A 72,089-nucleotide genomic window follows, 5' to 3' on the forward strand; every position below is an offset into this window, starting at 1 on the left:
ACCTGACTAAGGCTACTGACAATAACCGGGGTAATTGATTTCTCGCTGTGTGAGTAAGCTTGTATACGACATTGCGGTCAATGGTTATACTGCCTCCACTGAGTAGTGAGTGCAGCTATAGCCTGCTGCGCGCTGTAGTCCGTACAGGACCAACGCAATATAACATTAGAGTTTTGGTCAGATTTTGAGTTCAAAGCGCACGGTCAATTTTCAAAGCGCACGCTAACGACTATCATATCTGTTCAACACGTATTTTCAAGTGTATGAGACCACATCTGGTTTCTTGAGAAAAAATCATTTGCGGGAGATATTCATCATTTTCTAACCCAGTATCCGAAGATTTTCGTCTGATATCAAAATCGTGCATAGCAATTCACGTGTATCGATCCCGTGTATTCATTTTAGTGTCTCTGCTGCACCAAATAATTATTAGCCAGGCGATGTCGGTGTGCGGGGGATGAGATATACCAAAAGACAGGCAAACTGTGCCAACCTTTTTTTCCTGGATTGTAGATTCCAAGGTGACAATGGGGAAAAGTAACAGTATTTATATTTAGTATATAAACAAAGTTAATCATTTGTATAAGGTATGTTTTGTTTCTCAAGATGAATGTTGAATTAACAGTAGTCCCCGTTTCCGATATTACAGCCCCTAAAGTTTCAAATTCCGTATCGGTAAATGTGTGTTGCCTTTTTGGATATTGACGTCTTAGAAAAGGGGCATGCATAACAATATGGGATTTCGACTCTATAAATGGGCCATAGTGCGCACTTGTTTATTAACAGCCTTTTTATATGTCCTGATACTTGTAGCTACTATTGCTTAATTTCCAGTATCTCTAGACCCTGTCCCCTGAGGGTGTTACACTTACGCACGCTCTTTCTGTTTCGTTGGTTTCCATCCCGTACCAGCGTCGTGTTGTTGCTTTCAGCTAAACGGTTAGGCCTACATTTTCTGATTTAAGTTCAGTAGAGCAGTCCATCAAAACACAAAATATGAAGCAGATTTTACATTGTTATAAGATATTTATCATGTGTTTTATCATGTGTTTTATCATGGCATAGGCGTTACAAACTAGGACAAATTTGTATAAGTGTTTTCTCTGCGATATTTTCCGTTATTACACTAATTGACAACAGCGCCCTCCGGCAGTCTTATATTTAACTTTCACTAAAATTCAAAAAGAGCTTAGTTTGAAAACACGTAACGTGGAACAAATAAAGTAGATGGAAGGAAGGTAAGCCCCGGAGGTAAGCATGACTCGGAAGTCGAGACCCCGAGCGAGCGACTATGCGAACCATACCTCAACAACATATCGCTCGGAAGTCGAGACCCCGAGCGAGTGACTATGCGAACCATACCTTACATCGCTCGGAAGTCGAGACCCCGAGCAAGCGACTATGCGAACTATACCTCAACAACACATCCATTCATTCTGGTAATGGTCTGTTTTGAACCGTTTATCTTACTATACAATGTACGACGAGCCAAAATAAATCAATTTGTTGTCTGGTTTAATCATATTCCAAAAGACAAAATGGAAAACTAATGTATTACCTTGTAAAAGTTGATTTTTCACACCTCTAGAATGCTGCTAAAATAAGAAAATATTTAATGCTAATTTATTGCACATTCTAGGGAAGCGTGGTTACCTTTTTTCAGAATTCAACAATATTAATAATGGTATCTCTATTATAATAAACATTAATGTTTTAAGCGGATAAAATCCAAAAATATGGTACGTTTTCTGTCTTTGCTTGTCACGTGGTATGTTGAACTAATGAAGTTGCGATTATATGTTCAAATTTTCAAGATGGCACCATGATAGCGGCGCAGTGCAGCGTTGGTTCGAGCCCCACCTCTGCCGAACTAAATTTCCCTTTTTTTTAAATTTTATATTATGTTAGGGAAATGTGGCTGGGAGAATTTTTGTATGACGAAGAGTGGTGTGATTCTTCTCATGTGTCCTGCTTTCGAGTATATGTGACCCGTTACAGCAAAAGATCCCAAATTTATTTTATTTTTAAAAGGCACCTTAAGTCGGGTGCTACATGTCTCCTTTTCTAGTTCCAAGCACATTCTAAACCAATCATTAATCCTATTGTTGAAGAGGATAATATTGAGATTTATCTGTGCGATTACCACTTCTGCATGAATCTAGCATTAATTCTGCTTCATCAAATCACCCTTTTCCGTTTGAAATAAGTTAGTTGGAGTGAAAATAAATCCACATGGAAAAATATTGTTTACATCATCATCAGTCGGCTGCGGAGCAGGCGACTACAAGCCTTCTCCAACCAATGCGATCCCGGGCAAGCGAAACAACCCTGCTTGGCCGCAGCATTGTTGTTTACAGGTTTGCCCATATTTTGCATTGTGGGACAATAATGTTTGTTTTTTTAACTCAATTATGCTAAAACTTATGGAAAATCAGTTTTTACGTAATGTTAGATTTTACAAACTGATTTTGTTTTTAAATACTTTAAAGATTAATAATTTTTTTCCAGCTTTTAGGAATGATTTATGATATTAAGCATATATGGCCGTTCGTTTGTTTTTCCTGCAAAATAAGGTTGTTTAGCGATTTGTTGTGCACCTTGCTCAAAGCTTGCTTAAACGTTTAGACTAACTTTCAGGCATTTTACTGTAATTTTGTTTTAAAAAATTGGACAATTGAATACCTAAGAGGAAGAAGGGCCCAACTCCATCAAACTGTTTATGAGATATTAAGAAAAAACTCCATGGAGTTGGGCCTTTCTACTATATATGCAAACCATGATTTAAATGTACTTGGAATAATATTTTAGAAAGTGGGTTTTGGCCCTTCTTTCACACACAAGAAAGAACAGTCTGCTGGCAATAAAATACTGGGTCTAACTCATTTTTGTAAAATGCTGTGGACTTGGGCCCTTCTTCCACGCGGGTATTCAATTTACTGCAATTTTGCTGTAATTAACGCACATGTGTCCAAAAGTTCAAATAGACAAACACCTTCAGTGATTCATATAATTGTTTCAATCAAAAACATTGCATTTCGTGAAATAATCGGTTGTTTTGTCACTTATCTCCACACTGGGTCAACTGCATCTGGGTCAACTGGGTCACTTGCTCTCCTATGGTAACGTGACGTCGCAACTTAATAGCATTATCATCTAAGTGTGGTCGTCGATTTTGACTAATCTCGCAACTAGCAAGGAATGATGTCGATATTTCATTTAATTGCTCATGACATGATATGGGAAAGACCTTGTTAAGGAGGTGCTACACCCCTACACCCCTGGCAAATTTTGTGCCTACTTTTGCATTTTTCTAAAATAATTAGAACACATTGGTGACAAGTTAGATATGTATATTATAGGAGCAAGGACTACAACTACTGTACTGAAAATTCAGCAACTCAAAGCAAGTAGTTATTGATTTATTGATCAAATATTGGTTTTCCCTCATTTTTGACTGTAACTCCACAACTGTTGTCTGTGCTGAAATTTAATTTCCAGTGCAGTAGTTGTAGTCCTTGCCCCTATAATATACAAATCTTACTTGTCTCAAATGCGCTATAATTTTGGAGAAAACAGCAACAATTGGCACCAAATTGGGTAGGGGTGTAGTACCCCCTTAATATTTTTTTTTGTAAAGATTGACAAATGTTACAAGGTTTGGTGCCCCCTATAATAACTCCCCCATTAGGCGCCATGCCACTGCCATCCAACACACCCCCACTATCTCATACACTTAATTAAATTGGCGGCACGCGATTGTTGAATAGCCTTTCATATGGATGGAAATACACTTTTTATAACAAGTGCTATTCACCAATCAAACAACACGTAATCTAACACAAATACCATAAATACGGTATACACATTAGTGAACACACTAATCGACAGCACGCGGTTGAATGCAAGCACTAACATTAAACATTAAAACAAGAAAGATGTATTCAGTGAGTTTCAATTTAGATTGAAACATTGATGAAAACATATTTGATTCATTTTTTCCTTATATTAAAAATACATTACAAACACTTCAAAATGACATTTACAATTTGAAAAGGATTACATCATGTGACTATTATTATTCTGTAATAACAACGCGTGATATCGCTCGTTGATTTAACAACATTGCAAGTCCATTAGCCATTTAGCAATACATAAATTAAGAGATGTATATACAGGGTGTCCCAGAAAACATTACCGAATGAATAAAAATGAACGTAAGTCGAGAAATAGACATCAGAATTAAAAAAATAACACAAAGCACATAGCCAATTTTATTGTGCATCACATACGAAAAATTTTTTTTGATTCGGTTGACTGGTTGCGAAGAAATTAACGATTACATAATGCGCGCATCAATGCAGTTCATTCCAAGTTTGATTAACAGTAGGTATATCATCCCAAAAATAAGCGCAGCAGAAACATGTTATTTGACGCTTTTAATTGAATCATCGTTATGAATGCTTCAAAAAACAAAAAACAGAATTGAAATCGGATAATGCAAAGTGATGTAACGTCAACTTGAAGATACCCGGAAATCGGGTGAAAACCTGCCACAAATTGATATAAATGGCAAAATGGTAATTTTGGGATTTGTAATGCTTATTCGGACACTTACTTGAAAAGGTAGCATTGATTTAAGTATCACAGATTAATTGCATATCTTTCCGGACTTCGTTAAAGAAAACAAGATTAAAAAATCTTTCCTCGAATAAATGTAATAAATCCACCAAATATACAATTTTAGCCATTTTGACCAATCTGCAGACAAATAAAAGCTTAAAAAATGACCAAGTCCAGCTAATTAATATGCAAAAATAATGCCAACAGAGAACCGTACATGATATGAGGATGCGGTTTTTTTTGCACACATAAGTACCCAAAGTTCTTTCATTTGGTAACAAAAATACACAAAAAGTCATTAATTATGCAAATTAGCTAATTACATCTAATTATATATTTATGCCATTCTTATGTTAATTAGGCATATGTAATTTTTACTTTTTTTAATGTTTTATTTATGTTTTATTCATACAGCATGATTTTGTCAAATATGAACCTGCTGTGATGTTGAATAAAGAAACTGCAGTTAATTGCCTAATTGCACCGAGTTTTCAATTGGTATAGGGAAGTGTTTCACTCATTGTCCAAGGAAAAAAAATACATGATAACAAACACTGGTATTTCAGACCGGTAGTACTAGGTCCTCTATTTCGAGAGACCTATATTTATTGATTTATGGACGATCTAAAAAAATTCATAAAACAGGTCTTAACTCTTAAACTAGGCAGTGTTTAATTTCGGCGGAGTTGATAGTGATTTAGGAAATGTTTCACCTACCATATATTAAAAAGACAAATTATTGTGATCAATGAAACATAACGAGGAAATCGTTTTTTGACATGTATGTTTTCAAAAATTGGCCAACTTTGATCCGCACGCTTTTTGATTCACTGTTATGTATGCGTGCACAGTATGACAGAATTATTGTGCAGCCACTGTGACATACCTATTAACAGGCGCCTTTTACTCGCTCACCGTTTCCTAAAGTCCCGGTCTCACTATGACGGACGATAAGCAACGAAAGGTGACGAACGTGAAAATCACAAAATGTTGACGGCAAAGCGACGACAAAAAGAGGAAAAACAAGATTCGCTGACGAGTGGGAACGACCTTTAGCGACAACACGACGGCAAGGGACGAAAGGCTGCGGCAGGAAACGGAGACTAGCGACCAAAACCGGACGTTGTCTGGGCGGTGAGTGACGAGGTCTTGACGGAGCCCGACAACAAGCAACGAGGTCAGACGGCTGGCAGCGGATTTGCTTGCGGCAAGGAACGGCAGTTGACGGTGGATTGCGGTGATGATGACGTGACTCAACAGCCGACATCAAAGCATGTGTGTGTGCGGGTCGTATAGTCCCCTTTGGCGTTCCCACTCTTCACAACGTTCTGATCATCCACTCAAAAATATCAATATCAATAATAATCACAAATATTAACATCAATATCAACAATAATCAAAAATGGTAAAATCGATATCAATAATAATCCAAACTATTAATATCTATATCAATAATAATCAGGATTATTAGCATCAATATCATTAATAATCAAAAATATTACACATATCAATAATAATCAAAAATAGTAAAAATTAATATCAATAATAATCCAAACTATTAATATCTATAGATATCAATAATATATCAATAATAAAATATTAACATAAATATCAATTATTATAATCAAAGATATTAATATCAATATCAATAATAATAACAAATACTACACATATCAAAAATAATTTTTAAAAATAATATAAATATCAATAGGAATCAAAATATTAAAATATTAAAATCAATATTAATAATAATCCAAACTATTATATCAATATCAATATATCAAGAATTATCAAAAATATTATCATCAATATCAATAATAATAAAAAATGTTAATATCAGTATCAATAATAATCACAAATATTAACATCAATATCAATAACAATATCAATAATAATCAGAAATATTAATATTTTGATTATTATTGATATTATTTTCTTTTATATGAACTTTAAAATTGCATCGTGCCGGGTAGTCTATTGAAATCGAACTGACGTCAATAAAACGTCAAACATCGCACAAAAAGACTTGATTAGAATTTACAGTCACTCATCGTGAGTTGCCGTTAGTTGTCGCTGAGAATCCGTTAGCGACCGCAGACGGCCGAAATTATTCGTCGGGAAATTTTCAACATGTTGAAAATTTTGTGACGACAAAAAAGTAGTTGTGATTCCGTTCAAATTTCGTTGGAGACCGCAACCCTCATTTCTTTGACGTTTCCATACCGTGCGAAGCCGTCTCTAGTCGTTTTGAGGTCGTCACAATTTCGTTGGTAGTCGTTGTCAACGACCATAAAAAAAGACTTGATTAATTTCTACAATCCTACAAATGCATATATCTATTTCATGAATCGCACAAAAGTTTAAAATCGTTGACCATCGTTTAAAAATCGTAACCCATCGCAGACCACCGTTTCAATGCCGCAGGTACTCGCAAACGATACTCGCAAACAATATCCGTCACTCTCCGGACAAAAAGTCACTGTCGCACCAAGATCGTTACAATTTCGTTGCTTGCCGCAACGTGTCGTCAGGGTTCGAGATGTGACGTCGCTTGCCGTTGTTTATTCGTCAATGGTCGTTGACAACGACTACCAACGAAATTGTGACGACCTCAAAACGACTAGAGACGGCTTCGCACGGTATGGAAACGTCAAAGAAATGAGGGTTGCGGTCTCCAACGAAATTTGAACGGAATCACAACTACCTTTTTGTCGTCATAAAATTTTCAACATGTTGAAAATTTCCCGACGAATAATTTCGGCCGTCTGCGGTCGCTGACGGATTCGTCAGCGACAACTAAAGGCAACCCACGATGAGTGGCGGTAAATTCAAAATTGCAATTCGCAGCTTAACGTCGCTTGCCGTTCACCCCTATTCGTCACAGTGTGACCGGGCCTTAAAGTTTGTGTATCTCATTAAATTTAGTCCACAATATCTATTTTATAATCCGACGGGGTTATGTTATTCATGCTTTCACTGAAGATGAATAACAGTTTGTCCGAGAAAACTTTGATTTCTGCAATTGGAAGCTTTCCAGCTTTAATTATTTAGGTTGTGCAAATATGTTATATTTGAACTTTCCAAAGAACATTTGAGCCAAATAAGAATGACAATGATCAAGTGCTTACAGCTTTACGTGTGATTTTTATACTATGCAACATTAATGTTGAAGTTTTAAATGATTTAAACTTTGCATTACAATATCTTGGAAATATTCCAAAAACATTAATGTGTGTGAGAAATTTTTAAGCCAGCTGGAATTCTTTATGCAGTAATTCTTTATGCAACATTTATGTCAACATTAACGAAAAAAGATATTTTACAAGTATCGATCATCATCTTACATGCAAGCTTTCATTTTCAATATCGTGAAGGTTTCAAATTTGAACAAAACCTAATTAAATGTTTTGCAAGAAACAGATTGTTTAAAAAGAATGAAAAGGATTCGTAATCAATCAATCGATTCCAGTAAAATTAGCGCATGAGATGGAGAATAAGATATGCTACATGTTGATTTTTAGATTTTTGGATTCTGATGTTTATTTCTCGACTTTTTTTTTCTGGGACACCCTGTATTTAAACATCGAACAACATTCAATCTCAAATCCCTAGTCCTAGTTTCATTATGGATAGACCAGACCAATCAAAATTGTTTCAGTTAGCAGTTAAATTGCTATGGCTACCATTCACACATACACCCCCACCCACACACCCACACCCAACACCGCCCCACCCACCCCCACGCACGCCACACACAAATACCACATACATTATTGGTACTCATCATGTCCAGAATGTATAGTTTATGACTTGTTTTACAAATAATCTACAAATTATTTGGATCTTATGTTGAATTTTGATGTGTCAGGCTCATCCATTATCGATGAAAACTGATGGGTGCCAGTAATTTTGATACAGCTTGTACCTACCAAAAAAAACCCATCCCACCCCACACACAAAATATATATTTGATTGATTTTTCAGAAATAGGAGAAAAGAGGGCGCAATGAGGGTTCTGCTATTTTGTTGTTGTTATAAAGAGTCTTTCACGAACTTACAAATCTCAGAAGAACTAGTAGCTTTAACAGAAAACCCGTAAAATTATGCTGCTGGAAATATATTAAATATGGGGGTTTTGAATTCAATCGAAAAGCAACAGGTTTATAAAATCTTATAAAGTCGTATAATATTTGCACATTAAATTTGAGCTGAAAACCGTAAAATTATGCAGCTGGAAATTAAATATGGGGGTTTTGAATTCAATCGAAAATCTTATAAAGTCGTATATTTGCACTTTGAATTTGAGCTTGCTTGCTAGCTGCTAGAACATAGTTTAAGAGGATTAAGGAGTACAGTAGTATGCATTTCGAGGCTCTTATTCTGACGACATGTCATTTACACGCACCCTTAACCTGACAAATGATAACCAATGATTAGAAGCTGACGTTAACGACCTCTAAAGTGGTTTGAAAAATAGTTGGTATTTTAAAAGGATTTTGTTTTTGAAAAAGGTGAAAACGAGATCAAAGTTAATTACATAGCAACCTTTACTTTGTCTAAACCCAAGAATTAATGTGTTATATTGACATTTACTTATCGATTCACGCTATATGATGTTTTTACATTATGCATATTAAACTTGACGTGCAAAATGTCACGGCATATCGCCACTGGTGGTTTAATTAGGTGATCACGAGAGATAAAGGTTTATTACATAGCAACCTTTACTTTGTCTTAACCCAAGAATTACGAAGATACATTAATGTGTTATATTGACATTTTGTAATCAATTTTTATATTATACAGATTAAACTTGCCATCTAAAATGTCATGACATAATCGCCACTGGCGGTTTTATTAGAAGCTTGATGTTAACAATACAGGGTGTCCCAGAAAAAATACCGGGCTAATAAATTTGGACGTAAGTCGAGAAATTGACATCAAGATCCAAAATCTAAAATTCAGCGTGTAGCCCATTTTATTCTGCATCTTATACGCCAATTATACTTGAATCGGTTGACTGATTGCGAAGAAATGAGCGATTACATAACGCATGCGTCAATTCACTTCATTCCTACACACTGTAACTAGTCCCTATACTGACTGTAATAAAGTCATGAGGCTCGTACACTTGTATTTATAATAATTATTACAAAACAATTCTCAATTTTGCATGAGTTTTTAAAAAATATTTTAAATAATATTTAGATAAACTCAAATTATTTTTAATATACTGTCAAAGCACTTAAATAAAACTAAATAAATATTTATTACATTATTATAAATGTTTAAATATAAATGTAGTGAACAGTAGGTCACGACCTTGCAGCGGTTGAGTCAAATCAATAGCTCTACACGTTTATGACCATGACTTAATCCACTTAGTCAATAAAGTTTATATTACTGAACATGTTCTTCAGGACTGTTATTGAAAATAAAGACAAATTTCATAGTTCTAGTCCAATAAAACAGCACTTACTGTGGACGTTTCGGAATCTGTCAGATTCCTTTATCAACACTGATGTTGTTGTGACGACCTTCTGTGTACAACTCGTTGTTGCTTAGCAACTTGGTTGCCAGTTGGTTTCTTCAGGAGATCGTCAAATACGTGAGTTAGGTTGTATTGCCCCAGCGATCAAAGAGCTTAAGAAAGTTGACTCTATTATAATCTTACCGGCTGACAAAGGGAGAGCTACGGTAATCTTAGACAAAAATGACTATGATGAGAAAGTTAATAACATGCTCAGTGACACCAAAACGTATGAGGAGCTTAAGGGTGACCCCACACCAAAGTATAAGAAAAAGCTTGTTGGTATTCTATCTAGACTTGTTGATGAAGAGAAAATAACAAAGGCAAAGTACAAAAAGCTCTACCCCACAGCTGAAAATGTACCAAGACTCTACTGTACCCCCAAAATACACAAACCTGGGGCCCCACTCCGACCCATTGTTGACTACACTGCCACCATTGGTTATGAAACCTCGAGATGGTTGGCGGACATTTTAGGTCCCATGGTTGGTAACTCCGTCCATCACGTGGTCAACTCGAAACAGTTGGCGGAGGAGTTGGTTAATGTAGTCATTGAAGAGGGAGACATTCTGAACTCGCACGATGTAGTCTCTCTTTTCACCTGTACCCCCATCCACAAAGTGTTGGAAATTGTTAGAGAGAGATTAGGTAAAGGTGCTTTGAAGGACTACAACAAGTTGCAAGGGTTCAGCCTAGCTGTTGATGATGTGGTAGAATTGCTGGACTTTATATTATCGACCACTTATTTTACCTTTAGAGACAAGATTTATAGGCAGCGATTTGGTGCAGCTATGGGCAGCCCTGTCTCTCCGCTAGCGGCCAATATTTACATGGAATTTTTGGAAGAGTCCGCTATTGCCACAGCCCCCTTCGCGTGCAAACCCAAGATGTGGAAACGCTATGTCGATGACATTCTCGAGGTTGTTAACAAGGACGCAGTACCACCGCTCACAGAACATCTTAATCAAATTGATGATACCAACTCCATCAAATTCACATATGAGCAGGAAAAAGATGGAAAGATACCGTTCTTAGACACTTTGATAGTTAGACGCGACGATGGCACAATAAAGTTACTGGTATATCGGAAAGCCACCCACACCGACCAGTACCTTAATTTCAGCTCCCACCATCCGCTACACCAGAAATTGGGTGTTGTTCGTACGCTCCTGGATAGAAAAAATAAGATCATAACCGAAGATAAAGACAAGGAAGAAGAGGAAGTCACTATCAAAATGCACTTAGTAACTGCGGCTATCCTTCTTGGAGTTTTGAGAAAGTCAAACAACAGATGGACACACCAAAGCAGAAGAAGAAGGCAGTTAAGAAGGATGAAACTACCAAGTCAAAAGGCCTTGTCGTTATCCCCTACGTAGAGGGCGTGTCGGAGCGTATCGCGAGAACTTTGAACAGTTACAATATCTCTGCTGCCATGAAGCCCCATTGCACCTTAAGAAACATGCTCGTGCACCTTAAAGATAAAAGGGACCCGCTCAACACCACAGAGGTTGTTTATTCCATCCCTTGCAAGAATTGCAATGAAACTTATGTCGGTGAGACGGGGAGGAAATTTGGTAAGCGATTGGAAGAACATAGGGCAGAGGCAGATAAGGCGTGTGTTAACGTTCGTACGAGAGCAAACAGAAAAGCATCTCAATCAGCTACCAACAAATCGGCCATCACAGATCATGTTCTCGAGAAAGACCACATCATTGACTGGGAGGAGGCTAAGATTTTAGGCAAAGAGGCAGACAGATACAAACGATGGATCAAAGAGGCAGTGAAAATCAGACAACAGGGCACCACCATGAACAGAGACGAGGGGCAATACAACCTAACTCACGTATTTGACGATCTCCTGAAGAAACCAACTGGCAACCAAGTTGCTAAGCAACAACGAGTTGTACACAGAAGGTCGTCACAACAACATCAGTGTTGATAAAGGAATCTGACAGATTCCGAAAGTTTATATTGTTGTGAATACAAATTTGCATAAATCAATACTGTCAGAGATGCAGTTGATGGTCTCATGTGATATTTTTAACTTTTCTACATGCACAATTTTAACAAGAAAGTCGACGATTTGAGGTAACAGTCGACCTATATGATTGGTACTGTTAGAAAGATAAGATATTAAGCTTAAATCTAATTGGAAAAATTAAAAAAACTAATGGACAGAAGTTTCATACCAGTTGAATGAAAATTGGGGTCATTCGAGGTCAGAAGCAATCAGACAAAAGAAACAATGTAGGTGTGTCTACTCTCCTGTGTGCCAATTGGCTGAAAAATTTTGTGTGTAAAGTTATTTTTTTATTGAGTAGTTACATTGTGTCCTAGTTTGAAAGAAAAATCATTCAACACAATGCGCACTAGTGGTTAATTGTCAATGGGTTTCATATTTTGTACCGTGAAATCCTTTTCGTTCTTTTTAAATAATCCGTTTCTTGCAAAACATTCTAAATCTTTATGACGAGAGGAAAACATTAGTTATGCTTTTATCAAGATTTGACCAAATATTTCACCCCTGCATAAGCGGCCATTTTAGATTTATGCAAATTAGGCACTGTTCCACTACTTGGATTTTTGGGACTTTTGATATGTTTTTGCTTGCTTAGGGTGACGGACGCATGTAAAATGGATTCGTTGCAATCAGCGGTGGTTGATTTCATATTTTGAAAGACTTACTACGAACGAAAAATCATTCAGTTCCGTGAGTGTCAAATATGACTTATATTTAACATTCGCAATGATGAATATTTTGGGGAGAGAGAACACAATAAAAAGAATAAGGTGAGAGAACGCAATAAACAGAATAAGTTAGACAAAATAATATAATTTGTGGTATATTATTAAACCAGTTAATTAATTAATTAATACATGTTATTAACAGCATTGATCGATTATCCGTCTGAACAGTATTATAGGGGGGGGGTAAATGAAATCGGGTGAAGGGTAATCAAACCCAGTTATGTCAATTTCTTGTACGTTACCTAACTCCGATTTACAATCGGCAGAAGAGTCGGTTAACTTGAACATCATTTGCTCCCAAGAAAAATAAAAAGCAGAGCAATTATTCATGAAAAGCGAAAGAAGAATATTACTGTCAAAAAGCAATAAAACATATGTAGTCCCTTATTCCCTTATTATCATTCTCATTCAGCTTCAAGGGAGGTTTGTCGAATTGTGTACTACTTCCTCTCTTGACAATTTTGTTGTGCGCCTTGTGTTGTTTTTATGAACCGTTTATCTGTCGAATTCCCCCTTCAGAGTGAAATGCGATGAAATTGCAATGGGCTTTAGACATCATTGGGGAATGGATAATTGGCTATGAGGGCAAACCATTCCTGAGCACACGAGATGCGACACGTTTACTTGTGCATAGACATACGACTTCTCATTGTTATATGGCGCTATTAAAATAAACATCTCAAAAAAAGTAACTAACCCCCCTTAAATAAAGACCATTATTAAAAAAAAATCTGTCAAATGCGTTGGAAACAGAATTTATTTCTGCACATTTTGACACCTCATTTGTAGCAATTGAGTAAATATTGACGTCACAGCGTACATTTAAATCAATGTAGCCCAAGATTTGAAAGTTGCAGTAAATTCTATTGATTTTGCATTCAGTGTAATGGAAGGAAATCTGTGTAATGATATCTAAGTGTTTTGTAAAATGTGTATGTAAGTGCAACTTTCAAATCTGGACCTTAACTTGACCGGTGTTTTATTGTTTTGTGAACTATCGTATCAAATGAGGTGTCAAAATGCGCAGAAATAAATTCTGCTTCCAACGCATTTTACAGATTTGTAATACAATAGCCTCTTTTTGAATAATGATCATTATTTAAGAGGGGTTAGTTACTTTTTTGAGATGTTTAGGTGCTTCAATAACCTGTCTGGCAGCTGCCTAAAGCAATTTGCCCTAACGGTAAAGTAAGAATCACCAGACTTTAATGTCTAAAACATGCCATGCATACTTTGAAGGGATACTTATATATTTTACAATGTTATACTTTACGCGAGTGGATTGCAGGAGGAAATTACCCAAGACAGCCAATAATCGCATTTATGATTCCATCGCAGGTGTGCGGTTCTTGATATAATGCCAATATAATATCAAATCAAAAATTTTGAGCTTGATTGGTTTACACAGGTTAATAGCGCGTAAAAGGAAGACCGATTTCTCTGGTGCCGATCGGAGAAAAGGAATAGCATAAAATGGCGAAAAATTACGTACTTTTTCAAGGCAAAAAGCAACTTTTCTAGGCATTGTTGACATGGTGCCTTCGCGAAAGAAAGTTTCCTACTATAAAGACCTAACTTTTGATATATGGTTTGTATGTTTGAAGGTGCAAAACTAACAATACGGCGCCCGGTTATACCGCCGCGTTTAGCAAGTCATCATCACGACACTTGTAAACAAACCGTGCTCGAGTTTGATTGACAGATGACGTCAGACGCGATAAATTCTTTTTATCTTTGTCTTTCATTATAGATCCAATGCATTGATGGGCCATGGCTACAGATCCCAAGATGTGTTACATGATAAGTGAATGTGACTGACCGCATGTAGTTGGGAAAAACCTTGAGATGGCGTCACTTCAGATTATAGTGGGGTCAGGGTGAGGCTGGTTCTACTAGTATGTATCCTTAATACATCGGATGCAATTTTTTACACAAAAATATATGAAGCCTTTGGATCTCATTTATAGAATCTATATACTCTTGTGTGTCAGATTTATTTTGTCTCAATTGTAAACACCACCAGCTAATACTACACTCCGATCCACCTTAAACATGTTTACGAATCGCATATTTAATTTCTAGACACTGTTTTTTACCCATTGTATAGTGTTTAATTGAAAGATTACAATTCAGTCTTACGACAATGATAACTTCAACGCCTACGCAACTTAAATCTATTCATAATCCCTCTATCTAGCATTGTACTGATTTTCTATCGACTAAATTATACAAAGCGTACACTAGGCTAGGCATTGCCGTAAGATATCATGACACTCTTAATTATATACGAGCTAAACATTATATTTCACAATTTAAGGTTACGTATAAAAACGTATAACGTCATGCAGTTATTGTTAACTACATGTATGCACACACCACAGGGGCATTCACAATAGGCAATTTAACCCTACTGGTAGCGCTGTGTTGTAGATATAGGTGATGAACTAGTTAGCGTCATATATCAAAAAGTATAAAAGCTATGATTTTCGTACTTTCTCTATGTTTCAATTACTTATTCTTTTCAAGTAATCTGAATTTTCAACCCGTGCTATTCCAATGCACATTTTGTTTCACCGGGCCGCCCTGGCTTGGTCGGATTTACAATACGGATGTCACGAAATCGTAATAGGTAATTTAGTACTTTCTGTCAATCAAGTATGGTTTATTCTCTACATGTCAATTTTTAAATCATTAGCATAGTCCTTATAATAACGGTGAAAATACCCCAAAACTCAGTCAGTGGAGCTCAGCCCGTACATGTCAATAGCGTCATTATCGATTGGATTTATAGTCGACTGTGGCGGACAATTCGATCGCTCATTGGATTAATATTATCACGTGGTAATAAATTTGCGTTGGACAATCGATTACTATAATGGTTTAGTACTGCATATCTCGGTTTAATATTCACTAAGCGGGTTTATGGCTGGAAAGGTCACGATGAATTTGCCGTGGACATAAGTGCACTTTATTTCACGACATCTATTATCATCTAAGGATAATATAGTTTATATCAAAAAAATTGAAAATCTAGAAAATACCATCGGAAAATTGCAGAACACCCCCCGACAGCCCCTATCGTGGTGGCCCCCTCCCTATCCCTGCATGCAACATAGGATGACTCACGTGCCACGGTTTCATAGGTTCGTGTTCATTGTGCATGTAGATTGATACACCAAGTGCGCTTGAGTTCATTTTTTTCGGCATGGTTGTTTCTATTATTAACTTACGCCCTCTGGAATCAAGCCTTGAAAAATCCATTGTATAACCTTAATACCACGATATTCGTATACGATATGCTATTGGGGATACGTTAGTGGCATGATTTTTTTTTTTATTAATAGTTCCTTTTTTGCAAATATCGGAAGTACAAAAATATGTCTATCACTTCATATTAACAAACTATCTACATACAGGATGTCCCTGAAAGAACTATACCGTCGGAAACTTAATTGTTTGGATCTTTTAATGCCACAACTAAACTTAACTAAATAAATGGCGTGATTGAGGAAGGAATAAACTATTATATACTTTTTGACCACACCGTTCTTGAAATACAATAATTTTATGAAACTCTCTCATTTTCTAACTTTTTCACGGATTCAAATGTGAATCGATGATCTGTATTCGGAGTGCTAATCACTGCGCATCATCAGCGCGTGAGGCGTCTATTGTCATTAAGAGATATTTGACTCCGTGGAGCGGATTGAAATTGAGGTAGCTTCGTAAAATTCTTTTATTTCAAGAATGGAGCGGTCAATTGTCAAAAAGTATGCATTGGCTGATATATTCCTTAACCACATCGACTATTTAGTTATGCTTGGTTTATGCGTTAAAATACCAAACAAATTCAGTTCCTTTCAGGGACACCCTGTACAAAGTGCTTTTGAATTATTTCAGTGCATAGGTTTGCCCTGTATAGACCTATTTTGTTTGTTTACTATTACTAGGAATGATGTGGCATAGATGTAACAAAAGATAATAATTTCTTTAATGTACACCGCAGTGATGACAAGTTTCTAAAAGTGTTGTTAATTTCGAATAAAATAAAATATCTCTAATTTCATGCACAGGCTAGGTCCAAAGCCCGATTACCTTATAGAAATAGCCTAGTAGGAAGGATTTCAATGAAATTTTTTTTTTGTAAAATCTGTAGCAACCGATGTACATGTATAAAGGAAAGTACATCATATATCACGATACATCCAATCGCGTTACAATTGATCTGACCTGGTTTCGAAGTGAAAATGAAGACAATCTCAGATTTGGGGATGATATATTCTTAATGAGCAGAATCACCAGATGAAATCCAAACCATGATGAACAAAGCTCACAAAAAAGCGGCAACTATGGACTCAAGATAAATATAGCCAAGGGATCTGGAATGAGCGTTTTGAGCGTTTCGACAGTAATATTTAAGCACATAGTAGCGCCCTATGTTGTCAAAATTCACTTTAGTACGAATTTTCAACGTAGTGAATAAATATTTGAGGTAATATGCGACACCGTGATAATATCAGAAGTAGAATATTGATATGGTAAAATGGAAATGGATATGGGGATGGTGGGTGGTGGCTGAGATTCAAACAATATGCGAGTAGTATATTCATACGTATAGTGGTAAAATGAATGAACTTCTAAACTACACTATTTTTTCGCTCACCTGGAATGTTTGGTCTATTGCCATTTGGTCTAATACCATTTCGTCTAATTCCCGCTTAGTCTATATTCGATTGGTCTATTACCAGAAAGGCTAATTGCCACTTAGTCTAATAATAATATAGTCTAATGTCCATTTAGTCTAATATTGTTTGGTCTAATAACCGGTATGTCTACTAACCATATAGTATAATAACCATTTAGTCTAATATTTTTTAATAACCATTTGGTCTAATAACCGTTTGGTCTAAAAACCATTAGGTCTAATACTTGTATGGTCTAATAACCAGTTAGTCTAATATCATTTTGTCTATTTATTAATAAACTAAATGCTTGTAAGACTAAATCGTGTGTAGACCAAATGGGTATTAGACCAAATGGCTATTAGACCTATTGGTTATAGACCAAATGAGTATTAGACTAAATGGTTATTATACTTAATGGTTTTAGACTTATTGGTTATTAGACTAAATGGTTATCGGACCAAATGGTTATCGGACCAAATGGTTGAAGGACCAAATGATTATTGGACGTAGTGGATATAGACCTAATGGGTTTAGACAAAATGGGTGTAGACAAAATGGATATTAGACCAAATGGTATTAGACCAAATGGCAAATCCCCGAATGTTTTCATTAGTCCGACTAACGCCTACAGCAGATGGCGATGCTGTGATGATATTTTGTCTACAATCGGAATATCTCTCACTGATGTCGTTATATGGTTGACAGAATGACGTCATATGATGTTACGATGTAGCGCCTTTAAACCTCAAAATACACGGATGAGTGCGTTTGTAGCCCCTAAAGACAAAACAGAACCCTATAAACTATCTGGGATTGTGTATCAAATTGACTGTGCCGGGCCTAAACATTTCAACTGGGACCCCAATATAAGAGTCCCGCAGGTCATGCAAGCAATGATTAGCCTTAAGTGTGACAGGCTGTCTGTAAGAAAATAAACAAAATAAACTTAATGTTAAAACCTTGGGTAACCTTAATGTAATGACCTTGAAATGCATACTAAAGTGTATTTTGACAAACAGAGGGCGCTATCACTATATTTAGGCATGTGCACTTATTTGCTCAATTATTAGCACTGAAGAGACTTGGTTGCAGTAACGTTATATAAATGCTTCAAGAATATGTATGTACGTAGTGTGTTACGAACTTCGACTATTATTTCCATCGTAATAAATAAATGTCGTTTCAGACGTTTTTCACAACTACAGCACCGAGAGTCATGATTTTTAAAATGTACATTAGTTTACTAAAGTACATTCTCTAGCTCAGCCAAAATCAAAGTGTTTTAGGCATCGGACAAAATCTATTTTTTAGGTTCACACTTTACTAAGGAATAGTTTGTAATCAAACCCAGTTATGTCAATATCTTCTATGTCCCTATAAAGCTGTCATTAAACTTGAACATTGTTGCTCCTGAGGGATTCTGAAAAGCATAGCAATTATTCATGAAAAGCAAAAGAAGAATATTAAAGGCACAGCCCACCGGAGTTAGTGCTGATTAGATCCAGGCCAAATGCTCTTTCAATACGTGTCCTATGACATGTATATATATTCAGTAGTGTTAAGTTGTATTTCTGGGAAAACACACTCTTTCACACTTTTGGTTCATATATTTTTGAAATTTCTTTCATAGTTTAATAGCTCTATATTTTGGCTTGTTTCTGGACATACTATAAATTCTTTCAACTGTTTATATTAAGCATAAACGGAAATTATATTTGAATTCTGAACTGACTTCAACACTGCCCCCAAGTGACTTACATCAGTTAGTGTGGTAGATTCTCCAAAAGTGGCAGTGTTGAGGTCAACCAGAATTCAAATATAATTTCCATTTGTGCTTAGTATGACAGTTGAAAGACTTGGCAGTATGTTCAGAAACAAGCCCAAATTAAAGCTGTGTAAAAATGACAGAAATATATAAATAAAAAGGTGAACAAAGACCATTTAACACCACAGAATATTTATACTTGGCATATAAACTGGATCTAATCTGCATTAACTCCGGTGGACTGCGCCTTTAATGTTCAAAAGCAATATAACAAAATGGCAATCCCTTTTTCTTAACATTATTTACATTCACCTTCAAGGGAGGTTTGTCAATTAATTTATCTTATATCTAATATAATTTTTGTCCTAGTACTACATCACTAGCAACAACAATCTTCAGAGCAATAACATCCGCCGAAGACGCCGGTTGACCCTGTGAAAGCGCTCCGGTGAGTGTACCAAATTTGAGTAGCGTAGAAGTATAAATTTGCTTTCAATTTTTGTTATGTTGTGCTTTTCTCCTTTAAAGAAAATTGAATTCTTGATCTATCTATAAAATCCCCCTGCCAGAAGGCAACGGACCTCGGACATCACTGGTGAATGGATAATTGGCTATGACGGATATCTATCTTGAGCACACGGGACGAGACACCAAGTCTCTTTGTTCTATGACGCTTATAATAGAATAAAATAGGTAGGCATTAATGACTGAAACTATAACCTGTATGGCAGCTGAATAAAGCAATTTGCCCGTCTGACAGGACTCTTATGGGTAAAATAAAAAGCACTATGCGGAAGAGATCTTATATATTAGTATGGAGACGACAACGACCGCCTTGATTTTTTTATTGTCATTTCTCATATTTCATAAGTGTTGTTATAATCTGCATAACCTTTCGGGTATTATAACTCGTGTCTTTAAGGTATGCTAACGACGTGCTGTGAACGGATGGTTATACAATGTTATACTTAAGGGATCTGGAATGAGCGTTTTGAGCGTTTCGACAGTATTTTTTGTGGGACATGAGAGCACATCAGACATATCGAATTGCATTTTGAATACGAAGAATGTTGACTTTTGAAATTCGCAATGTAATACACATTTTATGGCAAATCATTAAAATTGATATTTTTGATATTTAACAGTACTCGAAGTAAACTTTATAAATCTGATGATTTATACTTGAAGTGTATGTAGGTGGGATGAAAAGCCGACGATCAATTGAAAATTTTGATCTTTCGTATTGAAGATATGGATTTTTTCCCCAAAACACCAAAAAAAATGTGGAATTTTGAAAAAAATCCATATCTTCAATACGAAAGGTCAAAATTTTCAATTGATCGTCGGCTTTTCATCCCAGCTACATACACTTTAAGAATATATCATTAGATTTATAAAATTGACTTCGAGGACTATTATATATCAAAATTGTGAAAAATGTCAAATTTTAATAATTTGTCATAATCTGCGTATTCAGAATGCAATTCGATATGTCTGATGTGCTCTCATGTCCCACAAAAAATACTGTCGAAACGCTTAAAACGCTCATTCCAGATCCTTTAAAGAACCGGAGATGGGCAACTGGCATTGGATCAGATGAAAAAAACATAATCCAATATCTCACTTGTTATATATCCACATCTCATCGCATACAAGAAACACACATGATGTAACTTGGCAAAGGTACAATCAGTTGTAGGTAAGCGTTATATGCAAACCAAAAACACCCAAAAAATGTGAAATTTATCGTATTTCGCTTAAGGGGGTACTACACCCCTGACCAATTTTGTGCCTATAAAATATGTATGATATAGGGGCAAGGACTACAACTACTGTACTGTAAATTCAGCAACTCAAGGCAAGTAGTTATTGATTTATTGATCAAATATTGGTTTTCCCTCATTTTTGACTGTAACTCCACAACTGTTGTCTGTGTTAAAATAACATTTCCAGTGCAGTAGTTGTAGTCCTTGCCCCTATAATATACATATCTTACTTGTCACCAATGCGCTATAATTTTTGAGAAATATACAAAAATAGGCACAAAATTGGGCAGGGGTGTAGTACCCCCTTAAATCGTGTTAAAAATTGCATTTTCCGTGATAGTGATTCCACAAATATATGTTTTGTTGCCACTGTGTTCCACATCATACGTTCTACTGGAGAAACACAAAAAAATGGAATATGTTTCTACATTTTGGCGAAAAAATCAAGTATATCGTATTTCGCCGAAATCTAGTTCAAATTGCATATCGCCATTTTTTAAATTAATGAATCCAGAAATTGAATTTTTTTCTTGCCAATGTGTTCCACATCATAAGATTTATTGGGCAAACACAAAAAAAGTGGAATTTATGTCCACATTTTGCGCGAAAAAATCAAGTATATCGTTTTTCGCCTAAATCGTGTTGAAATATTTTTCTATTGTTACCGATAAGAGGTACAGCTGTACAGTGGCGTGCGCAGCACATTGAACGTGGCGGGGCCAGGTTGTTCAGTTCCCCCGAGTGGCATGAATGGAGTCCCCTGGTGGGGGTCCATGGGGCAGCACCCCCGGAAGCTCTGGGGATTAGCGTTTCTAAAAGGCCAAGGAATCCTATTTTGAGGGGACAAATTTTGACGTTTTTGCACCGTCCCCCGAATTCACCCGAATGACCAACAAAAGTGTGGGGGGGGCATTGCTGTGCCCCCCTTGTGCACGCCACTGCAGGTGTAGAGCTTTTGTGACATCACGATAGTGGAGGAATATTATTGATTATTAGTCTAGCCAACCGACTGACACTGGCTCATTTGCATGGCAAAATGACCCGTCTCCTCCGCAGCCAATTTGGTTCCGCTCCATCGAAATCAAGCTGGTCACGGAGGAGACTACCCTCCTTTGTGTTTGTTCATTTGTGTATGGAGAGCCTTTCTTGGAGTCTATAATGACTTAGGCTACGCTCTCAGCTAGAGTCCGACGCTGCATTGTACTAGAAACACCTTTTCTGTGAAGAGCCAACCGGGAACACGTATTCATTTAAATATATATAGCATTAATTTAGTATCACCCTTGTGGCCCCAGTGCAGTGCAAAACCTTAATTCGTTCATTAAAAATAAATAAATTAAAAAAAAAACCACCTGTGCACCCAACGCACTGAATGGTCTATTGTTCTTTTGTGTCCGATTTGAGCGCTGACATATTTGGAAAATGTTGCCAATCAATATTCATGAGAGTGTACATTCAACGTCCAATTTTCGAAATTGGGTGACTTGTGCTTGGCAGGTGTAAAATACATCTGACTGGGTGTTTTAAATACGTAACGCATAAAGGCATTGACATAATCGAATGGCTGCCTATAGTGCTGTTAGTGTTATACATGTAAGGCCTACATTTATTTGTCATTCCTTTCTTTTCCTTTCTCTGTACTTATTCTTTCCTTGCTAAAGTATCACTCCCTCTTCTTTTGTCCCTTCCCTTCTTCATCCCCTCTTACTTTTTGTCCCCTCTCATTTCTATCATTTTCTTTACCTTTCTATTTATTTACTTCTATTTATTTATTTCTCTTCATTTCTTCCTCTTTCTCTCTTCCTCCCACTCCCCCTCTCATTCTTCATATCCCCTCCTCCACCTCTTCCTCCCTCATCCCCTCCCAAGACCTCTCACAGAAGGGCTGCCCCCCCCCCCTTCGGTACACCACTGTTTATGCCATTCTCCTTCTTAAAATAAAATAAAATGTCAATTTGTGAAACAACTTTTATATATGAGAAAGGTTTTTAACACAAGTCTCCACATACATTAAGGGCTGGGGTATGAACGTTTGGACAGTATTTATTTTGGGACATCAGAGCACATCAGACATATCGAATTGATTTTTTGAAATTCGCAATTTAATACACATTTTATGGCAAATCATTAAAAATTGATATTTTTGATATTTAACAGTACTTGAAGTAAACTTAATAAATATGATGATTTATACTTAAAGTGTATATAGGTGGGATGAAAAGCCGACGATCAATTGAAAATTTTGACCTTTCGTATTGAAGATATGGATTTTTCCCAAAACACCAAAAAAATTAGGTCTTTTTGGGAAAAAATCCATATCTTCAATATGAAAGGTCAAAATTTTCAATTCCTCCCTGCTACATACACTTTAAGAATATATCATTAGATTTATATAATTTACTTCGAGGACTGTTATATATCAAAATTTGAAAAATATCAAATTTTTATAATTTGTCATAAAATTTGTATTATATTGTGATTTTCAAAAAATGAAAATTATTTGATATCAGAAAGACATGCTTCGTATTCAGAATGCAATTCGATAGGTCTGAGGTGCTCTCATGTCCCACAAAAAATACTGTCGAAACGCAATAAACGCTCATTTTAGATCCCTTAATGACAGCCAGTGAAAAAATTGCACTGACCATCCAGGATGGATATATAGGCCTATACCGGTATACTTATTATATGTTACATGTATAGCTATACCATTTAATATACAGTACTACATGTATAGACATGCGGACATGCGACATGACAGCCTTGATGTGTAATCATTCAGCAAGCGCATTCAATTTATTTAAATGAAGCACCTAAAGCCAGCGGGGTGACAACGAACTGTACATCAGCGGCTAATGTGTGCCTTTTGTGCTTACGGCTACTCAATCACACCCTTGGGTTTTATGGTAACAATAGGTACTTTTCGTTCTAGTAAGCGCTTTCACGCGACTTTCAATTGATCACTTATTGACAGTAGCCTGCTAGGTAAAGCGTTAATACACTGTCAGGTCAGCTTACCGATTTAATGGCGGAAGCCCTTTGTCATGTCCCGAACAAAAGGTACCTTTTCAATGAATAGCTTGTCAGATTTCAAATCGGCACAAGTGAACAATGCGTTACATAATTTATTGCTGCTCCATGTGTGCACCTATAAAATGGGCACAGAAATTTGTCTCAAATATGAATGGATTTTAAGAAACATACGGGAAATGATGAACCATTGACCTGACGCCATGATACTAGGATCTATTAGTCGTTTTATATACAATGTATATACCGTATTGTCATAATACCAATATTTGTCATAATATAATAATGAGTAATATTTAGCATCGTTATGATATTCAGGTTTTTTGTACATCTCATATAACATGTCACGTAGTTGTTTCGGATGGAAAACACTCCTGAGGATGAGGAAACACCAGCACTAGCACTCAAAAGCGATTGGTTTACAAAATGCTGGCTGGCCCTGGGAAAGACGCTAGAGGAAACGAAAGATAGAGAAAGTAACCATTTTAGTCTTGCCCGATAAAGCAGGAGACTTTTGAAACACATTGAGGGGGTCCTTCTCAACAAATATTACAATATAAAGTCTGCACAAAAAGTAACGCAGCTGTTTTAAATACGCCTATATCTTCAGAACTAATATTTTTTTCCACATTATTTCTACATAAAAAGAAGGATGATTTATTTACGCGCATTTTGATACCCCGTTTGTCAAATGTCGTTCAATATGAATAACAGTGCTTTTAAATGTTGCCGTTTACAGCGAACAATGGTTATTACGCAAGCATTGTGGGACGTAAAATCCTCCATTTATCTTCGTGCTGACTTCAAATCAATATAAATAGCTGCAACTTATCAATTCGGGTATTTTTCTTTAAAAACACTGCTGTGTTGTAAATATTGAACGAAATTGGACAAATTGGGTATCAAAATGCGCGTAAATAAATCATCATTCTTTCTATGTTGAAATATTGTGAACACACAAAATACATCTGACGCTATAGGCGAATTTATAACAGCTGCGTTACTTTTTATGCAGTTTTTGGCTTAAATTATCTGCGCCAGTGGTAGTAGTGAAGTGAACTGATACTGATGTCTACTATGAGCAGCAGTGTTTTGGTACTTTGTCAAAAGCACTAGAAATAGACAGATATCGTCACTGGGCGGGAAAAACCTCATATGTACTTTTTGCCCTTGAACATGGATGAAGCAAACCATTCAATATAAAGTCTATACCTAGAAGGCTTTATCCATGTTCAAGGGCCAAAAGTAAATATGAGGTGTTTCCTGCATGTACTTTTGGCACTTGAACATGGATGAAGCAACCTCTTCAATATAAAGTTTACACCTACAAGGCTTTATCCATGTTCAAGGGCCAAAAGTGCATATGAGGTTTTTCCCGCCCAGTGACGATATGCAAGTTGCATTCACCGTCATCTCTTTTTCCTTTTCTCTTAACATGATCAATACACTGTGCAATCACAATTCAAATATCAATTTTGAAAAATCATCTACATTATTCTGGATATAAATTAAACTACAAATTAGGTGTAACATTTCAATCTATCATACATTTATGAATACTCTCCCTTTTGATAAATATTAAAGTATTAAAACTTAAAAAAAGTATTAAAAGTTCATGTCACTTCAGCCATAGCATTCTAGTGGCCCTAGGGTATATATGACTTTTTCGCCATGACCCCCTGTTTCTCCGAGACGCAATTGCTTCACAGGAAGCGTACTTTTGTCTGTCAAATCTCCTTCATCTTCATTCCATTGAATAAGGTTCCAGTCACAATCACATTTATGTATGCCGCAGCCTGTACGAAAAGGGAGAGGAAGCTTTAATCTTTTTACTTCATAATCCATATCAAAGGAAAGAATTGCAAATGAAATATTGATCGGTACGATTAAAACTTTACTCATGAAGATAAGAACTTATAGACCTTTTCAAATCAAGATCGGAAAAGATCGGAAAACCGCAGTATTTATTCAGTAAGCTAGGGGGTCAAATTGGTGCACAAGTGAAATCACGCGCTCTTTTGAGTGAAAATACAACATATTTAGCCAAAATCAACATGAGTCATCACAGAGAAATATTTTCTAAATGAATTGAACTAACACTTCCACTATTTGGCACTTCACAATGTGACAGTAAAAGAAAGACAAATGCAGATGTTTGTCGTCTGCGGCACATTTGATTGGTCTTCGTGGTCTTCACATAAATATCAATCTCCTTTTGCACAAGACATATACCCAACGCTTGACCATGTCTTTCATGCAGATTTGTGTTCAAACATAATAGTTGCGTTTGCGTCATCGTCGATCGATGACCCGGAATTGTAAACGGGGTCATCCATAGCAAACTTCAGTCAACAAGCTCGTAAATATCATGTGACGGATCAGACCGTAAGTTGTTTTACGAATTCCTAAAGTGTACAGTAATGTTGGCAAAATCAAATTCCTTTACAAAATTATATCCAGTTATCATTGACAGGCTACTGAACCTTTCAATAATATTATAATTATTACAATCAAATTGTATATTCTTCTTTAATACCTTGAACTTGCCCGCACGGACATCCAGAGGTTCCTGTTGGCGTTCCCCAGTTTTCCATCTTCTGGCCATCTCTAGAAACCCACCAAGAGTACAAGAATCCATTAGCCCACATTGCAGCCGCCCAGCACCGCAATTTAATTCGCTGCTTACAATTAGCCGAGATATCAGTCAGTGCAACTATTTGAGGCAGGCTGATTTCATACGTTATGTCAAGAACGTAACTACCAGGAGATTCATGACCTGAAACTTCTTGTGTGGTCTCTTTGTCGTGGTGGACTCTAGTTGTGCCTGTTGAAACAAGCAAAGAAAGAAATAATTATTGCCATTAGTACCGGGTAATTGCTCACTTTTGTATATTAATCAATAATAATGGATCGAAGGTAACAGTTCGAATCCGGCCAGATACATTGGTTTTTTGTTTTTTGTTTTTTTTTTATTTTAAAAAAAAATTCAATGTTACACATCTGTTTGACCTCACAATAAAACCTCATTTGAACCCATCTCGATCTCAGTCAGTGTTGCCGATGCCTTATATAAGCATTGAAAGCACAAAATCGTGGCGAATCAACAACCGACCTCCCAGTCCGCGCCAAATGTCCTCGGGTTTAAAAAATGCTACGTTTAGCCAACGGAGGAACACTTTATTGATAAACCATCCAATTCCTATTGATGTAGCTTGATGTAACACTGAACTAGCAGAATTTGGCGCCTTAACCGCGGTGTTGGCAATAAAATACCTTATTGTATAGCCTTTGTTCTCGATCGATCGATCAAGGTCTCAGTTGTAAAAATAACAAGCACTCCATGTTCATATAAGCCAAGCATTTAACACATGAATGTTATTTTCATAGGCCTATTGGCAGGAAGACGATTGAATACGGTTTCACCAGAATATGGCAGATGGAATGTGTTTCATAGAACCCTATACATAAACGGAGGTATACGCCGAAGCCCGGGTTAAGAGGTCAAATGTTTTATTGAATAGCAATGTTGTCTTCTAACAGACGTGGTAAATGTGCGCTAGCTGCCCTGGGTAAAGATTAAAATGTGTTCATCCTATCAACCCAGAGAACTAAAAATAACAATTTCATAACAACGGATCACTCTATTCATATTGATGGATTTAGTAACAGGTTGTTAGTAAACTACTAAGTCATACCATTTACACAATTGATTTCAAATTGTTCCACACCATATCTGGGACCATCAGGATCAATCTTGTATTTCCCGTCCATTATAAAACCAGCCCATTTCCACTCTTGACAGGTTCGATCTGAACATGATATAAATATAATATAATAATGCTTCAAGTATAAATAATGTACAAATGTTATCTTAAAATATTTTGACACCCTATTCCTATGTTTGACTATTATTGTTAGTGTTATTAGTGTTCAATATCCATTGGAAACAACACATCAGTAATTTTAATGGTTTCGCGCTATATCTCTTAAAAGAGATGTATTCACTTCTTGCATGGTCATATAACATTGTGTAAAGTGACGCAATTCTTTCTTTCATGTCTACTACCAGTTTGAGGCTCTACCCAATATGGCGGAACCATAATATATATGCAAGGGGTGAATTGGGACCTTTAAAGACTCTAAGCAGAGATATAGCGCGAAACCATTGCCAACAAGCATGAAATCTGGTAGACATGGTAGACCTTACATATAAACGTACTTAAACATTACAGGACCTGGAAACTGCGACGCTGGAACAACACCTGCAATGATATAAGCAAGTAACTAAGTAAAGGACACATTTGTAAATACTAATCATGATAATGAAAGGATGTGAGAGTATACTTACAAGATGGAATTGGTTGTGTAGTGGTATTATCCGTTATGGTTACATTCGTTGTCGCATCTGAAAATTGTGAAGTGTGTGTTGCGAAAGCTGTGCTGGACACTCGATTCGAAGTTACCATAAATTGGGACGTCAAAGGTGGTGTAGAGGTTTGATCTGGTGTCATCGTGTCAGAACTTGCCAATTGTGTAGTAGAAGGGTGTGTAGAGATCTGGACTGGTGTCATCGCGTCAGAACTTGCAAATTCTGTAGTAGGAGGTTGTGTAGAGATCTGGACTGGTGTCATCGCGTCTGAACTTGTCAATTGTGTAGTAGGAGGCTGTGTAGAGAACTGGACTGGTGTCATCGCGTCTGCACTTGTCAATTGTGTAGCAGAAGGTTGTCTAGAGGTCTGGTCTGGTGTTATCATGTCTGAGCGTGCAAATTGTGTAGTCGAAGATTGTCGAGAAGTCTGGTCTGGTAACATCGTGTCTGAGCTTACCAATTGTGTAGCAGAAGGTTGTATAGAGGTTTTGTCTGGTAAAATCACAATTGTGCCACTTTTTACTAGGGAAGAGGTATGTATATTGTAAATCAATGATAGGTTGATGGGTCTAATGCACCCCCCCCCCCTTCGGGGCTCGTGCATTACCAGCATTAGACGCATCAACATCAGCGCGTGTGCATTATTTTGTCTAATTTCTGTATTTCTCTCCCAACAAGTAATACGCGTTCATTAACCTATAGGTGTGCAATATTTGTTTGTCTTTTAACATGTCTCGAGTGACAAAGAGAACAGTATTTACCATGATAATATCATTGACATGCACATGTATTTAATTTTACAGCAGAATGTGAAATATTTATTTATCTGTTAATCTGTTTTAAGTGAAAAAAGAGAATCATTATTCCTGTATCATGATAAAACAGTAAAACGATTTTTTATTGTTGTGTAATTGATGCATTCTTTTGATTTGACGAAAGAACTCTTGATAAACTTGATGCTATCATTGATTTACATGTACATTGTACAGCCCTCTTCCCTAGTAAAAGTGGCACAATTGTGATTTTACACTTTTGTTGTTGACTAAATATATCTCGAGATTAAAACAAGCACATTGAGCAGAACAAACGGCATTTGAGAGCTAAGATTACGCCCTTGTCGTTGATGTAAGCATTATGTCACATCGGCATTTTCTAGTTGCCAAAGAGGGCGCTTTTCACTTGTATAAGGCCCCAAAAAGAAAATCTGTCTCAGCCACCCGCTTTTAGTTAATTTTGAATAATTTGCCCTAAATTGTTGTATTGTATCGTGAATTTCAAAAAATTATTTGGGTGACCAGGGTCTGGGGTGACCGGCCTTAAGCGATGATACCAAACCTAGAGCAAACTCTATTGTAAAAAAAAATAATATCTGCCATGAGAGAGTAATAAATATTATTGTTTTGGCAGAGACCTGCGCACTAGCCTCCCAGTGATGGTGATGGTGTTTGAAAATAACAAAGGATAAACAGCTATCAAACAGGTTAAAGCAGTAACAATTGGAAATTACCTATGCAGTTCAAATCATAATGATCCCTGATCTCGTCGATATTGTCACCAACCAATGGTTTCTCAACATACACTGGTGCGTCTGCATTGAACCCTCCATATCTGACCTTTGTACAGCGGCATAAGTCAGAACAAGGCAGAACATGTCGTAAATCATTATCCTGGTTTTTCTCTTGACCAACTTCACACGTATAATGTGCTCGAACAAGAATCATGTTTTCTGAAAGTGAAAAGATTTTGAAGATTTCACTAATACCCAAATAAGGTCTCTCGAGGGCTCTCGTCTCGATCTGCAGTGGTTTTATATTATGCCAATACTGATAAACAATATTAAAAACCAACAAAATTGGGCAGATTTTGTGCCAGGTATTAAATGTTGGCCTGAATCTAAGCATCTGGCGAGATTGAGAAAGATATAGGTCTTTATTCAGAATTTTAATGTATTTCTCAAGTCGCCAGTTTCTAGGTAAAATCACGAGTGGTATTATTCTGAAATGAGGTGAACAAAGTTTATAGTCTTTGTGGTCCAGTAGCTCGAACATTCAATGGTCATATAATTTTTTTTTTTTTTTTTTCGTGTAGTATTTCTTTTTGTTTGTTTACCATGTTTACTTGCTTATTTGTTTGTTTCTGAGTCGCTTTGTAAGGTAGGTAGAGCCATTCGAATAGAGCTCATTTTGTACACAAAGTATTTTATTACTAGTGTGCTACTACGCAAAAGGTGCAATGGTTATGAGTTCCGCCAAAAGGCATGATATATCCCCTTTTATTTGACACATTTTCCTCCTCGAAGTTAGAGGTTTATAATAAATAAAACTTTTACTGTAAATTGTGAAAAAATAGGCCCTCGAATTGAAATGTCGGGGTGGGAATGGGATGTGTGGGGTGTGAGGGGGTGGGGTGGGGGCAGGTGGTGTGTGTGTGGGGGGGGGTGGGGGTGTGTATGTGCAGATCTTACCTGACAGAACACAGATCAGTTGCACTATCAGCACAACGTACTGATTATCCACGTGCGACACCCACATGATTTAAGAGCTGAAACAGAAGGGGGAAAGTTCTTATTAATGCAAATGACAAAATGTGGGTAGGAGCGCCCACGGTACGCCACTGCAAATTGCACCATATTCCATTTCACATGCATTCATTTCCCACAAGCTCATACAAAAACATATCAAAAGTCCCGGAAATTCAACTTAGTAAGTGGAACAGTGCCTAATTTGCATAAATTCAAAATGGCCGCTTATACAGGGGTGAAATTTTAAATTTGGTCAAAGATCTGTTTAAAATACATACCACTGTATTTCTCTAATCGTAAGGATTCAGAAAAAATAAAGATTGACATGTCTCAGACGTATTGTGCACTTTTTGAATTATAGGCAAAAAAGGTCAAAGGTCAAACTTTTGGCTTATAGGGGTCCTCATTTGAAAAATGCTCCGATTATAATTAAAATGGTGTCAAATTGTATTAAATTTTGTCCAGGGCCTGTGCTTTTAAATCTCCTGCCACTTCACAATAAGGCTATTGGACAGTAGAATAACGGAATATGGAATAACTATAAACCGGTCCATGCGATTTAGTCGCGAACTGAAGCGACAATGTACGACGTATGAACACTTTGCAAAGAATATCCCCAGCTGAGACTAAGTTCAGTTCACATTGAGAGCCCTTGAAACGATGAAACCAATCGATATTGAATCGAGTTAATAACAGAGTTTCAGTTATGAAGTGTTGCATTGAACTTTTACCAGCGAAATATGGAACAATACTAACACAAGATACCAATCGTGAGTATGATAGAAACCACAGAGCAAGGCTTGTGTTTGGCCTTCTTACGTGTTTCGTGGCGAGACGTTGAAGAGGTAATCTTATAACCAAGGAATTTATGCTCAAAAATTCCGTAACATCAATTGCGTAGATATGATATGTATGAGCAGAACCCAGCACTAAACTGGACGCAAATTTGGTTTTCGTCGCTGGCAGAGTGGTTGTAGAAGTCTTTTTCGTTAAAAAAAAAAGTGGGACAATTTGTGAATTTTGATTGACAAAATAGCAAGTAGAAATAGACGTTTCCGAGCTTGGAAGATCACTTCGAATTGTCTGCATTAACGAGATTCATTAAGGCATATGCCTTCTCCAAAGTTGAGAGTAAGTACCAGAATTATTTATTTGGAGTTTTCAACACACCAAGGCAAAGTTAGAGGGAAATCGGCTAACGGGAAATGTATGAAGTCTCGTGTCTGCACAAAAGGTTGAGCTAAAATGCAACATCAAATATACCAGCCTAATTTTCATAATTTCCTATGGGCAAAGGGGCTAAAATATAAAACTGGAGAGTTTACTGATTCACACGTTTTTACCTGTGATCAATATTTCTAGGCAGAAATTCACAGTCAACATAGGAGGCTCCTCCCACTTTGGCCATTTTTTCCCAAACCTTACCAGAACCCTCAATAAATGTTTTCATTTTGCGAAGAAAGTGAATTTTAAAGTAAAAAGGTCTACTTCATAATTTTGCTGATTTCAACACGTACCGATCGGTCCCTGCACTTAATATAATTAAATGACTAAATTAGCCTTTGATAACAATAGTAAGCTAGTGATTACCATTTTGAATGCAATTAATCATGTTAATAAGCAAACTCGCTGTAGGCTTAAAATTTCCCTAGGACCAGGAAAGCAATAACAAAGCAGCAGGCCTGAATGCACGAGTGAGCAAACGGCAACCCTGGGAGCACTTACACTAATAATAACTGTAGAAAATACAGTAGATATCATAAAAAGCGCAATAACAAGCCATACATAAATTAACCAGTAGGTTGACCGTGTTTAGCGAGTCCGATTATCCGGTATTAAACGTATAATAGCGTATAAGTACTGCGAAATCAATAATTGCTGTATATTCTTACTCTGAAACAAACAAGACCATCAACATGATCAATTAGAAGGGGAAATTATGAATAATACTACTATCAATCTTAAACAAAATACACAAAGGCAAATGTAGCTCCATAAAGAGAAAAGTTACATAATACTAATATGTTTTAAGGGGGTACTACACCCCTCGATAAATTTGTGTCTATTTTTGCATTTTTCTCAAAAACTAATAACACAGTGGTAACAAAAGTTATGTATATTATACGGGCTAGGAATCCAATTACTACAGTGGAATTTCAGTGACCCAAGACAAGCGATTTGTTATTTATGATCAGAAATAAGGTACCGCTAGGATGTACCTCGTTTCCTATCATATATATACTGAACCGCTTGTCTTGAGTCACTGAAATTTCAGTGTAGTAATTGGATTCCTTGCCCCAATAATATACATTTATATAACTTTTGTTACTAGTGTGTTATTATTTTTTGAGAAAAATTCAAAAATAGTCACAAATTTACCACAGGGGTGTAGTACCCCCTTAACATATGTTTTGTTTACAAAATGCACTTCAAGATTTAGACCACAACAGTAAAATACTCACTCTTTCCCAACAATGTATTCCATTTAAATTGGTTGGTTATGCAGAGATGGATGCGAAATTAATGTTCATGTGTTAAACAAAGACAAGAGGACTCAAATGAAATATCAACGCGACTGGTATCCGTTGCTACCAACAACACACGCATGGGAAATTTCTTTCAATCGTCTAAAGAGGTACTACTTTGTAGTCTAATAACCGCTGGTAAAATTAATTTGATACTTGGTCGGCAAAAATGACGTCCACGCCATCTTTGTTCATTAACGGATGAGATCATTTGTTCAAAATTTATGGTGCAAATGAAGGAGAATTAAGGGATCTAGAATGAGCGTTTTGAGCGTTTCGACAGTTTTTGTTGGACATGAGAGCACATCAGACATATCGAATTGCATTCTGAATACGTAGAATGTCTTTCTGATATCAAATAATTTTCATTTTTTGAAATTCATGATATAATACAAATTTTATGACAAATGATTAAAATTTGATATTTTTTCACATTTTTGATATATAACAGTCCTCGAAGTAAATTTTATAAATCTAATGGTATATTCTTAAAGTGTATGTAGCTGGAAGGAAAAGCCGACGATCAATTGAAATTTTGACCTTTCATATTGAAGATATGGATTTTTTCTCAAAAAGACCTAATTTTTTTTTTTTTTTTTTTTTTGGGAAAAAAAATCCATATCTTCAATACGAAAGGTCAAAATTTTCAATTGATCGTCGGCATTTCATCCCACCTACATATACTTAAAGTATAAGTCATCAGGTTTGTAAAGTTTAATTCGAGTACATCAAAAATATCAATTTTTAATCATTTGCCATAAAATGTGTATTACATTGCAAATTTCAAAAAATCAAAATTATTTGATATCAGAAGGACATTCTTCGTATTCAGAATGCAATTCGATATATGAGACGTGTCATGTCAAAAGGAGACACTTTTGGGCAGAATCGTAAATGGAGAAATAGTCAAAAATCTGCCGGGGGTGATTTTTTTCACAATTTCGGTTTGTTGCGAATTTGTGATGTTATTAATGTTACAAATATTGTCTGATAGTTTCAGACCCGAATATAACTGGCATCTTGTATTTTTTGAGACATTTTTCAAGGTAATTCCTACTCTCAACACTGTCAATAATATTTTCAAAGGCCGATATCTTAATTTCCAATTTTATAATACCATAACTTACGAACTCAATATCTTCGCTTAGGAATGTCAGATTAAATTGGGGAAAACGGCATTGTGGAGCAAAATATCTCTCTCTTTAAGATATGTAAAAACCTCAAAATTTATAACCTGTCCAAAAGTATCTCCTTTTGACATGACATCTGATGTGCTCTAATGTCCCACAATACCCCATCCCTTGAACAAAACACACACAGGCAAATGTAGCTCCATAAAAGAGAAAAGTTGCATAATACTAATATGTTTTAACATAATGTTTTGTTTACAAAATGCACTTCAAGATTTAGACCACAACAGTAAAATACTCACCCTTTCCCAACAATGTATTCCATTTACATTGGTTGGTTATGCAGAGATGGATGTGAAATTAATGTTCATGTGTTAAGCAAAGACAAGAGGACTCAAATGAAATATCAACGCGACTGGTATCCGTTGCTACCAACAACACACGCATGGGAAATTTCTTTCAATCATCTAATGAGGTACTGCTATATGTAATATATAGCTTTGTAGTCTAATAACCGCTGGTAAAATCAATTTGATACTTGGTCGGCAAAAATGACGTCCACATCATCTTTGTTCATTAACAGATGAGATTATTTTTTCAAAAAATTAGATTTTAGGTACAAAATTTATGGTGCAAATGAAGGAGAATTAAGGTGGTACTACACCCCTGGCCAAATTTGTGCCTATTTTTGCATTTTTCTCAAAAATTATAGCGCATTGGTGATAAGTAAGATATGTATATTATAGGGGCAAGGACTACAACTTTATACTGCACTGAAAATTTTATTTCAGCACAGACAACAGTTGTGGAGTTACAGTCAAAAATGAGGGAAAACCAATATTTGATCAATAAATCAATAACTACTTGTCTTGAGTCACTGAAATTCCAGTGTAGTAACTGGATTCCTTGCCCCTATAATATACATAACTTTTGATACCAGTGTTTTATTAGTTTTTGAGAAAAATGCAACAATAGTCACAAATTTATCAAGGGGTGTAGTACCGCCTTAAGCTCTACAGATTAAATTATTATAGTAAGCTCATGGGAAACTCTTAAAATAGGCTTGTATATTCAATGGTGCATTTTGGTTCACGTTTTGTTTTTTGGAAGGCATGATTACAGGCATTTCACGAGGGTCGGTTTGCCTATAATTTCGCGTAGCTGTGTCAGACACCCTAAAGAAATAATTACGGTGTTTATTTGTTATTTTGGTGAACATCGTATACCTTTATGAACCTTATCAATGCAGACAATTCAACGTGATTTTACACGCTCGAAAACGTCTATTTCCATTTGGTATTTTGTCAATCTAAAATTACAAATTGTCCCACTTTATTTTTTTAACGAAAAAGACGATTAAAATGTCAAAATACCTGCATTTAAGGAACGGATTTCTCAATATTTTTACCCATTGTTTTACAGAGCTTTTGATTAAAAACGTGTTTACATGGTTACAGGCGGAATACTATAATCTTTACTTACGATCGGCTAGTCCAATTCGATAACATTTGCATTACAATAAGTTACCACAGACCGAGTGACGAACTATAATGAGCTGTGACATCATCACCCAATTTACATATCGCCGTCCACAGCCAATACAATTGAAGCACCATTGACCTGTTTGCCAACTACTAATATTCATGAGAACCGCATACACTGCCACGAGAGGATCGTTATGGATAAAATGCATTTTTACTTTTCGTGGTATCTCATATCGTGTAAATGGTATACTTAGCCTGAGCCGCTCGGCCTATCTCGAACAAAATCGCCATGCGTAACTGTTGAAAAACGAGGATTCGCCGTACTATCACGGCAATTTTTGACACGAAGATATAGGGGTGATGACGCTGTGCGTGATAACCTTTGCTATGATATTATGAGTAGAAGTGGTCCGAGTTTACAGGCGAATTATTTGTTAAAATTCACGCCTGCATTCTATGAATGTGTTTTCTATAAACTGCTTTGATTGAGACACGGTGATAAATTTTTATCTTTATCCATGTTAAATCAGTCAAAATCGAAAATCTTAGAAGACCAAATTTCACGCCCGATTTTAACACCAGGATTTTAAAAAATACAATATCAAGCATCATTGGTTTTTCAGATAAAACTATTGTTTTTCATTTGACCGAGAAAATTTATTTTAAAGTGAAAAGGAGTAGCTCCATACTGCAGTTACTGTCCGTTTTCCTATACACAATACACAGTGCTCTTACCATTGACGCGTGACCTCTACAAATAGCTTACGTTAGAAGTATGGGCCTAGAAGCCTAGTTAACGTCGCTGTGTGAAAAATAACCGGCCAATATTAAAAGTACTCTTCTAAAATTCTAGAAAATATAGTTTTGTAACATGTCCTAAATTTTTAGCTAATTTAGATGTTTGGAAATATGCGTACTTTGGTGTTTTAGTGTATGTTATAGGTAATAGTACATTGCCTAGTTAACGTCGCTGTGTGAAAAATAACCGGCCAATATTAAAAGTACTCTTCTAAAATTCTAGAAAATATAGTTTTGTAACATGTCCTACATTTTTAGCTAATTTAGATGTTTGGAAATATTCGTACTTTGGTGTTTTAGGAAGGATATGTAAACGACAGATAACACCAAAAAATATGAAGAAATTATTTCCAAACCGTGTTAAGTCAACAATCATTATGTTGCTCATTTTCAAGAATGCTGGTTAACAAAAAGCAGACCATTGTCTCATTTCGTGAACAAAGGTCCACATACCATTGTTTCCTTGCGTTTCCTTTATAATCGGTTACCCAACCAACTGAAGCTACAATACCAGCTCATTGCGATACCGCACATATAAAACAGACACATGTGTACAACCAGAGAAGATCTGATTTAATCAGTTGAGCTGTTTTCAATGAGTGTTATCTTGGTTTAATAGCTTTTAATGGGGTTTAAGTCCTGCAAAGGTCGTGGTGAATTCTACTGTGGATATGACTGCATCATGCACAGTTTTGATCATTTCAACACCGAATGACTGACTGGGCCTTATATACCAATAGCCAGCGAGTGACTGGCGAGTGAGTGCAACTAGCAACTAGCCCACACAAAGCAATCAGATTCAGACCTGACGATATATGTGTTACTTTCAACAATACTTTGCATTAATTAATAAACGAATTATATAATCATCAGAAATAGTACTGGCATGAAAGTTCATCTGTGTTGGTATACAACATACTAGGATTTTAAACTTTTGATCTCAACACAAGATTAGATGTACATGTACATCAACTTTTCGGTGGTAAACTTCGTCCTTCATCGGGAGACTGGCAACCCAAATTCGGAATCAAACGTGACGGGGCCGATACCAGTTATACCAAGAGAGTACGACAAAGTGTTGGGGTCAAGTGACCAAAAGGTCAGTGATCCCGAACTTGGGTTGCCACAGAGTGTCAACACCCTGTATTATAAATATTTTTTTCCATACAGCTCAATACTCCGTTGAAATCAATATTCTATTATTGACACAGATAAAGAAAGTTTACATATGCATTGTGTTATAGGACGTGCACCTGGAACTTAACTAAATGGGCTAAACGCGTTCCTTTATACCTATAAAGTATAATTGCCATTCTCAAAATTAAATATATCTCAATTTTTACATTGGATTTCAAATTTTTTACGTTAAAAATGCAGTAAAGATATCCACAGCAAGCTGCAAGGCCCCGCTAATTAGTGTACTGCTTTTCGAGTGAGTGTACTGGAAACAAAACCCTGGTTTTACCTGAAAACAAATTTTTTCTTGTAATAGAAACATCATATGGGGTACTAGAGCATGCACAAATCGTAATAATGTGTAGAATATAGAAACGCTGTGGTATCTCATATGATAGTCATGGTATGCTTAGCCTGAGTCGCTCGGCCTATCTCGAACAAAATCGCGATGCGTAGCTGTTAAAAAACGAGAGGATTCGCTGTACTATCACGGCCATTTTTAACACGAAGATATAGGGATGATGACGATGTGTGCCAGTCCGATGAAGATCGAAGTTATAATCTTGTGTTGAGATCAAAAGTTTAAAATCTTAAATTTTCAGAAGTATTGTTCAGCGTTACCGATAATATCTTATCTTAGGATTAATATACAAAAAACAGTTTGAATACGTGTACTATTTATAATAAAAAGCTAATAAATAGCAATTTGAACTAATAATATTTTGTTATTAATTATATGCATTCCAATGGTCCTAATGTAACAAAGCCTTCTTCATGATCCCGTTCAGCAATTTGAACTAATAATATTTTGTTATTAATTATATGCATTCCAATGGTCCTAATGTAACAAAGCCTTCTTCATGATCCCGCTCAGTATCGCCGCTCCATAGTTGTGTCACTGGCAATAGAGTGCTGTCTGTAAGCCAACCTTCGTCGTGACGCCATCTTCTGTCATTTCTGTCACAGTTGCATCGTCTTTCTGGATTGACACACCCTGCAATAAATTATGTAAAGTCTGTATGAAGACTGAAGTGTAACGGAGCTATAAATATCTATACAGGTTGTAGCTTACAGTCAGTTTCGAAAAAAAATTAAAATAATAAAATAGATTTCTTGAATTTTTTGAAAATTGGGCGATCCGTTCTTGCATAATGCGAATTTTACCAAATTGCTAATTTTGAATCTGTTCCATGGATCCGTGCATTGCATGAAAACATACGGGTTTAATAGAAAAAAGGAAATGTATTTTTTCATAAACCATCATAAACGGGCTTCCAAATGTAATATTGGGTACCGATCATTTTGATACAGCCTGTATAAGGGATAAATGCAGTGTCGATTTTGTAGTAAGCGTGGTAAGTAACATTAAAGATGCGTGAAAGCACTCATCAGACTCACCTTGGTTGAAATGACAAGCGCATCCGGGCACATCTGTGTCGACTCCTCCCCAGTTTACCATCTGACTACCATTCCGAGAGACCCACCAAGTATTGGGTATTATATCAGCTGTGTCATCCTTATTATATGACCATATCTTACAATGATGACAATCAAATCTAATGTGTTGATGACACATTGTGGATTGTGTTATCAAGGCAATGATTTCGCTTAAAGAAACGCCAATATAGCTGACATCACGGTGAATACGGCCTGTCCTAGACCCATTGGGGACCTTCCAAGTACTATTTGTCAGATCAGTTGGAATCAACGTGGTTCCTAAATATACACATTAAAAGTATATATGCCTTCTATTACAAAATATAATAAGATGTTTATAAAGCAAAGAAAAAAGTTTTTCGTAAGTAGTAGGCAGTGAATTGAAATAATCTGTATCCAACTCTATAAAACTTCTGTGAATGTATACTTTTTTTAGTTTGCATACTCATGTGCAATACAATAAGAAATTTCACGTGATCTCTCAACCTGGTCTCCTAACTAAATAGTCAGTTTACATACAGCTCTATACTGACTATATAGAGCAGATTAGGATTACTATATTGACGCCCTCTGTTGGTCAACGTTACATTATATATTGGAACTCCATTAGTCCTCACCATGGCTGTTACCAGCCTCACCCCTGCCGGGCTTGCGGGCTTGATGTTTTAAGCCCTGACGGGCTGGGGGATCAGTGTCGACAAAAACATCCAAGGCCGCAAGACCGGTAGAGGCCGGAAACGCCCAAAGTGAGGACTTGCAACTACATATAAAAAGGTTTGACTATAAAACCGATTCTCTTATAAATGCATCTACGCACAGTTTCCACCTCGATACACCCGAGCACACACATCTTTCCAAGTACATCTAGTCTAGCCTCTAACGCTGACCTGTTTCCAGGTCTAGTCAGGGCCGTGACACTCGTATTCAAACCCTGTATAAAAAGTGAAGTCACTTTACGGCAGTTTGATTGACACATCGGCAGTTTGAGTGACAGTTGCTTGGCATTTTCAGTACACATAGTAACGCTTAGAGCTAGTACTGGGTCTTTCACAATATGATAGTAATGGAAAGAAACAACCAAATGTTTCCTGTTTTTCGCCATTTATTTTTTTAAACGACGATGTAAACATGCATCACCTCTTCCACATGTCAACCTCTTACACAGCGCAAGCCATCACATACATGAACGCGCATTGAGTGTGTGACTGACTTCATTTGCGCAAACGTGTGGCTTATCCTATAGTATATTAGTACTCGAGAATCCTTGGTCTAGTTCAAAGTTTATGCCCTAAGAAACAATGATAAATACAGAGGACATTACCATTTTCCATGTTACATTGCACAGTGAACGGCTCCACTCCTGTTCCATGTCCATCCGGGTCAATAAGATACGGTCCATCTTCCAGAAAGCAATGAACGTCTCTTAATTCCTTGCATGACTTAAGAATCGGTTTGATCTCTGTTATGATATATATATATATATACATGTAGGAATCGAGTTTAAATACTTTGCACTCTTAAAACACAAAATAATGAAGACTGCATGACACCATTCAAAACACCCAGTATACCTAGTGAAGGAATCGGATAGCAACATTTGCACGTTATTTTTTGTGGGACCTGACAGCATCTGACACACCAAATTGCATTCTGAATACCAAGAATGTGCTTCGAAATTGGCGATATAATATAAATTTTATGGCAAATTATTAAAATTGATAATGTTTTTAATAGTTAACAGTCCTCGAAGTAAACTTTATAAATATAATGATAATGTCAAAATTTTCAAATGATGGACGGATTTTCCTCCCAGCTACATACAATTTATAAAGTAGTACATATCATTAGATTTTTAAAGATTACTTCGAGGACTCTCAAATGTAAAAATATCAATTTTTAACCATTTGCCGTTTGTATTATATCGCGAATTTAAAAAAAATCCGAAATTATTTGATATCAGAAGGATATTCCTCGTGTTCAAAATGTAATTTGATGTGTCTGATGTGCGCTCATGTCCCACAAAAAATACGGCGCAAACGTTGGTATACGATCCCTTAACCTTTTGCTTCCAAACCCACCCGATTCTTGAGCGCCCTGGCGATTTTTTTTGGTCAACAATTTAGCAAAGAATTCTTTGCAATCGGGGAACATGGACACATAAAAGAATTTTTCTTTTTGCATCAGGCCCCCTATTACAATTGTTTGTGCACGGTCCCTAAATTCAACCTGTGCTAAACTTGATACATTGACTAACCGGTGTATTTCATGGACTATCACGTAGGGAAGCAGTAAGAATAGACCTAGTGTCTTCAAAACAGACGTGCCTTTTCTACGCATGGGGCCGGCGTAGCCAACCGTTTAGTATGCGTGAGGACCAAATTTTCACCCCCATATGTCAACTTTTTGTCCCGTTCTTAGTCACTTTAATGACACTTTACCCTTTACAATCCCCATTTAATCCCTGAAAACTTTATGTAGGTGGCACCCCCAGCACGGTTCCTTCCTGGCCACGCCACTGGCTACGCATCTGATTCGGCATGGATCATTTATTTTACACCCTACAACATCCCCTTCACACACCATATGACATATTCCTATCTCGTTACGTAATACTAACCTACCTATGTCTGGTTTACGAACTCTGACTTCGTAAAACGAAACTGATTCCACTGCCGACTTCTGAAGATCATCAGGATAACATCTAGCCAATGTAGTTTTTAATCTGCACCTTTCGGTTTCCGGTTCAAAATTGAAAGAACGACAACTAGGATGTTGTGCGCAAATATTAACACAGTCCAAAACTCTTGAAACATTCTGTAGAATCTGCACATCATGCCCGATTAAATTATATCCAGACACCATTGCAAAACTGTGTGAATTGAAACTTGGTAATTTCGCTCCACCTTCGTGGATAATATATTGAAAATACACACAAGTGAGAGCAATTTGGAACCACATTGCTGTAAACTACGAAATATCTACTATAATTATAAGAATGCTTAGGAAAATCTTATGCCGTACAAAGGTGGAAAATTACTGTTGCCGTTTGTTTGTGGACGTCCTTGCCACAATTAAAATAACGCGAATAACAAAAAGCTGAACAATAACGTTAATTATACGTGTAACGTGTTAATTATATTTGTAACGTGTTTGGTTTATTAGTGGCGCGATTGTTGTTGTGAATTGGTCGAATCGTCACTAGGATCCATAACATGCTCATCTATCAAGGCACAGTTCTTTAACCCCAACACATTTTCACATTCATTGAATGACCTTTGAAAATTTGGGTACAAAAACTCATACTCTGAAACTTGAGGTCAAATTTTGGACTATGATTGTTTAATTAAGATTATTGAACTATGCCATTGGGATGAGACCATTGTGGTCCATAGTGCGTGGTACCCTGTGAGTAGGAATGACCTATGGCGAATAGTTCATGTGGTCCTTGACCATCAATTGAAGACCTGAGCGCAAGAAGACCGTAAGTCCACTTGGCCCCTCAACATGTATACACGAAAGTTAGGTGTAGTTTCTTAGGGTTTTATAATGTTTAATACATGTTCCAGGGTGAAAATATCGTGAAAGGTTGTGAAAGATTTGCTTTGGCCCCTGAACATGTATAAAACATTACCAAACTATACGAAACTATACGCAACTTTAGTGTATACATGTTGAGGGGCCAAGTGAACACGTCACCATGGTTACAGGTACTTTGATAAATAAAACGTTTTTCAAAACAAAAACAATAATGTTGATATACGTTTTGTTTGGTTTATTAGTGGTGACTATCGATTACTCTTAAGTGTAATACATTTTTTTAAATCAATAAATCAATGCCACGAGTGCAGGAGGATATTAATGGTCTATTTTTATGATTTTATATTAACCTAAGGCATTCTTCTTCTTCTTCGGCCGCCGCGGTGCGCCGTCACTACTGACGATTGGCTACCATCTGGCTGCATCTCCTTATCTCCTTCTTCCAAGCCGTTCTGTTTTGAGCTAGACGCTTGGCTTGCACTAGGTTCATTCCTGTTTATTCTTTAATGCTGACAAACAATTGTTCTTCTGCCGTCCACTCTTCCGTTTCCCTTCAACCACTAGACGAAAAAGGGACATTTTGATGAGAAACGGCCAAAATGGAAAGAATTGAAATTTTCTCATTCTTTTGGATGAGAAAATAATAATGTTTGTTTTGAGCTCAGCGGGGATTACCAATTCTCAGCAGTTTTAATAAGACAATAATGATTGACACACACCACGAAGTTTCTCATCAACTATCCAAGCAGGTGTCTCTTCACACCAATTCCTCAAGGATACTCCTGTTTGTTCTTTTCTCCATCCAACTGATGTTTAGCATTCTTTCCCAGAACCACATTTCAGCAGCAAGCACCTAAGCAAAAGCGGCTTCTTGTTCAATATCCCTTACATTGCATTAAACAATAAGGAAACAGGTATACTCGTACTAAACCAGAACGTGCAAAAACTTAAGTCAGTAGCATTTATCTATGAATAAAAAATATTTTGTGGATAAAAGTAGAACACAATGGATTCTGAAATGCAACTATTGTGCTGAATTGATGGATAATGAAGCTCGTACAAATGCATTCGTCAAGATAATCGCCCTTGACCATGGAGTTATTTATTTATTTATTTATTTATTTTTTATGTCGAGCTTATCAAGGCAGCTACACTGTAAATTGGCCAGAACACATGGAACGCGTTCATTAATGTAACGGTTTTTTAACACATGACACGTGTTCAACTTATTTAGAGAACACTAGTGTTAATGTAGAGAACACAGGTGTTATTACCTCAGAACACTAGTGTAACATGTTCTAATCCTTTAAACTTTGGTGTTCAAAATTACTATCTATGAACACCTCGGACACATGAAAGAAATGTAACGGTTTTTTAACACATGACACGTGTTCAAACATTGATTTTCAGAATGCTGGTGTTCAACCTTTATTTATACATTTTCAAAATCTCATTACTCGACAATAAACAAATGCATGGTAGTATAAACAAGATAATGGCGGTGTTCCGAAGAATTCCGATGAAATCAGAGAGTTTTCACCTAAGGCAAGCCCAAGGCTCGAACCCTCGCCGATCGTATCTCCCGGCTGACAGCGCAACGCATTTTAATGCGATTAAAATCGCTCGGCCATAGTCACCCGCTTGTGTCTCTATGCTTGTTCATCGCTGTCAACAGATATACGGGCTCCGAGTCGCTCCCAAAGTTGCCCTGAATTTCATTCTTCTCTAAATCCTTCGAATTTACTCTCACTATCATCCCATTTGTCTTGGAAAAGACAGTTTGTTATAGCGTTTCCCGGAAGCGTTTGCACGGCACGTTGTATCGCCATTGTTGTTGTTGTTGTTACTTATATCCCTCCTTCAAAGGAGCACCGTGTATTTCTCGCTGACACGTCGCAGCTCTCCAACGGCTCATGCGTTCCATTTTTGAACACCAGTATTCAATATAATCATTCAGAACACTTGTGACACGTCTGATCAATACTATGTGTTCTACATTATACTAAAAGAACACTAATGTGCAAGGCTTATCATATTTTCAAATACACTAGTGTTCTAAAGAGACAATTATGAACACCTCGGACGCGTCTGAGAGGCGTCACGTGTTCGGGAACATTTGCAGTGTAGAATCTAGAAGATAACGCTGACGAAACTTCGGCCACAAATGACCTGGTGAATGGGGTCGCCGTATATAGCTGGCGTCGGGGTATTTTTACACGACAAGTAAGTGTAGCCGACAATCGAGCGTTACCCTGATCGGAACCGACTGTAACGAGGTCTTTTATCATGAATAATTGTATTTAGGTCTTGAGCCTTGTGGGTTCTTGACCTAACTCGATGCCATAACTCCACGGGAACGTGCGATTATCTTGACTTAATTGCACTTAATTCATTATCCTCATCTTATTTATAACTTTATTTTTATACTTTTTAAAAGAAAAGTGACATTTTAGCCAAAGCATGTTAATGCACCAACAGTGAAGAGCGCCTTTTCGCCAATATCCCCTGTATCCCCTGAATGTATTTTTATAACAGGTAATTTGGATTTGTCAGAAAGCACTCCGTCATCAAATCTCCACACATTGTCGTCAACAATACAGTTACACGGACCACCAGTTTCGCAATCTGTTGAGTCAAAATAACAATAGTTGTAAAGTAGTTCTAAGAGGAAAAGAAGAACATGAATTTAATAGGGACGAATCGATATTCGTCATTCTGCCAAACTCATAACGATATGATATTGCATATGCTCCATACCTGATTGTAGGTTACATGTACAGGTTCCATTCGGCACACTTCCCCAGTTATACATGGGATCACCAACTCGAGACACCCACCATACGTTCAAAACACTTATTAGATCTATTTAAGGAGAAAATAAGAAAATAAATTAGTCAAGCTCAAAAGCACCGCACATTTTAATGGCCAATGCAGCAGACACATGCCTACACTGTGCCGTTTGTTATTCAAGTCTACGTACTTTGGCGTATATTAAGTGAGGTCAGAAATATTATTGTCCGGAAACGCTTCACTATAAACACGTAACTACGGGAATGTACCGTAACATTGATATCTTTCTAAACAGATGGTTATTGCGCATATTATTAACAGTCGACGGATATAAAGGGTTCACACAAAATACCCCCCCTTAAAATTACAAAACATTTCTTTGCATAACTTGACATACATTTCGCTGATTTGAAAATGTTAAAAACCTGTGAATAAAGGAATCATTTTTCTACCCTCCCAAAGTTCTTTGAAAAAAAGTCTTTTTGTTTTAGCCAAAAATAATCAAATTTTCCAAAAAAAATGCTTTCAGAAAAAGTTACACTTTTCCACATCCTATACATTTAAGGGCTGGGGTATGAAAGTTTGGACAGTATTTATTTTGGGACATTAGAGCACATCAGACATATCGAATTGCATTCTGAATATGAAGAATGTCATTCTGATATCAAATAATTTTGATTTTTTGAAATTCGCAATTTAATACACATTTTATGGCAAATCATTAAAAATTGATATTTTTGATATTAAACAGTACTTGAAGTAAACTTTATAAATCTGATGATTTATACTTAAAGTGTATGTAGGTGGGATGAAAAGCCGACGGTCAATTGAAAATTTTGACCTTTCGTATTGAAGATATGGATTTTTTCCCAAAACACCAAAAAAATTAGGTCTTTTTGGGAAAAAAATCCATATCTTCAATATGAAAGGTCAAAATTTTCAATTGACCGTCGGCTTTTCCTCCCGGCTACATACACTTTAAGAATATATCATTAGATTTATATAATTTACTTCGAGGACTGTTATATATCAAAATTTGAAAAATATCAAATTTTTATAATTTGTCATAAAATTTGTATTATATTGTGATTTTAAAAATAAAAATTATTTGATATCAGAAAGACATGCTTCGTATTCAGAATGCAATTCGATAGGTCTGAGGTGCTCTCATGTCCCACAAAAAATACTGTCGAAACGCAATAAACGCTCATTTTGGATCCCTTAATGTACAAAAACAATCTCGATATCAATGTTTCGATTGACTTGTATACGATAACCCAGTCACCCATGCAATCATCTTGCAGTATAAAACAATGATTCATTGACATGTGTGGGTATTTCTTGAAGGTTTTATTGAACCGGTGTTTCAAAATGGTAAAATCAATTTAGGATTTACAAAACATTTCTTTACATAACTTGACATTCGTTTTGTTGATTTTAAAAATTTAACAACCTGTGAATAAAGGCATATTTGTGCTACACTATCAAAGTTATTCCTTCTCAAAATCCTTTTGTTTTGGTAAAGAATAATCACATTTTTCAAAAATGATGCTTTAAAAAAGTTGCACTTCTCAACATCCCACACGTGTAATGTACATGTACAAAACTTTCTCTATACCAATGTTATGATTTAATTAATTGTTTTGTTTTCCTTCACATTTCTGTCTCTGATCCCTTAGTCACCAATGCAACCATCATGTAGTGCAAAATAATGATTCGTTGCAGCTAATTTTGACATAAATGAGGATGTTGAAAAGTGCAACTTTTTCTGAAAGCATCATTTTTGGAAAAGGGAATTATTTTTGGCCAAAACAAAAAGATTTTTAGAAGAAAAAACCTTGGGAGAGTAGAAAAACGATTCCTTTATTCACAGGTTTTTAAATTGTTCAAAACAACGAAATGTTTTGTAATTTAAGGGGGGGTTATTTTTTGTGAACCCTTTATTAAGTACGGTATTGCCGGAGTGGTACATAATAACACAGTGCTTTTCAGTTTGCATGAAGAAACTATAAGCGTGTATCCTTTTGATTATTGTTAACATTCTTTTTAAAAATTGAACAATTTCAAACATAATTAATATGCAAAATCTCAAAATTTACCTTCGTCATAATAAAATGCCGTTTCTTTGCATTGATAACTGATGTATTGTTTACATTCAGTAGACACGTTAATGAGTGCAGCAATCTGGGAGATATTAACCTCGTAAATAATTTCTTTGACGTAAGAACCTTTAATCTCAAAACCCTCTGGAGTTTCAAAACCACCTTCACTATCATGGCCAATAATGGTGGCTCCTATGAATAGATTGAAAGAGAAATAATGAAAGAATTAATATATAACTTTAGGCAGAACATGTTTTTGGTGGTCCTATAGCGCTATCGGTTCCCGAAGAGGTACCGATGGCACTTTTTATCGTACCCTGAATATTTGTACAGTGAGTGCGTTTTCTTAATAATTTAAATGAAAAACAATAACACTATGCAACTCTTTATCATTATGCTTGATAGACTTTATTATATCTCCAGGGAGCGATGTTAGGGGTCATCGGTACTTAACCGGGCACCGATAGTTCTATAGGACCAACTTGGATGTGGTGCCTTAGAAAAACGATGTAAATCAAATGTTAGTTATATTCATAGAGAAATAAGCTGATATCGACCGTATAAGATGATAACCCTTTGTCAGGAAACTTGCCATTTTGTTGCTCCAAACTAAAATAGCTTACGTATGCTTCCTTTGTAAATTTTGGATTTATAAAGCGCCTTTCTCCAGATCCTAGAGGACTCAAAGCGTTGTAATTTCGCTGCAATGGTGAATCATCACAATCAGATCGAATCAACTAGGTCAGTTGCTGCCGAACGGCGCAAACCTATCCGCATTTAGATTGTAACATCCACCAATTATCGGTGCAGCTCCCCAAATTCCATTGGGTGAAGGAAGTTTTTGATAACCAAACAACTAATCACCGATTTTTGCGATACAGGAGGAAACCGGAGATCTTGGAGAAAAGCTGCGAGAGCGAGCATGGAATCGGGATAAACCAAGTGCACATGAGTCCTTGGTCCATGCCGGGGCTTGAACCCGGGACCTCAGTGGTGCAAGGCGAGGAAACTACCGCTGCGCCAACTCGCCCCCCCCCTTCATATACCTTCATATTAATATTTCACATAAATTGCCAATATGAAACAATCAATGATATTCAATAGCATTTTCATGAAAATATACGTTTAATTAGTCATCTGCTACTACCGTATATATTTGAGTGGCGTACCTACTAAAATTTTCAAAGTTGTTCCGCAAAACCGCTCTACCAATGACGTAACTGTGACAAATGCGCATGTGCAATTTGGGCTAATGTATGGTAAAACAAGACCAAAAGTAACAATCGCATTGCAAATATTGGTCGATTTGGTGTTTCGAGCCGGGTGAAACTTACTCCCTGCCACCCGGTCGGTGCCCCACTGCCTAATATAATAAGTTCTTTAAACATTTATTGTCCTACCTGTATTCATGTCACATTGAACAGTGAATGGGTCGACGCCATTATCTGGGCCATCAGGATCAATATCATACGTACCACTGCCGCAAGTATAGCAAGCTTCCCTAATTGCAGCACAAGATGGCAGAACTGTTATCGAAAAAAGGCAAAATATTCCAAATTCAGATATTTGTCAAGCACATACGGTATGTGGACAAATGAACCTAATAATATACGGTATTATTTGCAAACAATGGCCCCAGAAATTTGTTGAAGACAACCAAACGTTGTTTTTTTGCTCTTTTTGTTCACAGCAGGGACATTTTGTACAATTAGTCAAAAAGTAAACTTGTACATATTTTCCCTTTGATGAAATTCTAAAATTTTAAACATAATTTCATGCCATGACCAAATTTTGCAAACCCGTTTTAATCTCGCTTCAAGTATTTCGTATTGCATAACAACATGTAACGGAATACCGTATCTCATCTAGATTCAATAATATTTGGAACCCTTATTAAATTCTATATGTGACCATCCTCCACAACTGAGCCCGGATGTCGCCAGTGCCACTATTGAGATATGCTCCATTGAACTTAACAATAAACAATAGGAAACAAAGGATTTATTGACTGTTTTATTGATATTTCACTACTTAAATGTCAAGTACTATAGACATGATATACATCATTTTAAAGCTAATTTCAAGCAGAATATTTTGGTTGAATATCTCAAAATGATGATTGGCGACTTCAGGGCTCAGTTGTGCTGAGGGGTCACATATTTGATTGACAGCTTTCTATTGTGGACTCGGATTTGCTTGATAGTCTAAATAAATTAAGAAAAGCTTTAACGATGCCAATCACCAGACTTGAACTGAGCCCATTCCAAAGTTGTACTTTTGTTATATTAGTACAGGGGGTAAACTAAATTCAAGTGTTTCTATTTATTCGGCTGGTTTGCGAGCGAGAAATTGAGGCAACTATCGATCGGTAGATGCACATAGAGTTTTAATCACAGACCAGACCTTCCATTCCCCATGATTCGTAGTGTTACGTTCGATCATGCAAGTTCCTCGTGTGATAACAAAATTAAAGTGCACGTAGTTTATTATCATGATTGCCGGCCTAAACCTAATCTTTCAAAATTATTTTTATCGATAAAATTCCTCTATGATGTGTTGAGGTAGACAATATTGTCCACCCAAATGTCGACAATTGTCCACCTTTAACAAAATTTCAGAATGACATTTTCGAGGAAAAATTCGTTTTGGAAGAGTTTATTATTTTAGTGTTTTAGATTTTATAATGTCTATAATAGAGGTTATCCACTTCACTCATGTGTGACCTCTAACAAAAGGCGCTGGTTCCCGTAGTATTCCTCATTCAAACCAATTCAATGCACGACCTCGGAGTTACCTGCATGACTTTGGCGTGCTATTTTGAAACAGTGATGGTTGGACATGCAGGGACTTCTTTTGAAAGTCCTAAACAAGGTATAGCAGTCGTTGATATGATATGCAGCTTATAGAACACGGATAACCTCTATAGGTGGCATGCAAACAGAGCCAGGGAGCAAGGGGGCAGTTACTTCCGTAAGAAGTGTATCCCTCCGTTTCCCCCGCCTGTGGATTTTCAGACCTTTTTTTAAAATACATTTTAGCCCATATTTACCAATTTTGTCAATGTTTGCATGAACATTAGGGAGCGTTGCCTCCAGTCATGCCTCCATGTATTAGTATTACTAAACCCATTTCATATAAAGCATTTCTGTATGTGTGATTATTAATTAATGAATATAAAATATCAACCTATTGGCAAGTACTCAATACGAAGTTTAATTGGTGACAACTCTCTAGTCCGAATGTTTCCTAGTCCGAAGGCTCCTTAGTCCGAAGGTTCGCTGGTCCGTACACGTATTTTATCATTCGCTAGTCCTAATTCTGAAAATTAGTCCGAATGTCGGGTTCTCTAGTCCGAAGGTAAAATAAGGCTAGCTAACCCTAACCCTAACCCTAAGCCAACCCTAACCCTAACCCAACCCTAACCAGTACACTAACCCTAACCCTATCCCTTATTCGGACTAGAGAACCTTCGGATTAGCGAACTTAATGCTCTGCGTGCTAGCCATAGGCCTCAACATAAAAAGTCCAAGTTTTGAGATTTTTTTGTCAAAATATCAAGAGCTATCTTAAGAACTACTGAACCAATACTAGGCTTGTTTGTACTCATTTTAATGCATTTTTCATGCTGATTCCAAATATGGTCATGAAAATTTACATTTCTGAAATTTTGAATTTTAAAAAAAAATTGAAACATGTCGTCTGCAGTCGACACCCGCGTGAAGAGAGTTAATTTGGTTTTCGGACTACAGAGAAGTCACGGTTTAATTACCTGCTGGAGTTGAACATTCGCCACCGTAAACACGTATTTCACATAATGACAAAAACTGAGATACTTCTGTTGGTAAATGTACGCTCAGGAATCCTCCACAAAGATCACATGGCATTTCTACGACAGGACTGGATCTAATTTGTTCCATGGTTACTCCTGGCCCGCAAATCGAATTGGTACGATTCGGATCCATACCGATACGAATGGTAGCGCCAAATAAACGCTTTGCTGTGTACCAACAAAATCAAGGATAACCATGGTTTTATATGTATTGCATCAAGGTTATTATATCCCCGTAAAGAGGGTAGGGCTTGAATAATAATAAAGGAAATTATAGGTAAAGATTTAAGACATATTGTAACATTTACGCCCTCAATATTTTTGTTTTCTGTTTCTGTTTTTTCCACGATTACAATGTACTTTTATAAACTAATAGTTTTGTCAATATTCGAGATTTTGAATAAAACGCAGGAACCGTCGTTTAATTATTACGATGGAAATTTTAATCGAAAGCGTACGCGATGTTCATAACACAGTACGTATATGGCGTGCGGGACGGGCATACACACATTTAAGGACCGTGCCATAGCACGACCGACGGAGTGACACGCATTGCCGACATCGTACTGGTAGTAAATTCCAATCTTTGCTTTACTTCAGTTGTTCGGCTCAAAAAAAGGACAAACATCTGACAGTAAAAGCTAACATCAATAAGTAAGAATATAATTATATTCTGTGGTGTCAAGTCCTGGTTGTTCTCCAAAATGGTGTTACTTGCGCCAATCGTTCCTATCTTCAACGGGAACAGTATTCCTCATCCCTGTTCTATTTACATTGACAGACGTGCTCTTTCATAAACCAGACTTCAGCATATCGATGGAAGATCAACACAAAATCTCTTATTGGGAAAACATCAGCACTTATTCGTAATCCAAAATCTCCTTCAGTGGCCGAATTACCAACAAAATGACTAGTTTGTAAGTGCTCTTCTTTGAAACGAATTAGTAGTACTTTGGTTGCACCATATGGTTGCACAAAAAATACTGCTTTGTAAGTGCTCGTCTTTGAGAACACTAGAGCTTGCAATTCGACAGCTCAAGACTTGACACTCTCTATACATCTGCCACGAGAATCTCTTGCTTCTCGCCTTTATACGAGTAAACTGGAAAGTCCAAATTCTATTAATAGCTCATTTCTTTTACATTCACATTTAGCAACAGGGTATTTGCGCCGGCAACTCAGCATTGTATTACTTCATGTTAGTTGTCTGTTGTTTCTATTAGCAATTTATAAACAAAACGAAAATATTGGGGGAAAATGACCAAATATTCAAGACAAACAGAATTTCCAAAATTGGAATGTGCTAAAAACAGAAATATTGTGTTGATTTTGTATTTTAGGTAAAATAGGTAAATATTGTGAAAAACATATTTCTGAATCTAAAAAGTCTTGCACACCGACCTTGGGAGGTTATACACACACAGAGAAAATATACACAGGTTGTGTAAAATTCTACACATCCACTGTGTACGTATAGAACCGCATAATAATTGTGTGTAATTTTACCAAATCCATATTTTGTAAAAAACACCAAACTGTTATGTAAAAAGTTACACATTTGCTAAGTAAACATTTGGTGTTTTTTACAAAATATTGATTAGGTTTTTTGCGGTTCCAAAGTATATGTGATGCGATCAAGCAAAATCAGTCGGAACTCGGAAATAAAAAAAAATCAGTTTCTTATAGGATAGTAAAAAGCATTTTCAAAGCAGAAAACCCCATTGAAATTGAACAACCAGTTCCAAAGATATGAGCAATTAAAGAGTTTCCAAAACAAAAAGAAACAAAAGGAAATATTTCCTTTGTTTGGCTATATCTCAAAATAAATATTTCCGAGTTCCGACTGATTTTGCTTGATCGCATCACATATAGTGGATGCGTTGTGTATTTTTTCTGTGTGTAGGATCTGTGATCGGACATGTGTTGTATCAAGGCTGTGATCTGGTGAGTAATCAGTTTACACCACATGTTCCTTTGTCTGTTCATGAATTTGAAAACAAGTAATCACAAAAATTGAATTTTTCACCAAAATGTTTTGAACCACCATAATCTATGCACTTATTATTTGACCATTTTGACCATTTTATAAAAAAAGACATTACTCACTGTAAACAACCTTATCCCACCACATCTTATTGTTATTCCATTATGATGCAATACAATGAAATGATCCCATTGTGTTATCTGGGAAATTCCCAAGATAATAATAGATCTGACTGTCTTTATTATTGTGATTGCATGCGAGAATAGATTTAAGGGATGTGGTAGCAACGTTTGGACAGTATTTGTTATGGAACATGAGAGCACATCAGACATACCGAATTGTATTCTGAATACGAGGAATGTCCTTCCGATATCAAATAAAATCACTTGTTGCTCAAGAAATTGTACCAAATAATGCACGCGTACTAAGATACGTCCAATGCGCCCCTCCCCCTTTGGGGCTTGTGCATTAGACGCATCAACATCTCAGTACGCGTGCATTATTTTGTACAATTTCACTCCCAATACGCATGTATTAACCTATACATGTAATTAACAATCCTTATCAAAACACAATCTACTTAAAATCTACAGTATAAGATAATAATAATATATAGTAATATAGTAATAATATATAGTAATAAAAACGACTTACTACAGCATCCACCTCTGTTATAAATGATAACTTTTCGTATGCATTTTGTTTTCAGTAAATCGACCATCCACCACGCACCATATTCGGACCCTTTAACAAATGAAATGTGAACATTTTGATCTATGTATAATCAGGCTTTTGCAATTCCTATACGTTCAGTCGTTCAACATTAACGAACAACCATGGTGTTGTGCTGAACTGTGCTGATCACGGGACTGATACAAAACAAGTTATCAAAGCTCGAACCCCGGCCGACAGCTCGGCAGCGCAACGCATTAAGGTGGTACTACACCCCCTGATAAATTTTGTGAACAATTTTATATTTTTCTCAAAAAATAACTAAACACTGGTAACAAAAGTTATGTATATTACAGGGGCAAGGAATCGAATTACTTCACTGAAATTTAAGTGATTTAAGACAAGCGGTTCATTATATAATGTTAAGAAATGAGGTATATTCTAGCGGTAAATAACGTACCGCTTGTCTTGAATCACTGTAATTCCAGTGTAGTAGCTGGATTCCTTGCCCCTATAATATACATCACTGTTGTTACCAGTGTGTTATTATTTTTTGATAAAAATGCAAAAATAGTCAAAAATTTATCAGGGGTGTAGTACCACCTTAACTGTTCGGCATCTCACCCTCAACTTGTATGGCTTTAATTGACTTGTGTTAGGTGTATAGGTACTCCCGCCGAGACGTGAACGACTCGTGAAAAGAGTCTAGCATCGATAACATAATTATACTAACCAGGGTTGCCAAGTAGTGGGCGTTTGGAGTCGGTCATATGACTCTCTATGGATGAAACGGGGACTGAAATATCAAAATGTCGCCAGACTCGTGGTTATTTTAAATGTTTATTTTTGTCAGTTATTGATCATACTGTTAAAGTTTGCAAAAGTTGTCGAGCAGAGAGGGTACAGAGAAGGGAGAGAAAGTGATAGGAGAGGATTTGAGATTGCAGAGAAGGTGAAAATACAAAAACCAATAGTATCAGCGCGTATTGGTTTTTTTTGGGGGGGGGGCTTTGGGGCGCCGACCGTCCCGGCGTAAAAGCAGGGGGAGGCAAAAAAAAGAAGGGCGGCGGAAGAAGGGCGGAAAAAGAATTATTAAAGAAAAAAAGGTTTTCAAAATGTTGAAAAAGGTTTAAAAAGTTGTGAAAAAAATGGAAAATTACATATTTTTAACTTTTAGGCTGCTAGCGCCTATTAGAGAGAGTCCAAAGCAAAATGTCTAGATTTTTCACAATGCCCGACATATTACCGATGCAAAGTTATTAACCTCATTCATAACCGTCACACCTTACAAAATAACACAAAATTTTGCTCAAAAGTTGATAAAAATAGATGATTTTTACATCTTCCCTTTCCAAAAATCGATCAGGCTAAAACAGGAAGTCCAATAACAAAAGTGCGTATCACAATCTGTGCAAATATGGTAGCGCGCAATCCAAATACGGCAGCCAGCGCGCGCGCAGTTTGTTAGACGCACAACAACACGCAAACGCCGGTCAATTGTGTGCGTCATTGGAACAATTACGCATTTTGCGGTCAATTGTGAGATATTAATGGCCTCGATTTGCGTTCGCACAAATAACTAAATGTAATTGGATCGCACGTATCGCGTTTATTAATGAGGTTTTGAATAGTTAGTATGGTTGCAACATACCGCGGAAACATGGCATGTTGCCTCAGGGGATCGACGCTAAGTCAGGTACCGCGTGAGCAAACTCAAAAAATAGCGCAAACTTCGCGCGTAAGATAAGCGATGTCGCCAGGTATGTACGCTGTACCGGCGTCAGCTGAATTCGAGTACGCTTAGGGCACAGGCATGGAAAATTCCAATCTGTGCATTAATAATCTAAGGGTTGCAATGTTACAGTATACAAATACAACATGTTTTGAGGGAAAGTAGTCAAAACTACTGGTCCCGAGGTGTTGGATGATTTGACTACTTCCCGACGCGTCAGCGGAGGGAAGTAGTCAAATCATCCAACACCGAGGGACCAGTAGTTTTGACTACTTTCCCGAAATAAAACATGTTGTATTTGTTTTACTATACCTCATAAATATTTTCACTATCACGGTAAAATCGTAAACAAAAGTCAAAACACACACCAGTCAACGTGCCGGCCGGCATGGTAAATAAGCTTAATATTTTGCTTACCTGATTTTATTGGAGGATTTCTGTTCAATCAATCTACATTTTGACCTATATTATTCGAATTTTCTTTTTAACATTCCATAAATAACATTTTGCTTCATAAAACGTCAAATTCGCGTGTTATTTTCTATCGGTATCTCGGCAAAATAACTGCAGCAGACGCCATTTTCACGATAAACGCATCTGCAGAATCGCCGTTGTGTAGCATAATGCTACGTCAAAAGGAACGGTGACGCGCGGGGTCGATACACCGTAGTAGGGTGCGGAAGTTTTCCTACTTCCCCGCGTGCGCGTAATTGCACAGGCGCGGGGAAGTAGTCAAAATACCGTACTCGGACGCTGGCGTTATTAACCAATAAGATGTATGGATTACCTAATAAATATTTATGAGGTATAGTAATATTTAATTAAGGTTAAAAGGTTTCTTACTTGTATGTGTACATGATCCCATACTCATGATATTCTCAATGTTACCATCAGTGGCTCTTGTAGAGATGTGGTTTAATGTAGTACTAATTTGATAGGTAGGAAGACCTACCAAGGGAATTTCTGTGATTTAAAACAAAAACAATGGATGGAATAAATGTTGCTCGCTTTATGTTTGTGCATTGTATGGACATTTATGTACGTACAGTAGGTGATCGCTGGTAGGTCCATTACTGCATGCAAGAATAATCGCTATCAAAACCTCGTATTTGATTTTTTTACTTCCCCGCGAAAAGTTATTCGAGGTTTTGACAGAGCAGCAAAAAATATATATTTGCGACTTTTTACTCTCTCGGGCACATGAAGCAGGCCATCAAGAATTATTTATAGTATTATGCTAAGGATGAGACCCAAAGTATAGAACTTTATATGATACCAGACGAGTTCCGGTGGCTTTTTCCTTGCGTCCGTTTTACACGGGATAAAAGACATTCAATGATATTTAATGATTATTAATATGATCCATTCTGTAAGAAATAATAATAATAAAGTTGCACGATGTGTGAAAATTTGACGTGAGTTTCATACGTGCATATTGTCTATTGAAATGTGTGTGATATTGGGCGTATAAAAAGAGGTTGCGATTAGTACTGAAAAACAATTAATTTCAAACGGCTTGTTAGTGCTGTTTAAAAAAAATTCCAAGTTGAATTGACCCGTGACAATATAAAGACCGATATAAAGCCTGGATATGCGCCCGTTTTTATCCACAAGTATTTGGCGTCACAAGAGGGCAAACGCCGTATGCAAAGTCCTTCGGAAGCAAGGGAGCATTGCGATTTCAATGTGCAAAATCGTTGGTTGGTTGAGTTTTTACAGCCTCATGCGATACATACGTACGTACTTTATAAACGTACGTATGAACGCACGTACCGCGTATGGAACATCACATCTCTCTAATGAAAGCAGTATTGAACGTTATGAGCCTCGATAATACCAACATATTCATTATAATTATTTGCGTAAGCCTATTAAAGCATGTTGGCTATGTATTATAGTTGCTGACTGAAGCTAGCGGCAAATTTAGATGTTTAACTCTCTTTCACGCGGGTGTCGACTGCAGACGACAAGTTTCAATTTTTTTTTTTTAATTCAAAAATTTTCAGAAATGTAAATTTCCATGACCATATTTGGAATCAGCATGAAAAATGCATTAAAATGAGTACAAACAAGCCTAGTATTGATTCAGAAGTTCTTAAGATAGCTCTTGATATTTTGAGAAAATATTTCAAAACTTGAACTTTTTCCATTGAAGCGCATGGCGAGCACGCAGAGCATTAAAATATTGAAAAGTTCACCCGTGGAATAAATAACAGCTGCAACGTTACCTGTGTAGGCACAAAGTTGGTCTTCATCATGATCATAATAAAAGCAAACAGTATCATCAATGTCGGGTAACTTCGTTGAAAATCCGGAGGTTGGACCATAATCTGAGAGAAAGTCGTTGATTTCACACCGATGATGACTCTCAGAGTACCTGAAAACCCGGCATCGCCCATGACTTGTGCAGTAAGTCGCACAGGATAGCAAAGAGGTGACATTTATCACAACTTCGATATTATTCGTTAACATGCAATGCTCATCATATCGGAAATATTGTAAGCTGCAAATTTGGTTTTCTGCATTAATAACAAAGAAAAAGTATGCCATTGTTTAATAATATCGTTATTAGTTTGGCATAATGTCGAATATCGATTCATGCCACCTTCTTTCACTCACTTATCACGCTGCATCATCAGTGATTAATTGATATGCTGCCCTCTTGCTCTCTATATCTGATCGCCGGTTCGCTAATTCAACAAAATTGATGCGTAACATGATTTAACAAATGTGACCGTACACCACGAATGAGCCGTAAATGTCCTCAATTGTATTCTGAGTTACAGTGTAAAATGGGCATGAAGGTCATATTCATAGGTATTTCAATTTGGTGCTACGTGTATCTCATTAAATGAGGTACACGTAGCACCAAATTGAGGTACCTATGAATACGACCTTCATGCCCATTTTACACTGTAACTCAGAATACAATTGAGGACATTTACGGCTCATTCGTGGTGTACGGTCAAATAGACGAAGGCTATTAGGCATTCTCCCTAACTCATAATGATATTATGAAAGCACCACTACCATATAAATAAACATCATCATTGCTAACAATACAGATAAATAATACAGTATTATAGCCACAAATAAAAAATAAAACACTCGTGATTAACATCAAAACAAAAGTTTATTTTTACAGTTTGTGGCAAAGAAGAACGGCAGTTTACGTTTGGAGAGCGTGCAGAGCGTAAACACGGAAGTGGGGTTCTGGTTGGCTGATTCAATCGTCTGACAATCATAACAACAGACCGATAATCTGATTACGTTGGTTGGTGCGCTTGTAGGGAACACAAAGCTCCGCGTATGTATCTCATTAACAGGGCGCTGGCGTCAATCTAAGCAAGGGACTGTCGTTCTTCTCTGAAACCAAGTGTAAGAGTGATCAATAATTAAGACGATTAAGAAGATAATTAAGAAGATAATCATATTGCATTTCACTTTTTATATCTGACCTTCTTCATTGGTCTCCACCACAAGATCTCCAAAGAACACCGTGTCCTCGGTGTTCGTCAAATTGACAACGTGACAATACGAAGGAACGGTTTTTAACTCGCAGCTGCCTGTATTGGATATGTAATTGAAAGAATAGCAGAAAGCATTTGTGGAACAAAGTAATCCACAGCTAGTGACGCTGGTAGATGGTGTCGTTTTCAAATTATAACCTTGAAGAAGATATCCTGGTCTAACTGAAAAATGTTTCAAGGATCGTCCTCCTCTGCAAATCTGATGTTCTTCAGCATTACTTACAGTGAGAAGCAAGGTACAAATTGATGTTAAAACCATACGGTTTATTTCAAATGCCATCATTATTTTATATGACGATTGGATGGAGGTAGGCCAGGCCTTCAAGTTATTTCTTACTTGAAAAGACCTTTATATAATCAAATTGATGTATAGCATACCGATTGCATGTATCGATATGGGGAAGTGTCAGTTTTTATTATCATAAATAGCTATATGAGTATTTTATATACCTCAAACCTGACAACACATTATTAACGATAACATATTTTCATGCTTGTTCACAAAATATTGATCGTATATTTGCTGCTAATAGGAAAATGTGAAATCGTGGATCAATAATACAATAATACGTTTTCACAAAAGTAGAAACACGATCCAATTTACTGTGCCCACATTTTTAAATTTCCCTTGCATTATTATACCCCTGAATAAAATTAATATTGGTTCGTGTGAGTTCGGGTAAAAGGTGATTTTGGCCTTGAGTCAGTACGACTCGTAACACAATTGATTTTTCATGATTTCAGCACGTTGTTGTTGGTTTTTGATGATCCCTCACAGTCTCCCAAAACATAAAAACATCAAAAGCGTTGCACGTATACTTACTTAAGACTGTCCTTTTTCACATAACGCAGACAAAGTAGGGCCAACTTGCTTACAAATGGTCAATTTTTGGCAAGAAATATCTCTGTGTAATCCTATGCAAGTCCCACATCACATCGATATTTTTTTACTGAAGTTAGGCTAGGCTGGTTACCACCAGCGTCATGCACGTGACGTGACACGGCTAAAATATTCCACCAGAAATCGGGGATCATTAAAACGTCTACAATTTCAAAATACGCAATGACAGTAAACTTAATGGCGAGCGGTCCGAATTTTGAGCCATACAAGTTTACGTGGTGAACTAGCTTTATTTAAGCCATCTTGCAATGGTAATAATTCTGATGTATTTAATGCAGGAATACTTGCATGCCGGGTGGTAATCCGAATAATCAGTCACAAAACAAAATATTCAAAATATTCATTTATGGACCCTGCATTTTTCAATACATTGATGCTGTAGCCTTCGTACAGAGTGAAGAAGGCTACACACAAGGAAATTAGGCTATAATCATGTATCATGTGCCCCAGATGCGTATAGACAATAGAGGGCCTCCTTCAACTCCCAACTTGTGACCACGGAAATAGCTTAATAACTGTGTAGGAAATACAAAAAAATTGAAATTTGGACACCAGAAACTTCAGGTTGAAAGTCAAAAAGTGTCAATTGGTACACCTTGATACAGAAGTTATCATACAGTGATAGTAAGATATTTTCAAATAAAATCTCTTTTCTGTAAAATTGATTGCTGTGCTGAAATATGTTGCATATAATGGGCTTTTTTGTACAGTAATTCATTGTAAGGTACCATCAATGATGGTCACAGAATTTGGACAAATACATTTGCCCATAACTTTGCTAATTTTTTCCTACAGACATGGTTGACCCCTCATTTTTTAAGTTAAATAATCACCTTTCTGAACAAAACAATTTCAATGTGAAATATTCTACTTGCAGGGTTGTCACCAGGTCCAAAAAAGTACTAAAAAGGCTACTTGGAAATTTGATGATCATACCTAGCATCAAGGGCTTAGGCAGCCAGCCGTGTAGGGAGTGTTTTACACACCCAAATTTGTAAATACACACCCAGTTTTTGCCCACATGGCCTATACTTTGTACACAAATCTTAAATTTGCACACCCAGTTTTTTAAATTTACACACCCAAACCTTCTGATCCTGCCTAGCATGGAGGACAGGCCTAGGCAAAATAAACCCTTTTTTCTAATAATTTCTCCGCAAGCGTCATTTATGTCGACAAATTGTTCGCAAATCCACAGCAGGGTTGCAAATATACCATATGTCACTCGGAGTGCGACAATTAATTTGGCCATTCGTCTGTATATTACCAAATATAACCCATTTTGGGCTACCGTTTCTCCGCGAACGTCATTTATGTCGACAAATTGTTCGCTAATCCACCGGTTAGTTTTAAGGATATAATACATGGTATAAAATGTGACAATTTATCAAAATAAATTGATAATGAACGCTTTTGTGGATATTTGCCAATACAATATACATCTGACATGTACATGGTATATATGAATTATGATTATGTCTTCAGTAGGAATTCAGCTGAGTACATGCAGCTGAGACTAGTCTCAGGTTGTAGTAAGCTACAAATTTCAAATGTTGGAGGACTTGTTCTCATTGCTTACCTGTGTTTTCACATCATATTTTGTGGTCAAAATGATTACAAATGTGTAATTTGCAATCATTTCCGACGGCTAGTAAGGATTTGAATGCACACTAAACCCCGGGATCCGGGACTAAACCAGGGCCGTGACACTCGTATTCAATCCCTGTATAAAAGTGAATTCACTTTTCGGCAGTTGACACATCGCAAGTTTGAGTGACAGTTGCTAGGCATTTTAAATACACATAGTAACACTTAGCCTAAAATGTACGTACGTGTGTACGACGAACGTATTGCGTACTACTTCAATAGTGAAACAGACTTATCCCCGCATTTAATTGACAATTCCGTATTTGATTGCACCAAACAAAGATGGCGGATGTCGATCGAGTACGTGCTATTTACGTACCCTTATCAGCAAAAATACAGCTGATTTAGCCAAAGTGAACATGGGGTCATCGGTTATAATATTTTCCTAGCACATTGAGCTAACACCACAGCTACTTGGTTTTCACAATATACTAGTAATAAAATAAAGAAACTCAGTAAGCTTAACCTGAGACGAATATACCTAGGGGAGACCGGGGCAAAGTAGAACAATTTTTTTTGTCCAGCCCAAACAGGATTACGAAGCAAGGCAAGGCAAAACTTTTAAAGGTTTACAAGATACATATTTGGTGCATACGCACCAATATGAACCTCGCGCCAATCAACCTTTTTGTTCCATACGACCGGAGGAAAAGTTCGACATGATATCGGACGACTCTGTAGGATATTTGATTAAAAAGATACAGAGTTAAGTGCACAAGGTACAATAAGTGAGTATATCTCATTAACCAATGATCGTACAGATACGCGACCGCTGAATTTTTTGTTCCTTATGACCAGACGAAAAGTTTGACATATATCGCACGACTCTCTAGAATATTTGGTTAAAAAGATAGAGGGTATTGTGCACAAAGTAGAAAAATGACTATATCTCATTAACCAATGATCCTACAGATATGCGACCGCTGACTTTTTTGTTCCCTATGACCAGACGAAAAGTTTGACACATTGCACGACTCTGTAGGATATTTGATTAAAAAGATACAGAGTTAAGTGCACAAAGTACAATAAGTGACTATATCTCATTAACCAATGATCGTACAGATACGCGACCGCTGACTGTTTTGTTCCTTATGACAAGAGGAAAAGTTTCGCATATAGCACAACTCTCTAGGATATTTGGTTAAAAAGATAGAGGGTTAAATGCACAAAATTAAAAAAGTAACTCTATCTCATTAACCAATGATCCTACAGATATGCCACCCCTGACTTTTTTGTTCCTTATGGCCAGAGGAAAAGTTTGACATATCGCACGACTATGTGGGATATTTTGTTAAAAAGATAGAGGGTTAAGTACACAAAGTACAAAAAGTGACTATATCTCATTAACCAATGATCCTACAGAGATGTGACCACTGACATTTTTGTTCCTTATGACCAGAGGAAAAGTTTGACATATCGCTCGACTCTGTGGGATATTTGGTTAAAAAGATAGAGGGTTAAGTACACAAAGTAGAAAAAGTGACTATATCTCATTAACCAATGATCCTACAGAGATGTGACCACTGACATTTTTGTTCCTTATGACCAGAGGACAAGTTTGACATATCGCACGACTCTGTGGGATATTTGGTTAAAAAGATAGAGGGTTTGGTGCACAAAGTACAAAAAGGTGACTATATCTCATTAACCAATGATCCTACAGAGATGTGACCACTGACTTTTTTGTTATTTATGACCACAGGAAAAGTTTGACATATCGCACGACTATGTGGGATATTTTGTTAAAAAGATAGAGGGTTAAGTACACAAAGTACAAAAAAGTGACTATATCTCATTAACCAATGATCCTACAGAGATGTGACCACTGACATTTTTGTTCCTTATGACCAGAGGACAAGTTTGACATATCGCACGACTCTGTGGGATATTTGGTTAAAAAGATAGAGGGTTAAGTACACAAAGTACAAAAAAGTGACTATATCTCATTAACCAACGATCCTACAGAGATGTGACCACTGACATTTTTGTTCCTTATGACCAGAGGAAAAGTTTGACATATCGCTCGACTCTGTGGGATATTTGGTTAAAAAGATAGAGGGTTAAGTACACAAAGTAGAAAAAAGTGACTATATCTCATTAACCAATGATCCTACAGAGATGTGACCACTGACATTTTTGTTCCTTATGACCAGAGGACAAGTTTGACATATCGCACGACTCTGTGGGATATTTGGTTAAAAAGATACAGGGTTAAGTACACAAAGTACAAAACATTTACTATATCTCATTAACCAATGATCCTACAGAGACGTGACCACTGACATTTTTGTTCCTTATGACCAGAGGAATAGTTTGACATATCGCACGACTCTGTGGGATATTTGGTTAAAAAGATAGAGGGTTAAGTACATAAAGTAGAAAAAAGTAACTATATCTCATTAACCACACTCGATCACCTCCGGTCACAAATTATGCTGCATGGGTGTGATGTTCTTATTACATGTACATGAGCTTGGCGATTGAGGGCCGCATTATACGAAAGTTAATGGGGGTATTCCGCTTTGCCCCGTGTTCCACTTTGCCCCGGTCTCCCCTAAATATTCGTCTCAGGCTGAACTATTTAGGTGCCCTTCATAAAAAAAAACTCGACATTTTTGTAAGACGGGGGGTGCAGGCCCTCAAAATATCCCTAAAATCCTTCACAGATACCTTATTTCAGATTAACTTCTTTAAAACTATAAAAACTTTACACATTCAAAGCTTATATTCTTTTCAAAGTCCAGAAGCAAGTCAAACATTTTTCTGCCTCCGCAGGAGGTAGTTTGCTTTGAAATTTACACCTAAAATGCCGCACATTGCGCGGCATGTAGGCCGATTGTACAAATTTATATTCTGACAAGTACTCTAATTTCCGCCCAATATCGAGAGCCCAATATATATCCCCCACCTCTTTGCGCCATACATAAATTCGCCTATCGCCATTTCCGAATGTTCAAAAAGGTAATCACGCTTCCTCAGCATGTGCAATAAATTAGCATTAAAATTAATCTTATTCTATAGGGATTCTAGAAACACCTAGCACGTGGCGCCAATGGCGCGGGTCTATCAAGCTCATGATTTATGCATTAGAATTTTTTCAAGCTCATATGTTGTATAATTGAAGAAAGACTAGCTTGCGTATGCCGTCCTGTCAACCAGACAAAAAATGCCATACTGCGCAGGTCAGCAACCAATCACCGCGCGCCTTTGTCATGACGTCAGACGCAAACTAGTATTTTTTTAATTCGGTATTTAATTATGGGTTGTAGCCTCATCACATCAGCAATATCGTAGAAATCAAGTCGGACACATGCTGTGTGTGGCAATGGGAATACACATTAAACAAGGTTTAATTTCATGATTACATGAAACCTGATTATCAATGCAAAAACTTTGGCTGGAGAAGTTGAAGCTGACGTTCATGGCGACACTTTGGATGTGATAATTTGACATCATGGATTGTTTTGTGCAAAATTGGAGGTATTTTCGTGTATACATCATAATAATAGGTCATACCCGCTGGACAGCAGGAAGAATGTTTATAACTTACATTTCAATACAATCATGTTACTTTTATCTTGAACTTGGAAGAAACTGATTTCAATAACAATTTCAATATTGCATATTGCAAACTCATGACCATCAGTGACCATACATGACACTAAACAGTGAGATCCGTGCCGGTTTATGACTAGAAAGTAGAATGGATTATTTATTTCTGTTCATCTTGATATCAACATTTAAATGGTAAGTTCATGAGTTTGACCTCAATTAAAATACAAAACAGAACCCGTGTCAAATCTACATTGTATGTCGCACAGTTATGTGTAGTGCATGACTGAGTGCATGATGCTAGCATGACTAGTCTAGGGCTAGGCCCGGGGCTAGCCCTTGGCAGTTGGCAGTTTGACCTGCACTTGGGTTAGGTAAATTTCTGACTAAAATCCAAAGCCTAAAATTGGGCCTACTCCCACCATGATTATAGGCCTACTTAACCCTACATACAATACATCATGGATGTAAACAACAGGGGGGACGTGTTCCCATACTTTTTTTTGTTCTTTTCATCCACTTCCCATCATACCGTCACATACAAAATGACATACAAACAGTAACTATTTATTATAGTATATAATAGACCTATAGTATAAATTTCAGTACTTAAAGCCATATTATAACATTTGCTGAGGAGAACGCCCTGAAAATGCTTTTAAATTTTGGTTTTTACACGATTGTAATGTACTTTAGTCAATAAAGATACTCTGCAAAAATCAAGACTTTAGGTGCTGTAGTTTTGTCAAAATCCAAGATTTTGAATAAAACGATGGAACCGGCGTTTTATTATTACGATGGAAATATTAGTTGAACACGTACATGCACAGTACGTACACGGCGTGCGGGATACACACACCCCGAGGATCGTACCGTATTACAATCGCGGTAGTAACACTAACATGCATGGGCGCTAGTAGTAAATTCCAATTGTCTTTACCTCGCTTGTTCGGCTCAAAATTAAAAGGGAACATATCTGACAGTAAAAGCTAACATTTTATGGAAAATAAATACTAATCTATTTTTACAGAAATGTTATAATATGGCTTTAACTCCCATCATACCATTACACATGGGAACAGAGAGAGTGAGGGAGTCCCTTTTGAAAAAAAAATTGCTCGACCGATAAGCCTACACTCAATCCATAATCCTCCATGCGCCATCAAGCTCAGTTCCATGCACTACATGTCCCATGCAAAGCAGTTAAAGGTGAACCTCATTGAAAATAAAGTTATATATCAATGGAAAGCTTATGATGTCAGGAAGCAGAAAAGAATATTTTTTATTTGCCTAACGTACCAGGCTAGACATAATCTCCATGCAAAGATTGGATATTGGCACCCCCCCCCCCTAAATTACAAAACGAAATCGTTCAAATTGGGCGCTTTCGTTGATGACGTCAACCGGGGACACACAGTTACTTCCGGGTTTGATTGTAAACACAATGTCCATGCATTACTGTGGCATGCATCGGGCCAATGCACGAATTCAGTTATTGTCAACTTACTTTACATGAAAAATATCTTCAATAAAATAAGAATAACATGAAGGAAACATCATGATCAAATCAAGAATGAAGTTCCTGAATAAAGTGTGTGGATTTAAAAATGGGAAAACTGCTGGCCGGGGTGATCTGGGATAGGCCAAGCCATCCACGATATCACTGATATGTATAGGGAATATTACAGTCAAAGCACGAAGAGCAAAGATTCGCCGAAGAACCGGAATGAAAATAGATTGCAAAAAATAACTGCTAGTGCTACCAGTTCAGATCGTCACACCAAGTTGAGATGAACTTATCACAATGAGAAAATGAAGGAATGGAATAAGGTACATGTACAGGACTTTTTAATTATTTCTTAGCTTTACAACGGGTCATGTATGATAGGCGAACTCACGAGATACATACGGGATGAACTCAGTGCGTGACTGACCGAGACTCGGTCGCCGAGGCCGGCGCCGAGTGTTCAGTATCCGCGACTGTACTGTACTTGCAGACTGACCGATTTTATATTCACATTCTGATATTTCCAACTTATTGCTACTTCATCAGCAAAATTTATTCCTGTAAATGTTCCAAATATAAGATAACGGTTGATCAAATATGCTGAAACACACGCAAGCAGGACGAAGCGAGTCGCTGTGTTTGTGCATAAACCCTGGAACCACAGTGTCGGGTCCCTTCAATTTCTTGAGCAGCAATTTACGCATCATGTGCGGTAATCCATAAAACATGAACGGCTCACTTTTCAGTACCGTATACTGATTGTACTATCATTAAAGAATCGTGACACAAGTGACAATATTTTAATTTTATTCAGACTTCAGAATTCCATCAAATAATGGTCTATCAAGCCCAAATTGAATTTATTTTAAAATAAAATATCTGTTTCTTTCAATCGTGATTATGTGGAAAGAATGTATTACCGCAATGCGCTAAATATGAAAACCAAGTTTATATGGGCTGGATTCAGTGATGAAATCGGTGGCTTTTTTTTGATTAATTTTTTGATTACTGCAAGACGATATTTTTTTTAATCAGATATTTTAAAATGAATCAAGAATAGGGATTGTCACAAACAAGTATTTACTTTTGATTTTGATTTAAACTTTTGATCCAAACACAAGGAATTAGTTCCTACCTCGGAATTTTCAGATGGTACTCCATCTTTCATCAGCGAGTGATACAGTCACTCACTCGCTGATGAAAGATGGAGTACCATCTGAAAATTCCAAGGTAGGAATTAATTCCTTGTGTTTGGATCAAAAGTTTAAATCAAAATCATGATTTATACCAACACAGACGAACTTTCATGAAAGTATTTAATTTGTTATTCGATCATATTTATGCAGTCCATGACATGAACGACAGCAGCAAGCATTTGCGCATGGAATTGATCCCAGCGCGAAATTCAAACTCAATTACCCAATTATACCCAGCTAGTTATGACTGATTTTGTCAAAAATTACGGACAATTTACGTGTTGACAATAATTCTATTATTTCTAATATATATAGAAGGAACCAGCAACTTGAAGATTCCTCTAATTTCAAGCTTTATTGTGAAAATCAGACTTGCCGGGCAGCTTGCAAAGTACAGGAAGCAAGTCTTGTTTACATGTTTCCGAGCAGGATCACGTGACTGCGAACCCTGAGCTTACGTCACGAGCATTCCCAAGGTCATAGACGATTGATTTGGGTGCTTTTGGGCGCCTTAAAAAGACCAAAAATTCATTCGTTTTTTAATTTTTCAGCTTTATTGGCCATCAAAAAATCGGAAAAAACAGTTTTAGTATCCTGACATCATAAGCTTTCCATTGATATATAACTTTATTTTCAATGAGGTTCACCTTTAAGTTAATAATAATAATAATAATATGGAAATTTATAATGCGCAAGTATCCGTCAGAGCCGCTCACTGCGCAACAACAGGAATATGACCACAAAGGGGAACATGATGAAGAGAGCAAATACAGATAATATATAATATACCATAATAAGAAAAACATTCTACACTACAAGTCATCAGCAAAAGCGATATTAAACAGATGTGTTTTAAACAAAGATTTAAAAGAGTCCAAAGTAGTACAGTTTTTAATGTGAGTTGGTAGATTGTTCCAAAGTTTAGGAGCACAAATGACAAAAGAACGGTCGCCAAAAGAGTTGCTAGATCGGGGTACAGGGCGTTAGTCCGACACGCTGCTAGTCTGACACTCCGCTAGTCCGACACGACGCTAGTCCAAACCTACAATATACTCTGCCAGTGCAGTCCGACACGGATCTGGAAAACACTCCTCCGACACAGCGCTAGTCCAAATCTAAAAAACACTCTGCCAGTCCGAAACTGAAAACCACTGCGCTAGTCCGAATTTGCAAAACATGGCGCTATTCCGAATCTGAATTTAGGAAACACTGCGCTAGTCCGATATTCGGACTAGCGCTTTGGTTTTCTGCAGTTTCGGACTGACAAAGTGTTTTCCAGACTCGGACTAGCGCAGTGTATTTCGGATTCGGACTAGGGGTGTGTCGGACTGTTAAAGTGTTTTCAGATTCGGACTAGCGGTGTGTCGGACTGTTGCAGTGGTGTTCAAATTTGCCAAAGGCATCCATGGGTTGTAGCCTATCTGAAAATTTTACTTTGCATAATTCTTGCATATATAATTAGAAAATAAGGCCTACCTGACAACATTGCATAACAAAAATAAAAGAAAGTTGTTGCCAACGACTTGGTTTCGCTCCATTTTGACAGGCCATATTTTGGTAACCGAATATCCGATTAAAATAAAATTTTCAGTCTTGTATTAGGAGAAAATGGACTCACATATTTTAATCAGACAAAATCTATATCCAATAGCGGTACCTTAAAGCTAGCATTATAAGTATCTCCTTAACTAATAACAAAAGGTGTCCACTGGTATCTTGGAGGCATTGTCTTTTTTAAAGACATTTCTTGTTTATAATCACTCTTCAAGGCAAACATTTTACTACAACCCCGTATAAAGAATTTATGACCGTCCCTGCCATTTTCTTTTCTAATGCATAATTCATTGGCCCGATATGCAGACACATTGAGCATTTTGTACCGTAAGAACTTCGTGGCAACATGGAAAACGTAGCCCAAACCTGAGCGCTATTAATATTAGAGTACTTGACAGAATGATTTATTATGGCAATCCGGCTATTATTCCGCCCAATAGTCGTGTTTTATGTTCCAATTCCAATACATACTGCTTTCGGCAGAAAAATCGTGCCAGTTCGCCTGAGCTTCACTTCTTATTTAGATATTTTCTCAGGCACGTTTCCTTTGTGATCCTCGTTTTTAATATTTAAAGTGTTACTTTGACTTTTGTCCTATTAGGACCACTGACCGCTACACGTGGATAACGGCCAGTGGCGAAAGTGTGTGTGTGTTGGGGGGGGGGGGGGTGCAGGTTGTTCAGTTCCCCCGAATGGAGTCTGATTAGGAGCAAATTTTGACGTTTTTAACGTTTTTTCCCCGAATCCCCCGAATGACCAACAAAATTGGGGGGCCTTTGCGCACGCCACTGATAACGGACTCGCACGTAATAGGACTATGGCTTTTTGCCCTCACTGGGCTGTTGCGAGGCTGTAGCGAGGCCGACTGTAGCGAGGCGGTAGCGAGGCGTTCCCACCATAGATACAGGGTTTCTTAGATATTGCAGAAAATTTTGATTCACCATCTGATATAGTTTTATATGTAATACTATGAATGCTTTTATTTGCGTTGAACCATATTAATTTTATTCAGGGGTATTTGCAAGAAAAATGCAAAACTGTGAACACATGCAGCAAAACGTGAACACAGTATATTGGATCGTGTTTCTACTTTTGTGAAAACGTATTATTGTATTGTTGATCCACGATTTTACATTTTATTATTGGCAGCAAAATATAATATTTTGTGAAAAAGCATGAAAATAATTATGTTATCGTTAACAACGGTATAGGTCTGAGGTGTATTATAATAAAATTGTCATTCCCCCTATCGAAACATGCAATCGGAGCGCTATACATAATATCGCTTTAATTACGAGAACATGGCAAAGGACTTTTCAAGTTAGAAGTAACGGCTTAGCATACCTCTATCCCATCATCTATACTTTGCCAAAAGATAATGGCATTGGACATAAACTGTATGGTTTTAATGGCAATATGTGCCTTGCTTCTCAGTATTATTGAAGCACATAAGATATGCGGAAGTGGACGATCCTTGAAACATTTTTCAGTTAGACCAGGATTTCTTCTTCAAGGTTATAATTTGAAAACGATACCATCTACCAGCGTCACTAGCTGTGGATTACTTTGTTCCACAAATGCTTTCTGCTATTCTTTCAATTTCATATCCAATACAGGCAGGTGCGAGTTGAAAACCGTTCCTTCGTATTGTCACGCTATCAATTTGACGAACACCGAGAACACGGTCTTCTTTGGAGATCTTGTTGTGGAGAGCAATGAAGAAGGTCAGATATAAAAAGTGGAATGCAATTATTATTATCATCTTGATTATCTTCTTAAGGGGTTGGCCTAGAGGAATAAAGCCCAAACGAGCATATTATTGTTTATGCCATAATATCGTAGTCTTCCAACCCTTTCACAACTTCAGCTGTGTAACTTACAAAAAATCTCGCTAAAAAGGGGATCTTTTAATTTTAGAAAAAACGTTAAAATCTCTTTGGACTTTTCGTACTGATCGTACTATAACTGATCA

General features: G+C 36.8%; 3 protein-coding genes across 3 annotated transcripts; 1 reads left to right on the forward strand and 2 right to left on the reverse strand.

Annotated features, from left to right (window-relative positions):
• Nucleotides 1–10,359: 10,359 nt before the first annotated feature.
• On the forward strand, nucleotides 10,360–11,526 carry LOC140154554 (uncharacterized). The gene has a single exon (XM_072177121.1). The coding sequence runs from the start codon at nucleotides 10,360–10,362 to the stop codon at nucleotides 11,524–11,526; it is 1,167 nt and encodes a 388-aa protein (XP_072033222.1).
• Nucleotides 11,527–25,723: 14,197 nt separating this feature from the next.
• On the reverse strand, nucleotides 25,724–31,054 carry LOC140154556 (uncharacterized). Its single transcript, XM_072177122.1, has 6 exons — nucleotides 30,978–31,054; nucleotides 30,021–30,239; nucleotides 28,493–29,005; nucleotides 27,840–27,953; nucleotides 26,681–26,968; nucleotides 25,724–25,940 (listed from the first exon to the last, which is right to left on the reverse strand). Exons 1-6 carry the CDS (start codon nucleotides 31,042–31,044, stop codon nucleotides 25,768–25,770), a joined length of 1,374 nt encoding a protein of 457 aa, XP_072033223.1. The 5' UTR covers nucleotides 31,045–31,054; the 3' UTR covers nucleotides 25,724–25,767.
• Nucleotides 31,055–38,965: 7,911 nt separating this feature from the next.
• LOC140154557 (uncharacterized) lies at nucleotides 38,966–58,780 on the reverse strand. The gene is made up of 10 exons (XM_072177123.1): nucleotides 58,459–58,780; nucleotides 57,074–57,193; nucleotides 54,481–54,570; nucleotides 51,783–52,010; nucleotides 49,414–49,539; nucleotides 48,011–48,205; nucleotides 45,879–45,983; nucleotides 45,576–45,746; nucleotides 40,906–41,043; nucleotides 38,966–39,141 (listed from the first exon to the last, which is right to left on the reverse strand). The coding sequence occupies exons 1-10, from the start codon at nucleotides 58,778–58,780 to the stop codon at nucleotides 38,966–38,968; spliced, it is 1,671 nt and encodes a 556-aa protein (XP_072033224.1).
• Nucleotides 58,781–72,089: the final 13,309 nt, after the last annotated feature.

This window comes from Amphiura filiformis, chromosome 6 (assembly GCF_039555335.1).
Source record: "Amphiura filiformis chromosome 6, Afil_fr2py, whole genome shotgun sequence".
NCBI classification, from domain to species: Eukaryota; Metazoa; Echinodermata; class Ophiuroidea; order Amphilepidida; family Amphiuridae; genus Amphiura; species Amphiura filiformis.

Coding starts and splice junctions, on each gene's coding strand:
- LOC140154554 (XM_072177121.1), top strand. CDS start 10,360: ATGCTCAGTGACACCAAAACGTATGAGGAGCTTAAGGGTGACCCCACA.
- LOC140154556 (XM_072177122.1), bottom strand. CDS start 31,044: ATGTGGGTGTCGCACGTGGATAATCAGTACGTTGTGCTGATAGTGCAA. Junction 30,240..30,977: donor ACTGATCTGTGTTCTGTCAG/GTAAGATCTGCA, acceptor TTTCACTTTCAG/AAAACATGATTCTTGTTCGA. Junction 27,954..28,492: donor TACACAACCAATTCCATCTT/GTAAGTATACTC, acceptor TATCATGTTCAG/ATCGAACCTGTCAAGAGTGG.
- LOC140154557 (XM_072177123.1), bottom strand. CDS start 58,780: ATGGCATACTTTTTCTTTGTTATTAATGCAGAAAACCAAATTTGCAGC. Junction 57,194..58,458: donor CCAACTTTGTGCCTACACAG/GTAACGTTGCAG, acceptor TTTAAATCACAG/AAATTCCCTTGGTAGGTCTT. Junction 45,984..48,010: donor GGCATTTTATTATGACGAAG/GTAAATTTTGAG, acceptor CTCCTTAAATAG/ATCTAATAAGTGTTTTGAAC.